Below are 72089 nucleotides of genomic sequence, written 5' to 3' on the forward strand. Positions count from 1 at the left end.
GCATATTCTCACAGGTAAAATCTTAAATTCATCTGAATATTAAAGTTGATTACTTACTTCCTTGCAGAAATAGCAGTACGGGTAGTAGGTGTAGCTCGAAGACAAAGCGTTGTTCTCAGTACCAACACGCAGTATGACGACTCGTTCAAGCCGCCTTCTGGTCCAAGAATGACTCTGATATGCCCGGCGGCCTTATTTTATAATCCCGGATAGCGTCATCAAGCCGCTGGATTGCGTGCAATCTTCGCGCGCCCGCGAAGTTTTCCCGCATTAAGTATATCATGAGCTCTAATTAGCGATTGCATTAATGAATGCAGCCCTAATGCATATCAAAATAAAGCAGAAATTATACAGGTTGCAATTCTTTTCTCAAATCCAATGCAACTCTTCCGTAACCAAAGATATTAATTCAATTCTTTCTTCCCTCCTATCATAAGTTTAGCCGGGATCTGGGAAGCGTCCCCAATCTTCATCAAGAGGCTTGGCTTGGGACATAACTCCTTTTAATGAGTTTCCGGAGATTTCTCATAATGACGCTCGCGCTCACTTCACATAAGAACGCTTCTTCTGGACTTCTTTATGACATATACTGTAAGACATTGGCTTCATGGGTGGCCTTGTGTGATACTAATATCCAATACTAAAATTAATACAATTGTCCCAATGAACAGGATGGTTCAGTATGTGTGGAACCAAAACTGCTAGCGAGAAGAAAGGAGTAAGGCAGTCTCGTAAAGGACATTTGGAGACAAGGTTTTTAATTGCATGCGCTTTTACAAGCTGCAATGTGTGGTGTAGAAAATAATTACACAGTCCGAAGAACTTGCTAACATCAAGCTACATCACTTCTTGGAGACTCTATTTAATCACTCACACCCAATCAGGTACATTACTCGCATTATTTGTCCCGTTAGAATACATTGAATAAAATAAACTCCATAAAACATTTAGTGAGGTTTTGCTGAAAATATTAGTAACTGTGCCGATCACAACCAAGGAAGCCGATATATATTTTCTACATTAAGCAGTGTAAAACACTCATTGCGATCTACAATGGAAAAGGAAAGTCTGTGTGCGTTAGCAGCGCAACAAAATGAAAACAATCTTGAGGGAGACGTGCAGAACTTAACGAAAAGGTAATAGATAACTTTGGCAGCAGAAAGGACCATAGTATGTACTTAATTCTTCGCCATGAGGCCTAAACCGTTGGATGGAGGGATGAGGAGTGTCAATGGCTGATAGAACAGCAAGTCTGCTATTTTGCAAGTGAACCTCACTAAGTGTAAGTGAGAGGAAGAGAACGCGCATTTCAATAGACCACGAGCCGACTCTGAGTACAATAAAAAATGGCTAACTGGAAATGGAAGTTGTGGGTTCTGTACTTAACATTCCTTTGATAGGAACTGTATGTATTGAACACTACCATTAAGTTGAAATTCCAAGCGAGTTGGCCGTGCGGTTAGGGGTGCGGAGCATTGAGCTTGCGTTATGGAGATAGTGGGTTCGAGTCCGACTGTAGGCAGCCATGAAGATGGTTTTCTGCTGTTTCCAATTTCACACCAGGCGAATACTGGAGCTGTACCTTAATTAAGGTTACATCCACTTCCGTCCCACTCCTACCCCTTTCCTATCACATCGTCACCATAAGATCTACCTGTGTCGGCACGACGTAAAACCAATTGTAAGAAAAACAGTTGAAATGTCAATTCGACTACTATCTGAAAATTAAAAATTCAAGTTGATCTGTTACTTTGTCGCTTGAAACAACTATCCCCCAATGTCGGTAACCCTGAAAATGGTTTTCCGTGGTTTCCCATTTTCACACCACGCCAATGCTGAGGCTGCACATTAATCAAGGGCACCGACGCTTCCTTCCTACTCCTAGCCCTTCCCTATCCCATAGTCACCATAAAACTTATCTGTGCCAAAGCGACGTAAAGGAAATGGACCGAAGGGCATTTCTCTGACCATTCAGCCAAGAAGCCACTTTAACGTTGCATTATTATTATTATTATTATTATTATTATTATTATTATTATTAGCATGGAGGAATTGGTTAATTTTAAACTCACAGCTCACAAGGATGAATTTATAAATTTTACCCAACATCTTAAGCCAAGATATATCAGCGAAGTACTCTGCGCTTCTATTATTAGAATGTCTAGCCAGTGTAATGGAATACGACTTCAACATATGCCAGTAATAATATACAGTATGTGGTTTACTACGCTCCCTCTAATCTCTTGCCTACGCTTGTCTGTGCCGTATATCAAATAAGCAAGAGAGGAGAAAAGACGACTGCAGTCTCCCCTTATACCGATCACACAGTGACGAACTGCTATCCCATTAAAGAATACACATTACACGGGGCATATGGGATTGCCAAAGTTTTGCAACATTAAACACCATAAACGAAACCAGAAGCATAATAGCCATTAGCTATGTTGTTGTTTGAGTCATCAGCCCATAGACTTGTTTGATGCCACCCTATCCTGTGCTAACCTTTTCATTTATACGTAACTATTGCATCCTACATCTGCTCCAATCTGCTTGTCATATTCAAACATTGGTCTAGCCCTACCGTTCTTACCACCTACACTTCCTTCAAAAACCAACTGAACAAGTCCTGGGTGTCTTAAGATGTGTCCTATCATTCTATCTCTTCTTCTCGTCAAATTTAGCCAAATCGATCTCCTCTCACCAATTCGATTCAGTATCTCTTCATTCGTGATTCGATCTATCCATCTCACCTTCAGCATTATTCTGTAACACCACATTTCAAAAGCTTCTATTCTCTTTCTTTCTGAACTACTTATCGTCCATGTTTCACTTCCATACAATGCCACGCTCCACACGAAAGTCTTCAAAAACATCTTTCTAATTCCGATATCAATGTTTGAAGTGAGCAAATTTCTTTTCTTAAGAAAGCTCTTACTTGCTTGTGCTAGTCCGCATTTTATGTCCTCCTTACTTCTGCCATCGTTAGTTATTTTACTACCCAAGTAACAATGTTCATCTACTTCCTTTAAGACTTCATTTCCTAATCTAATATTTCCTACATCACCTGCCTTCGTTCGACTGCACTCCATTACTTTTGTTTTGGACTTATTTATTTTCATCTTGTACTCCTTACCCTAGACTTTATCCATACCATTCAGCAACTTCTCGAGATCTTCTGCAGTCTCAGATAAAATAACGATATCATCGGCAAATCTCAAGGTTTTGATTTCCTCTCCTTGGACTGTGATTCCTTTTCCAAATTCCTCTGGCAAATGGCAAATCAAGCAATGCCCAGTTCTTGAAGGTCTTTTCTTACAAGTCCTACCCACTTGGCATTAGTCGCTTATTATTATATTTTTTTCACATCGTTATGCCCAACTGAGGAGCACGCTCGAACTTGTTTAGCTGATGATTTTGCTTTCTCTTTCCAAAATCTCTTCATCCTCTCATTGAAATACTTCTTACGTTCTTCTGTCCAGGTTTTATTAGTTCTAGCTTTTGGCTTCGCGAAACAATGATTATTTTTTTTTTTTTTTTTTTTTTTTGCTACTTGCTTTACGTCGCTCCGACACAGATAGGTCTTATGGCGACGATGAGACAGGAGATGGCTAGGAGTGGGAAGGAAGCGGCCGTGGCCTTTATTAAGGTACAGCCCCAGCATTTGCCTGGTGTGAAAATGGGAAACCACGGAAAACCATTTTCAGGGCTGCCGACAGTGGGGTTCGAACCTACTATCTCCCGAATTCTGGATACTGGCCGCACTTAAGCGACTACAGCTATCGAGCTCGGTCACACAATGATTATTAATCAGTATTCTAGTAGCATGTAGGTTCCTCACAGTTTCCTTGTTGATGCTGATTTCCTGAAGATCTGATTCTATTTCATTTAGCCAGTTGTTCTTGACTTTCAGTGTGAGGGCAAGATTTAGAATTATTTTGGTCAGTCTATCATTGTTCATTCTGAAAATATGACCATAGAATTTCAACCTCCTTTTCCTGATAGTTTCTGAGACTTTTTCAGTATGGCAATAAATTTCATGAGATTTACTTTTCATCCATACTCCCTCTGTGCAGACTGGACCGAAAAGTTTCCATAATATTTTTCTTGCTTTTCTATACATTTCATGAGTGATCTACCACCAATAATCAAGGATTCCGATGCGTATAATGCTTCAGGTTTTATTACTGTATTATAATGTCTTAGTTTTGTTTTCCGTGATAACGATTTTTTGTTATACGTGTTCCAAGTGATTCGATATGTTTTCTGCAATTTTGTAATTCTCTCCTTATTTGCTTCACGATTTAATCCACAAGACTGAATGATTTCTCCAAGGTATTTGGGAAATTTGTCCAGATTTAATCATCATAGCTTGCCCACCTAAAAACCGAGAGGCTCTTTCCATTATTATTATTATTATTATTATTATTATTATTATTATTATTATTATTATTATTATTATTATTATTATTATTGTTCCGAGGGTACTGTGGAACAGCAGAGGTGCGGGTTGGAATAGGTCTCAACTACAGAAGCACGAAAGATGAATTAAAATTTTAACAAGGTTATATTTTCAAAACTTAACAATGGTAGCATAAAATTTTGAGCATACAACAAATAACAACAAGTTCAATCAGGTACACAATTTAGAGAATATTTAACCGGTTCCCACTAGGGGAAATAACAAAGACAATCAGGTATACAGCCGCTGTACCAAAAACCAGTTAAGTGTTTTTTACATATATTGGGCTACGGCCCCAATTCATTAACTCTTGAGCTCTCAGCTCACAATCACAAAAGCTACAGGGCAGAAAACCCATAAGTACAAGGAGCACTTGCTCCTAATTACAATGTTAAAGAAAAGAGCAGAAACGCTCTCAATATTACCAGCCTATCAAAGGCTACAACCTTCATTTCAGACTACCCTTAAGGCACACTAGGAAACAGGGGTATTTGATACCCAACCTACAGGGCTTTTACATGAGGAAAACAAAACATCAGGTTAAATTACTGGCCCATAATACAAGATTGAATGGAGGCGATAACTTGCACTCCTACACAAAGTTTTTGTCTAAAACCAATGTGGCGCTAGGCCGATGATACAGGGGCTAATCCCAGTCTATGGAGGTGACTAGTTGACAAATAAGTTTAAGACTTTAAGAAGGAAGAGAAAAAAGGTTACGAAAACATAGTCACCTCAAATTCAAACTGAAGGGGAGTTCGAGAGGGTGAAGCACTCTCTATCTCCGCTTTACAGATTTGTAATTTGTAGATAGACAGAAACGAATTTACATTTTAAAAGGGTAGGTTACATACTAAAGGTTTCGAACCCTCCCCGAGAGTTAAACTGGTGAGCTAGCAAGAAATGAAGATCTTAACAGGCCATTACCTTGTAGATGAACTGCTGCTTGGAGAAAGATGCGCTTCCCGCCCCCTGCTATATATATTCACACATTGAGAAAGATGTTACAGAAGTGGCCCCGAGACCAGAAAATCAGCAGTTTATATACCTTCGTGGAACATTCGAGACCTTTTATGAATGATAACAACCCGCGCACAAAGTTTTATTGGTCGGCTAAAGATTAGAAGTCAAAACTGAAGAAGAAATCTAGGATTGGTGGAAAATTAATTTAGAAAATTTAGGATTGGCTAAATTTAAAACTGGCGGAAACAGAGATCAATATTGCCAACCCAAAAAATGAAAGAAAGAAATTTAACAAAGAACAAACTTATAGATACAAAATTTCTTCAAAAACAGTTCGTCCACTTCGCACCAGGGTGCACGGTTATAGTTTTTAAGTAGTGACATCTAGAAGAGAATGTCCACACTTCTTGCTACAGAGCAAACAAACACAAATCGAAATAGACATAGTTCAGAACACTTCAAAATTTACAGTAGTGACATCTTCCAAGAAACCTTTGATTTAATACAGATTTTAAAGTTCAGAGTTTCTCCTGTAGAGAGGTTTCAACTGGCGCAATATTTGAATTCGCGGCGTGTAGGTGTACCGCCCGGTACAATTATTATTATTATTATTATTATTATTATTATTATTATTATTATTATTATTATTATTATTATTATTGTACCGGGAGGTACACCTCAACGCCGCGCATTCAAATAAGCGCCTTAATGAAGTCCTCTATCGGTCTAAAAGTGAAACTGATAACACAATAAGTTGGAACTTTAATCAGAATATGTCACCACTGAAATATTAAGTAATATTTTTGTTGTGAAGTTTCCTAAACTGACTGAATTTCTCCTTGTTTTGTTTTGATATACATCAAGAAGTTTGAACAGTTTTCTACAGACGACACTACTAAAAACGATGATAATGCACTCTGGTTCAAGGTGGAAGAACTTATAATTTAAAGAAGTTTCTTATTCCTAGGTTTTCCATAACTGATCTATGTTCATTTATTTTTGGGTTGGCAATACTTCCTTTTCTTTCCGCCAGTTTTGAATCTAGCCAATCACGAATTTTGGTAATTAATTTTTAACCAATCCCGCATTTCTTGTTCACTTTGAATCTGCCAATAAAAATTAAGACGGTGTGTCCTGATTAGTCTTGAATGATCTCGAACCTTCCCTGAGGGTATATAAACTGCGGCTTTTCATGTTTCCTGGGGAATTGATCGTCGTCTTTCTAAGTGTGTGCGTTAAGGCAGCCAGAACATCTACAAGGTAATGGCCACATAATTCCATCTTTCTTGCTGTATCCGCAAGTTATTCCAAGGGGAAGTTCCGAATCTTTAGTATGTAACCTACTTTTCTGAAATGTAACTTTTCTTTCGGCTAATGTAAAAACATAAAATATTTAGTGGTAAATTGGGGATAGAGGGAGTTACCCTCTCGAGCTCCCCTTCATCTTGGTTTGAGGTGTCTGCGATTTTGCAACCTTTTGTTATGGATTACAGTAATTTCTATGCGAGCCACCTCAGTAGTTTGGGAATAGCCCCTGGTTCATCGGCCTAGAGCCCTGTAAGTTTTTAAGTTTTCATTATCTCGGAGCGCAATGTACGCCTTCATTCGTTTTGTGTTTTGGCCAGTTATCTAACCTGTTTTTTCCATGAAGGCCCAGTAGGTTGGGTATTAAATACCCCTGTAAAAGTAAGGTCAATTTGTAAATGGTGGCTTGAGAGGCCAGCGATTGTAAATTTTGGTGTAATGTTGCCTTGAGTGGGCAGTAAGAAACTGAGAGCCTGTTTGCTCTTTTTCAAAGTTTTTTTAAGTTTAACGAGTGCCTCTGGAAGGCCAGATATTGTATTTTGGGAGCAAGTGCTCTTGAATGAGCGGATTTCTGCCCTCAACTCGTATTTTAATTAAAGTTTTGTAAACTGGATCCGGTATCTCGGGAATTGTAAAACTAGGGGCTTTAAGTCCATAATCTGTAAAATTCACTATCTTGGATCTTCCTTGTCTTGTTTCAAGGTTGCTTTGTACCTGACATGTTGTTATGTGAAAATTTGTTGAGTTGTTGTTTTTGAAGAACTATAACCTTCAGTTCAAGTTTTCAATTAATTTTGGTATTGTAGATAGACCCATTGACCCCGGCACGTTCTTTAACCTCTTTCTGCTCCACGGGTAACCCCGTAACTATTATTATTATTATTATTATTATTATTATGATTATTATTATTATTATTATTATTATTATTATTATTATTATTATTATTATTATTATTATTATTATTACACTTTCTGATAAAAGACGATGAAAGTAGATACTTTCGACATGTTTCAAATGATTGGTAGGTAGAGTTGAGAGAACAAGCAATGAAAACCTGGAATAATAAAAAATATTTAAAAGCCTGTACAGTGAAAATAATTGAGGTTAAAATTATGACGTTCGGACGTGCATTGTCAGAATATTCTTGCCTGGCAGCATATTAGGGTAAGCAATCTGGAGTAATCTTCCTAACATGGGAACTGTTTACAATGATTCTTTCAGTGAGTTTAGTGACAAACAAGATCAACATTGTGAGCTTCTGATTGGATCGCTCTTTTTCTTGATGAGAGGCAATACATGAGAGTTCTAAGGAAAAACCTATGCCCTTATACTCATCTGTTTTTGAGAAAACCCCATGAGTGAGAAAATCCCCATTGAACTGCAGTGGTGGGGCAGAAAACAATCTATCATTCTAACGAACGAAATGTATACTTATTTAGTGTAATGTTTATTGAATTTGTAAAGGCTGAAACTGTTAAGGTTTTCCAGTTAAATCAGGTCGTATGTGAGCCAAAGGCCTCGATGTTTAAATAGTGTGTTCGGTTTCTTGGACATTACGACCCGCTTTACGAGTAGGCTGCGCGTGTCGTTAGAATGGCTGTGGATTATAGATTTGTTCATCTTTAGTATTTTACTTATCTCCTATCTAATAAATGGAATGCGAACGCTTTTGGACATGATATAGACTTTTGGTCTTATTCCGTGTCAGGAAAATAAGGTGAAATTCTTTACGTTTCGCAGAGAACTATGCTCTGCGTCATCAGAAAAAAATATCGACTGTCCTCGAAAAGGGATTCTAAAACAATGAGCTTTGAATTTAGACATTAACTAATAGAAGTGGAAATGGTACTTTCATTCGTCACCAGATGGCTCCCCGGATGTGGTAAAGCGCTAGCGTTCGAAGCGGAAGTTGACGGAACCATCAGAATCAGCCTGAGAGGGTCACATAACACAACAGGCGTACGCACATATTATGGAGGGACGACATTGACACAAGTCTGGAAACCATGTCTATAAGTACGGGCCGTGAAAGCATCAATGGCAACGAACGTTATTAAATTTCGGTAAAGTAATTCTTGTAAAAATTCTGATAGTCATGTTTTGATTAGTTTGTAATTTGTGATGCGGAGTTTTAGGAATATAGCACCAGGCCTATCAACCATACAGAGGAAGGGCCTGATGCATGCTAAATAAACGTTTCTCTTTACATTTGACGTGATAAACTTATTTTAGTAGAGGTCTCAGGGACGATACCCGTGCCGATGGTCGTTACAGGGCCCGCTCTATATCAGGCCTACATCTCCAGAAAATACTTTTTTTCTCTCGGCAGAAGTATCAAGGGTAAACTGCTTCCCAACTGGAAACTACCTTCTTTAACAAATATCGCAGATATTGACTAGTTTATAACAAAATATAATGTCAACAATTTTCCAAATTAAACAAAACAGTTTATCAAATTAAATCAAAATTGATATATTTCTAAAGTGGACCTTCCTTCAATACACTCTTCAACTTAAAATTTCAGCAAAGATGGCATTTCAAATCTGCTCTGTCAACACTCACAGTTGTCAAAGCGAATTTCCCGCCGCTAATATAGGCAATTAGCGACATTGTCGACTAAAAGGGGCCCCAGGAGCTCTTAACTTGGGAGCGTAGGCTGACGGACAAGGGGTTCTCATCTGAGTCCTGGCATTGTTTCCACTTACTTGTGCCAGGCTCCTCAATTTCATCTATCCTATTCGGCCTCCCTTGGTCAATTCTTGTTCTTTTCCGGCCCCGATGGTAGTAGAGCACTCGAGGCCAAGGGAATCTTTCATTTTCATGTCTTTCTTGGCCCATGTCTTTCTCTGGTCGATACCTACATTTTTCGAAGTGTTGGATCCTTTCCATTTTTTTCTCTAATTACTGTTATATAGAGGATGGTTGCCTAGATGTACTTCCTCGTAAAACAATAACCACTTCCACTACCACCACTATCACCGAGTCACCTGCTAACCAAGGATACCGCTTATTAATAGGGGCATTATTTTCACCCCGAGATTTATATAACCGGTTCCATTTATAAAACTGTGACTCAGATAATTCTAAGCTACTTTTTGTAATACAATTTCACTGCTGTATTTCTCATTCAGCATGCAGGACAGACTGATGACTGTTTTTTAACTAAACAGACTTTTTAAACACCAAGTACTGCCACCAAACAGAAAATATGTTCCTAGATAATTAAGAGGGACGGGGGCATTGGAGCAGGAGACAAAACCATTAGCAACCTGAGATATGCTGATGATACCCAGAAAATGGAGATCGTAATGGATAGTCTTACTAAAGTGAGCTCGTAGTAAGACAGCAAGGCAGAGGTTATGATCGTAAAGAGGACAAATAAAATTATTGACGTTGGCTGCGGCGGAGCCACAGTCGCAGCAGGTCTTCTCGGCAGAGAATAAGTCACGTGGGTGTTGGGTGTGTCTTACAAATAAGTATATTCTCAGAAATTAGGTTTAAAATGTGTTTAATTTTTAATTTTTTCTATGACTGTCGTTTTGTGAATGTCGACAATTCATATTATTTCCAACTTCCATCGATTCTGTTACGGAGTTACCCGTGGAGCAGAAGAGGTGAATGAAGGTGCCGGGCATGAATGGGTCTAACTACAATGTCAAGAAAGAATTTAAAACTGAAATTGAAGGTTATATTTTTGGAAAACAACAAACTTAACAACTTTTCACTTAGTGAGATAACAATGACAGTTTAGGTACAAGACTTAGAACAATACAAGATTTCAGAACTTTAACACTCTCCGGCTACAAGCCCCTAGTTTTACAATTCTCGAGCTCCTAGCTCAAATTTATAACGGAGCACAAATTTACAAAAGGGCAGAAATCCCCTAATACCTGGAGCACTTGCTCCCAAAATTGCAATATTAAGCCTCCCAAGGCACTTTTACAACTCATGAAAAAGAGCTAACGTGCTCTCAGCTTTCCAAGCCTACTCAAGGCCACATAGTCTGAAACTCTAATCATCTCGGGCCTTACAAGGCACTATTTACAAATAGAAATCAATTACACAGAGGTATCTAATACCCAACCTACAGGGCCTTTGCGGAAAAGATCTGGTGAAGAAAATGGACCGAAACACAAATTGAATGGAGGCGTGTACTTGCACTCCTAGATACGAACTCTTAAAACCTAACGGGCACTAGGTCGATGAAACAGGAGCTATTCCCAAACTATGGAGGTGACTCGTATAAGAATAAATTTGAACATTACGGAAAGGAACAAAACCAGTTACTAAAACGTAGTCACCTCAAACCAATATGAAGGGGAGCTCGAGAGTGTACATCACTCTCTATCCCCGATTTAAGTTAAAGATTTTATGAAGTTATTACATAAGCCAACAGAAGTTAAATTTTTAGGAAAACTAGGTTACATAGTTAATGGTTCGGACCTTTCCCTCAGGTTAAACTGCGGAGCTAGCAAGAAATAAAGATGTTATGTGGCCATTACCTTGTCGGTGTACTGTTGCCTGATGAAAGAGGCGCCTCCCGCCTCCTGCTTGTCACACACACTTAGTAAGCTGACGATCAGTTGGCCAAGAGACGTGAAAATTCGCAGTTTATAAACCCTCGGAGAACGTTCGAGACCTTTCACGAATAAACCAGTCACACCCTCGCAATTTATTGGTTGATTTAAAGGTTACACTCAAAATCGAAGAAGAAGGCGGTGATAGGTTGAACATTAATTACAGAAATTTGGGACTGGCTAGATTAAAATCTGGCGGAAAGAAAAGATAAATATTGCCAACCCAAAAATAAATGAGCATCAATTAGTAAAAAAACTTATGGATACAAAACTTCTTTAAATCAAAAGTTCATTCACTTCGCACCAGGGTGCATGACCATAGTTTTTCAGCAGTGACATCTATGGCAGAATGTCCAAACTTCTTGATTAAGGGCAAACAAAACAAGTAGAAAGTCACACACTACAGGAAACTTCACAATAACAAAATTATATCAGATTTTAGAGGTGACAAATTCAGAGTAAATTTCTAACTTGTTGTATTATTGGTTTCCCATTTGGTAGATAGAGGCGTTCTTTTAGGCGCTCATTTTGGACGCGCGATGTAGAGGTGAACCTCCCGGTACAGATTCAATTACTTCTTGAGTGTTTTTAGGAGTACCCACATTCTTACGGTAGACACAGTGGACCCCAACATTTTATGCCTCCCCCCCCACCTTTGGAACATATTTACAGCTCCCCGCTTGGTCTTTCTTCCTTCCTTCCTTCCTTCCTTCCTTCCTTCCTTCCTTCCTTCCTTTGAAGTATACATACGTTTCATGAAAGGAATCCAACTCACGAGATCCTCTGCTTGGGCCAATCTATCTAGTTAATAATAATAATAATAATAATAATAATAATAATAATAATAATAATAATAATAATAATCTTGAAAAACCCGATGGAGCAACAGCCCCGAAGGACCACTGCTCAGCCTAAAGACCTGTAGATTACGAGGTGTCGTGTGGTCGGCACGACGAATCCTCTCGACCATTTTGGCTTTCTAATCCGGGTCCGCTATCGCACCGTCAGATAGCTCCTCAGTTGTAATCACGTAGGCTGAGTGGACCTGGAACCAGCCCTCAGATCAAAGTAAATTTCCCTGAACAGGCGAGTTGCTGCGGGGTTTGTGTCGTGTAGTTTTCAGCTTATATTTGGCAGATAGTGGGTTCGAGCCCCACTGTTGGCAGCCATGTAGATGGTTTCCCATTTTCACACCAAGGCCACGGCTGCTTCCTTCCCACTTGTAGGCCTTACCTATTCCGTGGTCGCCATAAGACCATCTGCGTCGTAAAGCAAGTAAGTAAAAGAGAAACTCCATATTACCATAGCTCTTCTCTGAATTGCGTTGTGTATAAGTTATTAGTAATCGTCGCCATAAGACCTATTTGTATCGGTGCGACGTAAAGCCACTAGCAAAAAAAAGTTATTAATAACTACAATGTATGTATGTTGGGTATTCAGCCCAAAGGCTGGTTTGATCCTCAAACAGCTCCACCAACAGCTGTCATAGATAGCCTAGGTGTCACTGAAGAGGCATACTAGAGAAATGAGGAGTGAGGTAGTTTCCCGTTGCTTTCCTCACGAGTCAGAAGTTGCTATTACATATCAGTCTGCCATGCCCGACTGAAATGCAAGCACCAACCGACCCTATGAGCGATATTTTCACACCATTCATAACGGGGGGACTGGCTGCATAAGGAACGGTGTTACTAGTATCATTCATACCTCGGTCACTTTCATATTGTCAAAGCCAAGGATGAGACTGAGACAGGTCAATGAAAGTAACAAATTTATTCTAGTCCATACCAGAAGACATAGTGCACTGTAAACACTACATCCTGCCAGCAAAGGCATAGTAACTACAATACCGTTTCATATTATTTTCTAAAATTCAAATTATTTTTATATCGTTATTATTACAAAAATATCTGGTGGCGGAAGAATGACTGCCGAGTGGCATCTTCGCTGGCTTCTTACAGACTTTACCGAGCTCGATAGTTGCAGTCGCTTAAGTGCGGCCAGTATCCAGTATTCGGGAGATAGTAGGTTCGAACCCCACTGTCGGCAGCCCTGAAAATGGTTTTCCGTGGTTTCCCATTTTCACACCAGGCAAATGCTGGGACTATACCTTAATTAAGGCCACGGCCGCTTCCTTCACACTCCTAGCCATTTCCTGTCCCATCGTCACCATAAGACTTATACGTGTCGGTGCGACGTAAAGCAACTAGCAAAAAAAAAAAAAAAAAAAACTTTCAGAATTTTTTATTTTTCTTTTCTTTTTCTTTTACTCTTTTCCCGATATGAAATGGAAATGCGTATGCCGTTTAGTGCCGGGAGTGTCCGAGGACAAGTTCGACTCGCGATATGCAGGTATTTTGATTTGACGTCCTTAGGCGACCTGCGCGTCGTCATGAAGATGAAATGATGATGAAGATGACACACACACCCAGCCCCAGTGCCAGCAGAATTAGCGTTAAAATCCCTGACGACCAGGGAATCGAACCCGGGACCCCTGTGACCAATGGCCAGCACTCTAACCAGTTAGCCATGAAGCCGGACCCCTTTCATGATATTTTAACGTTGTGCTAATTCAGGTTTACTGCGAGGATGGGTTAAGGAAGCGACCGTGACCTTGGTATTAACCTCGTGATAAAACTGGTAATCATATTCAGGGTTGCCTATGGTAGGATTCGAATCACTAATTCACAAATGCAAGCTTACAGCTATGTGGCCCGACCCACGCAGCCAACTCGCTTGGCACTCCGACAAACCTTGTGGTTTCTTCAGCCAATTATGAACCTATAATCGGTGACCTTGATACACTCTGAAGACATTTTTTATACTCGCAAGTGAGTGAATTAGTATTATGAGCTCAAACCCAGGCCAATGCAATGAAAATGCTTGGCCCATGACGTAAAACTGAAGATCCTGTGGGTACGACCATGATATCAATGATAACGTAAAACCACAAGCTTTATTGTTTTCCATTATATCCGGCGGTAAGATTGCAATTCAACTGTCTCTGAAATCCGTGGAAATCAATAAAAGTGAGCAAGTGATCATTGCTTAATGGTGTACTGTGATTACAATGTTAAATTGGTAGGATATCGCTGTTTCCCTTCAATCTACTCTAATGATAATGGTGTGTGGCCTCTGCAGAAGCCTGATGCAGGTCCTTCCAGGAGACGCCGTATGGGCGTCCTATCTAAGATGAAATCCAACGCTGAAGATGTGCCAAAGACGCAGACTCAGAACAATAGGAATTAACTAATAAACGTTAATATCCCCGACCCAACTGGGAATCGAACCCGGCACCCCATGGACGAAAGACCAGCGTGAATATTATCTGTGAACTTCTATATCATTGCATCGTACTTAATATGTTCCACTATTTGTAAAATAGGGGCTGCCTGGGCGAGGCGGTAAGGACGTTCTTGGTTCACCCAGAAGTACGTGAGTTCGATTCGAAGTCGAAAAAAATCCGGAGGTGCACATGGCCCTGAGGTTCACTCGGCCTGCACTAAAATGTAACCAGGGTAATTCCTGGGGACAAAGGCAGTCGGGCGAAGAGCTGAACACTCTACTCCACCAAGTGCCTTCACCTTCCACCCCTCCCCGGGCCTTCAAGGCCTGTACAGAGACTTGTCCTAGGGACAAACGAGTCACTTGAGCTAGAAAACCAAGAACAAAGCCGAGAGGATTGGACCCGCTGACCAGGTGTAACGCGTTATCTGCAGGCTTTCGGGATGAGCAGCGGTTGCTTGGTCAGGGCTGTAGTGCCATGGGATCTGGCTTGGTTTCGTTCGGACAAACGAGTGATAAGAGTGAGTATGTTTACACATGATGATGACGATGATGATAATGATGATGTTTTAATGTACCGGTATTTATTTTTTATTTTTCTTCTCCTTCTTTCGTTGTCAGGAAGTCCCTTGTACTTCTTAATCTTCTTACGCTCCAGGGTTGGTTCTCCCCTCTCCCCTCGGACTCAGCGAGGCGTCTCACCTCTACCGCATCAAGGGCAGTGTCCTGGAGCTTCAGACTACGGGTCGCGGATACAACTGCGGAGGATGACCAGTACCTCGCACAGGCCTCCTCACCTGCTATGCTAAACAGGGGCCTTGAGGGGGGACGGGAAGATTGGAAGGGATAGACAAGGAAGAGGGAAGGAAGCGGCCGTTGCCTTAAGTTAGGTACCAGCTCGGCATTTGCCTGGAGGAGAAGTGGGAAACCACGGTAAACCACTTCGAGGATGTCTGAGGTGGGAATCGAACCCCCTCTTCTCGTCGACCTCCCGAGGCTGAGTGCACCCCGTTCCAACCCTCGTACGACTTTCCATATTTCGCGGCAGCGCCGGGAATCGAACTCGGGCCTCCGGGGGGTGGCAGCTAATCACAGTAACCACTACACCACATACGGTTCCTTGTTCCGATATAAAAAGTGGTAATCATTTTTGTATAAAGGTTGGTTGCATTTTATATTGTATAATTTCAGTGTCCGAAACTTTGTCTGAATGGTCAGCGTACTGGCTTTCGTTTCAGAAGGCCCCGGGGTCGATTCCCGGATGGATTAGAGGTTTGAACTTACTTATGGTTAATTCTTGAAGGAGTACAAGAAGTAAATGAATAAATCCAAAACCAAATTAATGATGTGCAGTCGAAGTCGAGTGATGCAGGAAATATTAGATTAGGAAATGAAGTCTTTTTCTTTTTGCTAGGGACACACAGTGGCGAATATAGAATATATTTTTGGGGGGGGGGGGCAAGATTGATGTAAGGTTAGGTTAAGTAATTTTAAGAGGTCAGTCGATTTCAAACACTTTAGAAAGGAAAAAGGAAACATTGATTTGGGCTGATACATACATACATACATACATACATACATACATACATACATACATACATACATACATACATACATACATACATACAGTACACCAATGGTTACAAAACGAAGTCCAGGTTTCTTGGTACACTTGCAAACTTATCAAGAACTTCTTCGTCACTAACTATAATGTATCTGTGGATAGAGAGTAAAGCAAGCCCGTTAAGCCTACTTTCAGATGTGCTGTTCCTTAAGTAAGTCTTCAGTCTCCTTAGGCTAGAGAAAGTTCTTTCTACGTTTGCGATGGAAACAGGAAGAACGGCGAGTAATTTGAGAAGGGTATAAATGTTGGGGAAGAAAGTCTTGTCACATTTTTCTAGAGAACTTACAGCCATTTTGGGAAGATTTGAAGGATTTTCCTGACTCCACTTTTCTTTCCACAACATAAACTCACTTTGCACAATCTCTTTATGTGACAGAAATCCTTCGTAGAAACTAAAAGCAGCCTCCAGTGAACCGAAATCTGTTACAATACACAATTGTGGAAGGATGTTTTGTAAGGATGCAACTATTTCCTTGTGAGATTCAAAGCGTTCTTTTAGTGAGTTACAAAAGTCGTCCAGGTTTGGCACATAAACTGCTAACTGTTGGCTCGGTATCTCAACAACGATAGAAAATTCCCATCATTTTGGTCCGGTTCTTCAAGGCTTATACATTTTTCGGGGGGGGCCCAGGCCCCCTGGGCCCCCCCCCTTATATACGCCCCTGGGGACACAGATAGGTTTTATGGCGACGATGGGATAGGAAAGGCCTAGGAGTTGGAAGGAAGCGGCCGTGGCCTTAATTAAGGTACAGTCCCAGCATTTGCCTGGTGCGAAAATGGGAAACCACGGAAAACCATCTTCAGGGCTGCCGATAGTGGGATTCGAACCTACTATCTCCCGGATGCAAGCTCACAGCCGCGCGCCTCTACGCGCACGGCCAACTCGCCCGGTGAAATGAAGTCTTAAAGGAAGTAGATGGACATTGGATAACCAATGATGGAAGAAATAAGGAAAACATAAAATGTAGATTAGTCTTTCTGAAGAAAATAAACTTGTTCACTTCGAACATTGATGTAGGAACTAGAAAGATGTTTTTGAAAACTTTTGTCGGGGGCGTGGCATTGTATGGAAGTGAAACATGGACGATAACTTGCTCAAAAAGAAAGAACCGTTTTGAAAAGTGCCGTTATGGAATCGAATTGGTGAGAGGAGAACTATCTGAAGAAATTTGAAAAGAAGAGAAATAAAATTATAGGACAAATCTTAAGACACCAGGGCGTGTTCAGTTAGCTTTTGAGGGAGGCGTAGGCAATAAGAGCCGGCCCCCGTGGTGTAGGGGTAGCGTGCCTGCCTCTTAAGCGGAGGCCCCGGGTTCGATCCCCGGCCAGGTCAGGGATTTTTACCTGGACCTGAGGGCTGGTTCGAGGTCCACTCAGCCTGCGTGATTAGAATTGAGGAGCTATCTGACGGTGAGATAGCGGCCCCGGTCTAGAAAGCCAAGAATAACGGCCGAGAGGATTCGTCGTGTTGACCACACGACACCTCGTAATCTGCAGGCCTTCGGGCTGAGCAGCGGTCGCTTGGTAGGCCAAGGCCCTTCAAGGGCTGTAGTGCCATGGGGTTTGGTTTGGTTTGGTAGGCGGTAAGAACAGTAGAGGTCGACAGAAGCATGAATATGACAAACACATTAAACTGACTAATATATAGGATGTAGTAAAAATGTAGAAATGAAATAATAAGGTTAGCGCATGATAGGGGCATGGTCAGCTCCATCAAACCACTCTATAGACTGATGAGTCAAACAACAACATGGTTAACACCTCTGATTCGGGAACTGGGTGTTAGTGTTTCTCTTAATATGCCACACTAACCAACCATGAAGTATCACGCGATAGTGTACAAATTCCTCCAGATAATGTTGGCGTCAGGAAGAGCATCCGATCTTAAAACTTGACCACATCCATGCTAAGTGATGATTCCAATAATTTGGAACAAATCCAGCAAGAAATATAACTCCCTTCTGTAATTTATTGTCCATGTTACGTCATTAGCCCATAGGCTGTTTGGATCCTCAAATAGCCCCACTAAGTATTATGCGTTTATAGTGGAACCGCAAAAACCAGTGACAGTGCAAAAATAAGCATACTAGTCAAGATGAGGAATGAGGTAGTTTGTAATTGCTTTCCCCACTGGGCCAGGAAGTGCTACAATAGCAATACTTGCATTTGCTTGAATACATCGAGCTGTACTGGTTGGAAGAGGGAAACATCCAAGTTTGTGACCAGTTCAACCATTTGATCGGGTCAGGAATAGAATGATGAATGAATGATTGAATGAATGAATGAAACCCCCACCTAGCGGCGAGTATAGGAATGGTGACGGCTGACAAAGCCTGTCACACATCTCTGGGATAATGATTAATGACTGGCAGATGAAATGAAATAATAGAGAGCATTGCTGGAATGGAAGATGACAGGGAAAAACCGGAGCACCCGGGGAAAAACCTGTCCCACACCGATGTGGAGTGACCGGGATTTGAACCAAGGAAACCAGTGGTGAGAGCCCGGTGCGTTGCCGCCTGAGCCACGGAGGCTTAATTCATATAGATATTATCTTCAAAAGAACTAGTAGAATGACCTTGAGGACTTAATAAGAAGTAATTTTAGTGAATGCAGCGTAATGCAGCGTGCATGTTGCAGTCGGAAATGACCTTTGGATGCTGGCAGCAGCTGTGAGATATCGGCTCGTGCCCAGGCCAGGTTGGTCTCAGCGCACACCTGTTCAGCCGTCACCTTGAGCCACCAGCATCTCTCGCGCACGAGCAGCAGGTGGGACACTGTATGCGGGCCGTCAGGCGCCACCGGGAAAGAGTGGAGTACCGCCAGCCAAATACGGAAACAAGTCTGCATCGCTAGACATCCTACCTCAACAGCCAGGGATTTAATTTGCTCCCTGCGCCCGCAATACCATTAGCGATTATATCAAATGGGACAGGGTCGCTTGAGGAATCAGGATCTCGCTTTCTCCAAAGACAATGCATTCAACAGATGCTTTCATGCGAACGTATATTCATGCCTTCTTAAATAATAATAATAATAATAATAATAATAATAATAATAATAATAATAATAATAATAATAATAATGTGCGTCCTCAGGAGAAGCCTAGTGCATGTCTTTCGATGTGACTCCTTACAGGCGACAAGCGCGTCTGTGATGATGAGGCCCTGCTTATGATGAATTCTAATGATGAAGACGGCACAGACGTCCAGCCCCCGAGCCATCGAAATTAACCAATGAAGGTTAAAATCACCAACTCGACCGGGAATCGAATCCTGGACCCCTCGGACTAAAGGACAAAACGTTAACCATTTAGCCATGGAGCCGGACGTAATAGTAATTATTATTATTATTATTACAAGAAATGAATGCGAAAATACACAGCATGTTTCCAGTTGTTCAATCGGGTCAGGAATTGAATGAATGAAGCCCCCATATAGCGGAGAGGAAAGGAATTTTGCCGGCTGTCGAAGCCTGCCACACCCTTCTGGGGCAATGATTAATGACTGCCGAGTACCCAGAGAAAAACCTGTCCCGACTCCGCTCTGTCCAGCACAAATCTGACATGCAGTGACCGGGATATGAACCACGAAACCCAGCGATGAGAGGGCGGTGCGTTGCTGCCTGAGCCAAGGAGGCTAAATAATAATAATAATAATAATAATAATAATAATAATAATAATAATAATAACAGTGGTTGCGTATGAGACACTCCATTCCAATTATTATCTTGTTATCTTGATCTGTTTACCCTCCAGGGTTGGCTTTTCCCTCGGACTCAGCGAGGGATCCCACCTCGACCGCCTCAAGGGCAGTGTCCTGGAGCTTCAGACTTTGGGTCGGGGATACAACTGGGGAGAATGACCAGTACCTCGCCCAGGCGGCCTCACCTGCCATGCTGAACAGGGGCCTTGTAGAGGGATGGGGAGATTGGATGGGACAGGCAAGGAAGAGGGAAGGAAGCGGCCGTGGCCTTAAGTGAGGTACCATCCCGGCATTTGCCTGGAGGAGAAGTGGGAAACCACGGAAAACCACTTCCAGGATGGCTGAGGTGGGAATCGAACCCACCTCTACTCAGTTGACCTCCCGAGGCTGAGTGGACCCCGTTCCAGCCCTCGTACCACTTTTCAAATTTCGTGGCAGAGCCGGGAATCGAACCCGGACCTCCGGGGGTGGCAGCTAATCACGCTAACCACTACACCACAGAGGCGACTCCAATTATTATTATTATTATTATTATTATTATTATTATTATTATTATTATTATTACGAAATTATCTTTACATCATTTGTTTTCAGATATTCTCACTTGTTCGGGAGCGAAAGCTGGGTAGTCTCAGGATTTCATATTCATAAGTAACGGGCATGAACGTAGAGAGAATGTTTGCTGGTGCAAACAGATTGGATCAATGGCAGGATGGTACTCTAAATGAGGAATTAAAGGCCATGTTAGGAATGAACTTGATGAATGCGATTGTGCGAGTGAGCTGGCTACACTAGCGGCGTGGTGAGGCGAATAGAGGATGTCTTAGAGAGTAATAGATTCGGCCATTGAGGACATGAGAAGTAGGGGAAACTAAAGAGAGAGAGTTATTGGACTGAACGCTAAAATGCATAACAGTTCACGATGAACCTGTTCAAATACATAATTTTGTAAGAGTACTCAGTCAAATACTGGGCTCTAGAAAGCCATATTCAAATCAACAATATTAATAAAATTAGGGTTGAAGTCAACGCAAATAAGCAGGGGGTGTGAAAGCCGAGTGTCATTGCCAGTGCTTTTTCATTAACATGGCCGTTGTTCCAATGCCTGCTAAAGAAAGCGAGATTTTCTAAATGAAATTCACACCCGCTTTAGTTCGGATTCAACGTAAAACTGAAGGTCTTGTGGCTGTCAGCCGTTACAGAAGACTACAAGATTGTTTCTCTGCAAATAAGATGATAGTACACCGTGGTAAATCAGTTTTGGGTGTTTTAAGTAGTAGACTATATAAATTTAAAGGTCAGTAATAAATGTAGATCAACATATTTCCTCAGGAATGATCCACCAGCTTACAGTAAGTAGCGCATTCTAAATTAAATTTTTTCATAAATCTTTATAAATACCAATGTTTCCAATTTCTAGGTCTCCAGCTTTCTGATATATATATATATATATATATATATACATATACACATAAGATTATTACAACTATGGTAATGATTTTGTTCCGTCAAGTTGACATGATCATTTTTAAATGTCAACTGACGCTGCCAAGTAACGGACCCACAACCTTGAATTTCGAAAGTGACATAATAATTTAGTTGAGGTGCACAACTGGCTGTGGCTATTCAATTAGTCACCCATCACGATGTACCCATAATCAGACATCGCCAACCCATGGTTCCTAAACTTCGTATAATTTGAACTGGTCCTCTCTCCAACCATCGATAGTTTTAATTGAGTTTATCTTCACGCAGCGTGTCCTTGTTCACACCCTTCTTTTATACTAATGTTTGCTATTTCGTATTTTGAATATCAGAGATGGCATATATGAAAACTGTGAGAAAACTGATGTAATAATTCTGTATCGTTAAGAAGTGTTCAACGAGCAGCATGCTATTTTCCATCGCCAAAGCAAATGCTATGGCAAATTCTTGAATAACTTTGGTGATTACGTGGAACAATACACGAGTTATGCTGAAATAAAGTGCTGTTCATTATCCAGATCGGTGCTTATCTACAAAACATTAGGGAAATTTTACTCTTTTTTTTAGTTACCTTTGTAGGGTAAGATTGCCTAATTCCGTGGCAATGGTTTCATTCAAATGTCATTTTTGAAGATTATTTTTCTGCTTTCGTACAAGTGGGCTATAGACGTCGAAGTTCTCGTCATGGTTCACCTGCCTGAAATGTATGAAGGTTACATAATGCGTTATTTTTATGTTACTTAGTTCAATACACGAATATGTCACTGTTCCGTAATACCGTGAGAAGTGCCCTAATTCCTTGGCATTGGTATCCCAACTCCGTGAGGCGCTTCCTTATTCCGTAATACTTACATAAATAACTAAATGTTATAAATCAACTGTACTTATGTTCTTTCAGAAGGTGACTCTCTAACTGAACAAAAGTTTTATGTTACAAAATACATGGAATTATTTATATATCAAACTGTTGGTTCTCACATCAAATTGTTCACTACCTCTCATTACATTGTCTTTGTGAGTAGGCCATGCCACTTTGAAATATTTTGAAGGCCTGTATAATGACCAGTGTTAATTTAGATCTTTCTTGACATCTAGTTCCATATCCTGCTTTTCATACTTCTTTTCAGAAGTAGGCTCAGCATCTCCTGGTTCAGATATGTGCGACTTCTTTTTTTACCATAACGCTTCCTCTTTTATCAGTAACCGAAAATAAAATAAATGTAATATAGACGTGTGTAGGCCTGCTTGTGGGAGTTCATCCCGTTTCTAGTGTTACAATTTTAATCTTAAAAGCAAAGCAAAGTCATCTCTGTACATGCCATGAAGGCCCTTGGAGTGGTGGAAAATAAAGGCTTCCACTATCCGTAACCTAGGTAATTGATGGAGTAGAATGATTAGCTCTCACCCGGCCGCCTTTGCCTCCAGGAATTACCCTGGTACTCATTTTTGGTGTAGGCTGAGTGAATCTCAGAGCCATGTGCACCTCTGAAAGTGGAAATATTGTTAAATTTTACGACTTCCTGACGGGGATTCGAACCAACGTCCTTCTGGGGGAACCGATAACGCCTTCATTGCCTCGGCCAGGCAGCCCAACAATTTTAATTTTAGGTTATAAAATGTTCACACATCCTGTTATGGAGAAACTTCATCTTCAAATCCATACTGATGCTGGGTGAAATTATATGTTTACGAAATAACAGATTCCATTTCAACTCATAGCATTAGAAGTTCATTAAGTGTAGGGAGATATATTCTGACAACAACATGTAGGAAAACGAGACAAAGAAAAGAGTAAATCACGAAACTCGAAAGAATCTACTGTTCTCTAGAGAAGTCTGTGAGTGAAAATAATAAAAGATCTGGAAATACTACGTCTTCGTCTACCACACAGACATAATATCAAAGCATATATTTTTATATTTACCTAATAATGTTGATGATTTCCCAACTTTCAGGCACACAAGACAGAAACACAGCTATATTCTCATACCAATTCAGAAATGACATAGTAGGCTATACACCTCGACCCAAGCGCTGTGTTCACTTTTGAAAAGGCTAACTTCATGCCATAGACAACGTGCTCGAGGGATGCCTATTGCCGCGATATTCAGTCACAGAAAGTATCACGGAATTAAGGCTACTACGTAGTTCGGCATCCTTATCCTACATTCTAATCGACCCTTGGTTTGAAAAGATTTAATGTGCAATATCAACAAATAACATTTTCATTGGTATTTTTCATTCAGCAGTCCGCCTCTGTGGTGTAGTGGTTAGCGTGATTAGCTGCCACCCCCGGAGGTCCGGGTTCGATTCCCGGCTCTGCCACGAAATTTGAAAAGTGGTACGAGGGCTGGAACGGGGTCCACTCAGCCTCGGGAGGTCAACTGAGTAGAGGTGGGTTCGATTCCCACCTCAGCCATCCTCGAAGTGGTTTTCCGTGGTTTCCCACTTCACCTCCAGGCGAATGCCGGGATGGTACCTACCATAAGGCCACGGCCGCTTTCTTCCCTCTTCCTTGGCTATCCCTTCCAATCTTCCCATCCCCCTACAAGGCCCCTGTTCACCATAGCAGGTGAGGCCGCCTGGGTGAGGTACTGGTCATACTACCCAGTTGTATCCCCCGACCAAGAGTCTGAAGCTCCAGGACACTGCCCTTGGGGCGGTAGAGGTGGGATCCCTCGCTAAGTCCGAGGGAAAAGCCGAACCTGGAGGGTAAACAGATGATGATGATGATGATTACTCATTCAGCATACATTTCAGTAATAATAATAATGATAATAATAAATTCAGCGAGTGTAGGTGAATTGTAAAGAATTTTGTCGAGTAAAACCATGTGTGTCATCAGAGGTCCTTTACATGCCGGAATCATCCGATATGGGGTGTCCAATGGACTTTCATCCGGCCTTCAAAAATTCAACGACCTCTACCGGGTTTGAACCCACTATCTTGGGATCAGGAGGCCGAGAATCTACCACTGATCCACATAAGATACCGGGGGGAAGGAAAGTGTTATTTGTTCAATGACCTTTCATATGCTATGCCACCGAGTGTGTTGGCCGCGCGGTTAGGGACGAGCAGTTGTGAGCTTGCATTCGGGGGATAGTGGGTTCGGGCCCCACTGTTGGCAGTCCGAGAAGTTGTTTTCCGTGGTTTTCCACTTTCACACTAGGCAAATATTTGGGCTGTACCATTACGATCCTATCGTCGCTATAAGACCTATCTGTGTCTATATGACGTGACACAGATTGTAAAAAAAAAAAAAAAAAAAAAGAAAGTGCTACGCCAGTCACGTGGTATAGAAGTACCCTATCTGACTACTACCTGGAGGACCTTGACATCGATTCCCAGATCGTCTACATATTTTAATTCTGGTCTGAGAGGTGGAACGCGATTCACTGACCTTTGCGAGATGAACTGAGGCGCTGTCTAATGAGAGAGGCAGCAGGCCCGTCAGGAAACGGAAGCAATTCAACAGACGAACACGTCACACAGACCATGTGGAACTCCAGCATCAGCGGGCTATTTCGCTGCACAACTGACCAAGGTTCCTCTGCATGGCCCACGGGGTAGTTTCTATTTGTTTATACGTCTCAACAATAAGGTGTCGAAAGATTGGTCAACACATTTCTCTTTTTTAACTTTCCAGAAGTTAGAAACACGCAGTTGCCCTATTTAAATACTTTCATATACCACAGACCTCATTCGGGATCGAACACATTATCTTCCAAGTAGAGTGTTTCTTCGACTCCAGCTCATTCCGGTGGTATTTTAAAGAGTTAGAATATGCCAATATGCCACTAGATTTATCAGTTCCTGAGGAAATTCCTGCGGGATCCATCACCTCGGCACCTCCAAGAATCATGAGTTGTTAGTGGAAAAAATTATTATTTTATCGTCATCGCCTTGGGATTTTCTGTTAATTTTAATTTTGTGTGGCTATTGCTAGACCGGTGCAGCTTTTGTAAGAGTTGGTGGGGTCTAGTGTGTATAGGGAACTGCGTGATGGTAAGTTTGTAGGTAGTGTTGATTATGAATATAATAATAATAATAATAATAATAATAATAATAATAATAATAATAATAATAATAATAATAATAATAATAATAATAATAATAATAATAATTTCATGTGGCTATTTCTAGCCGAATGCAGCCCTTGTAAGGCAGACCCTCCGATGAGGGTGGGCGTCATCTGCCATGTGTAGGTAACTGCGTGTTATTGTGGTGGAGGGTAGTGTTATGTGTGGTGTGTGAGTTGCAGGAATGTTGGGGACAGCACAAACGCCCAGCCCCCGAGTCATTGGAATTAACCAATGAAGGTTAAAATCCCCGACCCGGCCGGGAATCGAACCCGGGACCCTCTGAACCAAAGGCCAGTACGCTGAGCATTCAGCCAACGAGCCGGACAGTATGAATATAATAGATTATGAAGAAATTTAAAAAAAGGAAAACTAGTATAAACTAGTATAAATGATGTAAAACAAGTTGTTAAATGTATTAGATTCGTAGTGGAAATCCTGTTGAAATAATTGTTTCAAATATTACACTAATTTTAATTAGAATTCATTAGTACTGTAACGTAATATTAGTTATATTATCCTTAATGTTTCTTTAGTTATGTGACTTGTGTGTCACTTGGAAACATTGTTTTAAGATTATTCTAGGTGTATTTTGTTTTTCCCCGGATTCGATTCCCGGCCAGGTCTGGGATTTTTACCTGGACCTGAGGGCTGGTTCGAGGTACACTCAGCCTACCTGATTAGAATTGAGGAGCTATCTGACGGTGAGATAGCGATCCCGGTCTAGAAAGCCAAGAATAACGGCCGAGAGGATTCGTCGTGTTGGCCAACGACACCTCGTAATCTGCAGGTCTTCGGGCTGAGCAGCGGTCACTTGGTAGGCCAAGGCCCTTGAAGGGCTGTAGTTCCAAGGGCTTATATTGTTATTTAATTCAATTTTTATTTTTAACGTCTACGTAACAATCATCGTGAACATTGTAATTGGGACTCATGACCAATAAAGTAAAATAATTAAATGATATGCAGCAAAAGTATCCATTCCACGAACCAAGGGTATTAACCGTTTAAGATTCAAACCTCTTTAACCGTGCGGTAATCGAATCCGGGGCCCTCTGAAGCAAAAGCCACTATGCTTTCCATTCAGCTATGAAGCCAGACATCTTGGGAACTGAATCTCAGAGACCATGAGCTGGAGCCACTGAGGCCAGCAGGGTACTTTGCAATGGTTTATTCGAGCGTTACAACGTTGTCTTCTTCATTCCTTCTGTGTCCCTTGCTTCGCTTAATGCTGTTACAAATCTAATACCCAGTAATGCAGTGAAATAAACTTGCCTGGTGTCAGAATGGGAAACCATCGAAAATCGTATTCACGGCTGATGACAGTGGTATTCGAACCCACCCTCTCCCGAATACAAGGATATAGGTACGTGGCCCATATCAAGCAGCCAACTCACTCTGTTTAATTCAGATTTCATTAATGGAATTAAATATTATGATAGGATATTTAAATACAATAACTATCAATACAGTTAAAGAAATACTCTTCTGAAGATTTTAAACCCGCATCTGGTTGGGAGGAGTAAATTACACCGTACGCTTTCCCCTATACCAGACTTAAAACCCGTTTAAACGAGTCTCTCTCATTTTATTATACCGTTATTGCGCTTGACAATATTTCAGCTTAGAACTCTGGCCAGAAAGGTTTTGTTATCTAAGACTCAGTACTGCGTGAAATATATCAGTTTTCGTTCTTAAGTGATACATGTAGTGCGGGTCAGTGTTCTCCCCTTATCATTGATACCTAACGGTATTTCGAGGCGCATATATTATAATATCTTTACGCAGTGCTTTGGTTAGAAAGTGATCTGAACTTCCTCTCTATATTTTATTTATTTTCCCTAAGCAATGACTTCAATTGAGATGCAAGCGGTGAAGATCTAGTTGAGACAGTATTGGAAGCTTTCCAAAATATTACCGTTATCGTACCAGAGTTACTGATTCCTGAAGTAGCCTATCTCTTCAATCAAGGAAATTAAGCAAACCACACTTGCTAGAAGGAAGAAGATTATTAACGTACAGCGTATTTAAAGACTATTTACAGCCACATATATATATATTTATCGGTGTTTTACTGTCCTCCCTTAGACATTCTAGAATTTAGCCCCTGAAAAATGTGCATCCCATTATAACATTAAATATGCAAGTTCGTGCGTTTCATTTCATTGACACTTATCATCATCATCATCATCATCATCATCTGTTTACCCTCCAGGTTCGGTTTTTCCCTCGGACTCAGCGAGGGATCCCACTTCTACCGCCTCAAGGTCAGTGTCCTGGAGCTTCAGACTCTTGGTCGGGGGATACAACTGGGGAGAATGACCAGTACCTCGCCCAGGCGGCCTCACCTGCTATGCTGAACAGGGGCCTTGTGGAGGGATGGGAAGATTGGAAGGGATAGGCAAGGAAGAGGGAAGGAAGAGGCCGTGGCCTTAAGTTAGGTACCATCCCGGCATTCGCCTGGAGGAGAAGTGGGAAACCACGGAAAACCACTTCGAGGATGGCTGAGGTGGGAATCGAACCCACCTCTACTCAGTTGACCTCCCGAGGCTGAGTGAACCCCGTTCCAGCCCTCGTACCACTTTTCAAATTTTGTGGCAGAGCCGGGAATCGAACCCGGACCTCCGGGGGTGGCAGCTAATCACGCTAACCACTACACCACAGAGGCGGACATTGACACTTATACCTGGGTAAATTAAAGAATCAAATATTATTTCCTATTTTTGAATGAATTACTATCTTAAATATCCTGTTTCAAATTATAATCATTTAAATCAGTAATTACTCGTAACTATTTAAAAATCTCATAAAATTTTATCTTAGTGGAGGACTTAATAGGTGTGTGTATGGCTATCCCTTAGTTCTGTTTCCTGATACGGACTCGAGGATAAGGTGAGGTGATATTATATGACATGTTTTTACGGCCGGATGACCTTCCCGGGGTCAACTTCCGCTGACGAAGTAAGGAAGATGAAATGAATGTTGGTGAATGAAACTGGGAAAGAGGTGGAATGAATCGGCTGTGACTTACGGATAGAAATTATCACAGAATTTGCCTGGAAGTGAAAATGGGAAAGCACAGAAAACCATTCTCAGGACAACCGACGGTGTGATTCGAACCCACTCGCCTCCAGAATGCTGAGCTTGGCTACATAGCAGTCCTGGTTTCCATTGTTTCCCATTTTAATAATAATAATACTATTTGCTTTACGTCCCACTAACTACTCTTTTACGGTTTTCGGACACGCCGAGGTGCCGGAATTTAGTCCCGCAGAAGTTCTTTTTACGTGCCAGTAAATGTACCGACACGAGGCTGACGTATTTGAGCACCTTCAAATACCACCGGACTGAGCCAGGATCGAACCTGCCAAGTTGGTGTCAGAAGGCAAGCGCCTCAATCGTCTGAGCCACTCAGCCCGGCGTTTCCCATTTTCACACCAGGCAAATGCTGGGGTTGTACCTTAATTAAGGCCACGGCCGCTTCCTTCCCACTCCTAGCCCTTTCCTGACCCATCGTCGCCATAAGACCTATCTGTGTCGGTACAACGTAGAGCAGCTTGTAAAAAAAAGGAATACATCTCACCGCAGAGATTTGGCGTCAGTAAGGGCATCTGGATGTGAAACTGGGCCTAATCCACATAAATGCCAACCTCAAGTAATTCTAAAATGGCTAGGAAAATGTAGCAGCCCTCAGAATGAAATGGAGTAGGTATACTATATCAGATTCTGACGACAATGTTGAATATCGCCCAAATTCAATTTCTAATACCGCTACCACATTGCACACAAAATAAATAAATAAATAAATAAATAAATAAATAAATAAATAAATAAATAAATCTCAACTTCACATTTCTGCCATGCATATGCCTAAATATGCTATTTTCTGTTAAACGGAACGATTAATAATCCTTTGTTTTTTGATGTTTCTTATTTTTGTTTCATATAGAAATCTTGGGACACCTTCAATCGTAAGCTCTCTGACCCTATACAAGAACAACAACCTACAGGTAAAATCTTAAGATCCCGCTGGCCCCGAGGTGGAGGGGGCGTCCAGAAAATTTTCTCGGGGTGGGGCGATACTTCAGAAGGGGGCCTAAAGCATGAATCATCTCTCTTACGGTTTGTTTTTAACGAATATAGCTCATGGCGAAATGTTTTCTTTATATTTTTCTCATACAATGAAAATAAGGGAATCATTAGTGGCAATGTGAAAATTTAAATCCGAAAACCGATATATACTGTAGCTCTATACACTGTCAAGAGCGTGGTTGTGGAGATGGTGAAGGCAATGTTTTAGAGGTTGTGTTCTCCTGTCAGTATTTTTTATATTAACCCAATAATTGGCTTTTTTCGTAGCAGAAGGAAGAAATCGAATCAAAATCACCAATAATCAAAATATTGTAAAGGGCCGCAGAGTATAAGAAACCGACTACGTCACGACAAGCCGCTGATAGGGAAGACATGTCCACTTATCTCGGTAACAATGTGAGGGGTGGACAAAAATGTCATGACTGTCCAGTCAATGACGTGTACTACAACTAGTTATTTATAAGTTTGCTTCTGACAAAACGGAATCCTCTCCTTCAATACCGCTAATATTATTAAATTAGCGTCAGACATAGCAGGAAACAAGCATGTTGAGGTCTATGATAAAGTGTACTACTGGCCAAGAATGTCTGATCTCAAAGATGATCGGTTCAGCCGGAAGAATGTGGGTTCGAATCCCCTCTGTAAATCAAACAATTTATCAACGAAACTTCTACTTGTCAACATTGATGCTTTCATAGCCCGTACTTGTAGACATGATATGAGTTCTCGTGAACAGTCGAGATTTTCTTCTGAAGACGCGGAAGAAGTTCTCTGCGAAACCTAAAGAGTTTCATCTTGTTTTCTTGACACGGCGTAAGCCCAAAATCCCAAACCGAGACTTTTGCTGTTTGACAAGCGTATGCTATTGGTGTTCACACAGCATATCTCAAATTGAAGGCTAGGTATAGAGCTAACCGCTAAACCATTAATCAACGTGAACTTTACGTGTGCAATGTGTATCTCAACTCTATTAGTGACATCACACAGGATCTAAATGTTCTTCAGCGTATTTGTGACCACTTGAGAGGGAAACCACTGAAAATAAATGTTATAAGAGTTATTTAGACGTCAGTTTCTGTAATCTATCGCTTCTTCCATTTATATTTGAATGGAGAGTTCGTGATATACCTACGGTTTCAAATCATGTATTGATAATAACTCTCAAAACAACTGTAGATACATCAGCAGCAAATTCCACCTATTATGTAACATGGATTTATAAAACAAAACATGTTAAGTGGAGACATTTCTAGCTGTCGGCTAAAAGAAGTCTACAGAAAATAATGGAAGACATAGTATCCTGCAGTACAACATACAAGTTAGATCAAGTAGTAAACAATTTAATCGGAATTATAATGAAACTTGCTGAAGACAATTTACCTAGAATCTCTCCGAAACCGAGTAAAAACTTCTGGTGGAATAAGAAGCTGGATCTAATGAGGAAACGGGTTCTAGCTTGTAGCCGACAATACGTACGTTATCCATTGTTACGCAAGATATTTGCTGAACAGTATTTGGCAGCCAAACAAGAGTACATGAACTTACTATTAAAAAGGAAGCTAGAAGTCTGGAAGGAATTTTGCTCTATCCCGATAAATAGCAATCCTTGGGGTCTGATTTACAAACTCTGAAAGAAACCAGAAAATTTGAATAATAATCTTAGCACAATCAAGACTGAAAATTGATTTACTAAATCATTCAATGACCATGCTGAGGTCTTGGTGAACGCATTTTTCCCACATGATACCGCCGGTTCTGTCTCACAAAGAGCTACTGGGAACTTCTCTCAATTTCCTCCCGACACTTCTGGTGACTTGCCCTTCTCATATGAAGAGCTTGAGTACATTATCGTACCACAAAATGATAAGAAAGCTCCAGGTTGGAATGGACTATCTGCTAACATTATTTAAGACGTTCATTTCTGCTTGCCACTCCTATTTATGGCCCTATTTAACAAATATCTAAATTTGAATTTTTTCCCTACCTTATGCAAACAAGCTATTGCCACAATAACTCCCAAAGACAGTCTCCTTACAGGATTAACTGTTCAATCCTTTCGACTGATTTGCCTCCTTTCAATGCAAGGGAAGATTTTGGAGAAGTTGATGATTGATCGTGTTATGAACGATATGTATTACCATCATCATCTACGCTCAAAGCAATATGGCTTCACGCCACAAAAATCCACTGACGATGCTTTTCTTGAATGGATTCAGGATGTATTCCCTGGCAATAAAATAAGTTTACTGATTTCTTTTTTTCTTTTTTCCTTTTTTGCTAGGGGCTTTACGTCGCTCCGACACAGATAGGTCATATGGCGACGATGGGATAGGAAAGGCCTAGGAATTGGAAGGAAGCGGTCGTGGCCTTAATTAAGGTACAGCCCCAGCATTTGCCTGGTGTGAAAATGGGAAACCACGGAAAACCATCTTCAGGGCAGCCGATAGTGGGATTCGAACCTACTATCTCCCGGATGCAAGCTCACAGCCGCGCGCCTCAACGCGCACGGCCAACTCGCCCGGTTTACTGCTTTCACTTGATATAACAGACGCCTTTGATAACGCCTGGTAGCCAAAACTTCTTCCTTAGTTGAAGAAAAAACAATGCCCTAAAAACTTATTTCACCTAATACACGCTTATTTCATCAATCAGAAAGTAAAACTTCAGATTGGAACTGCAGTCACTTCAAGAAGTATCAATAAAGGATGCCCACAAGGATCTGACTGCACTCCTGGTGTTTGGAATATCTTCTACGATAAGCTTCTACACTTGCCCCTTCCGACTGGTTGCAAGGTCGTAGCTTATGCTGATGATGCTCTTCTTTTAACTGCTAGTGCATAGAATTTGAGCAACCGAGCTAACTCAGCCTTAGGTATTAAATTTCAGTGCGGCACTGAAAATAAACTGCAGTTTAATCCTTTAAAAACCAAAGCTATGCTCACCACTAGAAGAAGAAAACTGGAAATACCAAACATGATGATGAATAGTCATAATATACATTTGGAAGATCAGATATAATACCTGGGTGTCATACTAGACAAACACTAAACTTTTAGAGCACACCTGAACAAACTGCAAGTGAAATCTAGTAAATTTAGTAAATTATTACGAGGCCTATCAATTGCTTGCAGACCGGGCGAGTTGGCCGTGCGCGTAGAGGCGCGCGGCTGTGAGCTTGCATCCGGGAGATAGTAGGTTCGAATCCCACTATCGGCAGCCCTGAAAATGGTTTTCCGTGGTTTCCCATTTTCACACCAGGCAAATGCTGGGGCTGTACCTTAATTAAGGCCACGGCCGCTTCCTTCCAACTCCTAGGCCTTTCCTATCCCGTCGTCGCCATAAGACCTATCTGTGTCGGAGCGACGTAAAGCCCCTAGCAAAAAAAAAAAATTGCTTGCAGACCATCTTAGGGTCTTAACTCGGAGGTTTTACGAGTAATTTATTACACAGCCTACGTTCCACTAATTTTGTACTGTGTTTAGGCTTTTCGAAGTATTTTGGAAAGGAAAAGGTCTCAGCTTAAACTGCTACTGATTCAAAGGGATTTTGCTCTTCGAATCTTACGGGCCTACCGTACAACATTTACCGAAGTTGCTCTGGTAATTGTGGAAACTGAGCCATTATTTCTAATTGGAATCGGTATAGCTGAAATGACACTGTATAAGAAAATAAAATTATCAATTCTACCAGTTTTAAACACTGTTGTTGAGAGAAAGTGTCATTTTCTGCAGTCTGGCCATCCTAGCTATTTCAAGAAACTTGTTTGCAACAATTGTTCACATTTTCATGACCGTATCATCTATACAGACGGCTCGCTCATACTTCATACTGACGGAATTCGCAAAGTTGGATGTGTCTGTGTAGTCTGTCAAGGTGCTGTTGACATTTTTTCAGCCCAGTATAGGCTTTCAAATAGCCGCTCAACTTTTTAGACTGAACTCTGGGCCATAGTCCAGCTCCATGGCTAAATGGTTACGTGCTGGCCTTTGGCCACAGGGGTCCTGGGTTCGATTCCCGGTAGGGTCGGGAATTTTAACCATCATTGGTTAATTTCGCTGGCACGAGAGCTGGGTGTATGTGTCGTCTTCATCATCATTTCATCTTCATCACGACACGCAGGTCGGCTACGTGCGTCAAATGAAAAGACCTGCACCTGGCGAGCCGAACTTGTCCTCGGACACTCCCGGCACTAAAAGCCATAAGCCATTTCATTTCAGGGCCATAAAGAATGCAGTGCTGTGGTGTAAAACTAACAAAAAAATGTGAAGATACTCAATGATTCTCAATCAGCTTTGAGCTCCATTGACAACAAATACAATATGAATCCGATAACCGCTAATACAAGAGCAGAAGCTGAAGAATGCCCTCACATCTGTATGTCTTGGATTCGTGGTCATACAGGATTTGATGGAAATGAAAGAGCAGATATTTTAGCAAATTTAGTCGCAACATCAAACATCGGAATATCATATGATGAAATTCCAATGTGCTATGTTGAGCAACAAATCAATAAATACACTTTACATCAATGGAACAATAGCTGGACTTTTAGCTTGAAAGGATCTGTTACAAGAGAACTATTGTTCTCCGAAGTTACAGATCGATTTCAGAGTAAGGTATTCGTGCCTAACTTTGTCCTCACTCGATTTCTATCAGCATATTTGAGCGATTTCACATCCAAATTACAGATGGATATTTATGCTTTTGTGGTTCAGCTCAAACAGTGGATCATCTACTTTTCTCCTGCCCCGTGTTTGGAATGAAAAGACTTATATTTGTGTACCACCTGAACAGTTGTGATCTTGTATTTTCTAAACAATTGTATGATATTTTCAAAAAGCCTTGCTGTTATAAGCAATTCTTAACATTAATTTTGCACATCTTTAATAAACTGAACTCTTAATCTTCGTATCGTAATCTGTTTACCCTCCAGGGTCGGTTTCTCCCTCGGACTCAGCGATGGATCCCATCTCTACCGCTTCAAGGGCAGTGTCCTGGAGCTTCAGACTCTGGGTCGGGAGATACAACTGGGGAGGATGACCAGTACCTCGCCCAGGTGGCCTCATTTTATGCTGAACAGGGGCCTTGTGGAGGGATGGCAAGATTGGAAGGGATAGACAAGGAAGTGGGAAGGAATCGGCCGTGGCCTGAAGTTAGGTACCATCCCGGCATTTGCCTGGAGGAGAAGTGGGAAACCACGGAAAACCACTTCCAGGATGGCTGAGGTGGGAATCGAACCCACTTCTACTCAGTTGACCTCCCGAGGCTGAGTGGACCCCGTTCCAGCCCTCGTACCATTTTCCAAATTTTGTGGCAGAGCCGGGAATCGAACCCGGGTCTCCTGGGGTGGCAGCTAATCACACTAACCACTACACCACAGAGGCGGACTACTCTTAATCTTTCGTTTTAAATTATTTTAAGATTATAAATTACAGCCCTAATGTTCTCTTGTGAAATAAGGCTCCATACTGTACTGGATTTTCAATAATAATAAACCATTACGTTCTCACTACTCCAAGAAGTCTAGACAGGAATTACTTTGTTTTATGCTTTATCTTGGTGGCACCTCTCATAAAGGTAGGAAGTCCTAGGAAGAAAGAGATTCTAGCAGATTTGATAAGTGAATCGGAGTTTAGGGCTGTCTCGCTAAGATCGGGAGACAAACTACACCCGACAAAAAATGAATTCCAAGATCTCTGAGTAATTATAAAACGGTAATTAGAACACAATACTTCTTGAAGGCCTGATACCTTCAGTTTTTAAACGGGAAGTATGTACGATCCTGATCCCCTATGATCATGAAGTAAATGCTTGAAAGGCCACGGCTGACTGAAAGAAATATGTATTCACTTTTTATTGAGGCACATAATCCACAGTAAATGAGAAACAGGTTAGTTCTCAAACCTGTTTGTGGATAATTTTGTCATGTACTCCCACATCGTTGGCGATCTAAAGCCAGACAGGAGACAAGAAATACAGACGTGAGGAAATGCATGAGCTTACCTTTAAAGACTGCGTTTAATATTCTGTACACTGTCAGAGGATAACAAAACATCAATAAATAAACGTCTCTACCTTGTTGGTTGACGAACTGCGGGATATGAAGTACTTAACCAGATAAAACTCTGTATACAAGAAATACAGTGACCTGATGCAATGAAATGAATCACCGTCACTACATGTATATTAATAGTCCTTTCAAGTGCATGGTGATATTATGTGTGGATGGCATAAACTGTATCTCCCCAGGTCTCCCGATCTCGTGCTGTGTGGTTGGCTTCATACATTCTGTGTCCAATGAATGATTTCAGCGATTTAAGCATCTCCCTCGTGGTTGTTTACCGTTAATTTTGCCTTAAGCAGGTTTTCTAACCCATTGCTTATTCTAGAAATGTGTCCAAAATATCGAAAATATCACTCATCGATTTTCTTATATAGGCGTATTGTGGCCAACGGTCGTAGCCGTGTTGAAACACCGGATCCCGTGAGATCTCCGAAGTTAAGCAACATTGGGCGTGGTCAGGAGTTGGATGGATTGCCACGCGCTGTTGGTGGGGGGTAAGGGAATGGTGGAGCGGAAAGGAACTGGCCACCCTACCGCACGTAAACTTCGGCTCAGGAACACCTCTGCGGAGGTTCGGACCTGCTTTCGGGCAGAATAACCCTTACCAAGCGTATTGTGATCTTTAGTGGTTTTACAATGGATTCATTGCTCCGGTATTGCGTCCATAATATTTTCAGCATCCACCTATATATCAAAGGTTCTTTCTTTCTTTTTTTTGCGGCATAATGTTCATGTCCTAAGTTTCTGAGGAAATATAAGTGTTCTTATTAACTTCAGTTTAATATTTAGGGATATTACCGAGTCCCTCCAAATTTTAGTTATGCTGGCTGTAACATCTCTAGTGATACTAACTCTTCATGTTATCTTTTTCGTCAGTCTCTCCTGTCCGTTATTAGCGACAGTACAGTGCCACCGTACTGAGGTCTTAGATATGAAGCTTCTACGGTCAGTTAAATTACTGAAAATGAAATGGTGTGGCTTTTAGTGCTGGGAGTGTTCGAGGACAAGTTCGGCTCGCCAGATGCAGGTCTTTTGATTTGACTCCGGTAGGCGACCTGCGCGTCGTGATGAGGATGAAATGATCATGAAGACGATACATACACCCAGCCCCCGGGTCAGCGGAATTAACCAATTATGGTTAAAATTTCCGACCCTACCTGGAATCGAACCCGCGACCCCTGTGACTAAAGGCCAGCACGCTAACCATTTAGCCATGGAGCCGGACAGTTGAATTACTATTTAGTTCTTTTTCCGTGTTGGACCGTGCTGTTACTCTACGTTCCTTACATACAGGTATTCTTTATCAAGGTCATTGATGCTCCCCTACTCGATCCGAGGTAATAGTATCTACAGGTAGCTGAAATCAACTACGAACGGAGTCGATGATCTAGATATTATGCACCTTTAAACAACAGCAATCATCATCATCGTCATTATCATCATAACCGCAATTACCATCTTTTTCTTTTTACAATTGGCTTTGAATCGCACCGGAACAGATAGGTCTTACGGCGACGATGGGATACGAAAGGGCTAGGAGCAGGAAGGAAGGGGCCGTAGCGTTAATTAAGGTACAGATCAGCATTTGTCTGGTGCGAAAATGGGAAACCACGGAAAACAATCCGTCTTCAGGGCTGCTGACTTTCTTCGTTGCTACAAAATGCAAGGTCGCAGCTGCGCATCCCTCACCGCACTGCCAACTCACTCGGTCACCATCATCATCATTATCATCTTTAACTAAGAAGGAGGTCCTTGGAAACGCCGTTGGGGCGCGTGTGACCCTTGCGTTGGAGAGTTAATATTAGACGTGGCACGGTGACCACCTCCAGAGCTGATTTGACCTGTCCCGGAAGACTGATTATAAGGGCCGGATTTTGATCAATAAAGATCCAAAAGTCCCTAAAAATAAGGCATTGTATGTTCTAAAAATTCTTCAAAGATTTCACAAAATAAGGAAGAAAGTCCTAATAATAGTTTCTTATTATTTTTTTACAATCTGGTTAACGTCGCACCGATACAGATAGGCCTTATGGCGATGATGTGGGATAGGACGGAGCTAGGTTTGGGAAAGTAGCCGGTAAGGTAAGGTAATGGTTATTCTGCCCGAAGGCAGGTCCGAACCTCCGCAGAGGTGTTCCTGAGCCGGAGTTTACGTGAGGTAGGGTGGCCAGTTCCTTTCCGCTCCTCCATTCCCTTACCCCCTACCAACAGCGCGTGGCAACCCATCCAACTCCTGACCACGCCCAATGTTGCTTAACTTCGGAGATCTCACGGGATCCGATGTTTCAACACGGCTACGGCCGTTGGCGGGAAAGTAGCCGCCGTGGCCTTAATTAAGGTACAGTCCCAGCATTTGCCTGATGTGTAAATGGGGAAACCACGGAATGCAAGCTCACAGCTGCGGGTTCCTAATCGCACGGCCAACTCGCTCGGTAAAAGTTTTATCAACATAAAAGCAGGTTTCGAACTTAATTATTACCAATTATTTGTCATTCTCTCAACTGAATTCAATGAACAATGTAGATACTCTAGTATTTAATTTGTATCAATGTTGTCTAACGGACTGTACGAAAATTATTTCAACTGATGTTGTTTCCAGCAGTTAGTCCTGGTTCTCACATTTCATTTTCACTCACTGAGTTGCAGTATACAATAAACAATTCGAAAAGTAGCTTTAAGAATGGAGAATAGCTAAAGGATTTTGTCAACTATGTGATTCTTCTATTGGAAACCAGGAAGGAATAAGTATGAATTCCTGGAAAGGTTAATAATTACTGGTGTGGCGGTAACGGTAATGTCAGGCTTCAGTGCTATTGTAGAAAGTGACACAAGAGGAATGGAAGAAATACTCGAACCTTTTGATTACGGGAAGATATATAAGTGCAGATGGAATTTTGTACACTTCTGGTCAATACGTGGTTCAGGAAGAAGATCAGCAGGATGACTACACGATGTAGATGGGGAAACTAGAGAACAAAAACTGTAAGTAAGTAATTTTTGGTAGAATTAGTAAATCGTAGACAATTGCTTGATGTTACAGACCTGCCAGAAGTAGTAATTCATACCGATCATAAAATAATGGTAGCAAAAATTGAAGGCAGAAGAAATAGTGCGAAAGAAAGAAACAAGAGAGAAGGAAATAAAAGTATAGAAATTAAAAGTATGGGGGAAAAAGATAGCTTCTAGAATAATTTGTGAATGGAATGGGAGATGCTCAAAAATACATATGTAAGCTGTTTAGAGAGCGCTATTGGTAGAACATCGATAAGAGTCAGGGATAATGAGTGATAAGAAGAAATTTTAGCAAGTATTGAGTAGGGATTAAGTATAACATTTAAGCTTTTCTAGTTATCTAAACACGAAATGTAATACTTAGAACACTATAAAATACCTATTCCTTTTTTCATTCCTTTCTTACAATTTTCTTTACGTCTCACCGACACAGATAGGTTTTATGGCGACGATGGGACAGGAAAGAGCTAGGAGTGGGAAGGAAGCGACCGTGGTACAGCCGTGTGAACATTAGAAACCATGGAAAACGATCATGAGGACGGCCGACAGTAGGGTTAGAATCCATTATCTCCCGAATGCAAGCTGATAGCTACGTGACTCAAACCGCGCAGGCGCTTTGCTTGGTACACATACAATTATTAGTAATATTAAGTATACTAATTTGTAAATGTATATCATGGTGTTCAGAATATTATATTATATTATATTATATTATATTATATTATATTATATTATATTATATTATATTATATTATATTATATTATATTATATTATATTATATTATGAAATATTATAATTCATGTTCTAGAGAGTAGAAAATTTTAAAAGTTGTATCAACCAGCTCGACAATGGCTTTCTTAAGAAGGATGGTAAAAGCTATGTGATAATTAGCGAGGAATCATTATCATTTTACAAATATTAAATATACTTGAAAGGTGAATGTGAAGAAATGTGTAAATACAATCAGAAGAAGTGTTTTTTTTTTTTTTTTTTGCTATTTGCTTTACGTCCCACCGATACAGATAGGTCTTATGGCGACGATGGGATGGGAAATGCCTAGGAAGTGGAAGGATGCGGCCGTGGCCTTAATTAAGCTACAGCCCCGGCATTTGCCTGGTGTGAAAATGGGAAACCACGGAAAACCATCTTCAGGGCTGCCGACAGTGGGGCTCGAACCCACGATCTCCCGATTACTGGATACTGGCCGCTAATCGGCAGAAGAAGTGAAGTGTGGCTTTAGAGATAAAAGCTTAACACAAATGATGGCAAAGTAATGGAAATATGGAAGAGAAATAGTGAAACCATTCCTTAATTTGGAAAAGGCACACAATAGAATCGCTAGAGAAAGCTACTAAAAGTCGCAAAAGAGAAAAGATCTGTAAAATGAACAGTGGAATACAAGCAAGCAATGAGCACTATTGTTGGGGCAGTTTCCAGACCCCTGTGGGTAGGACAGAATCGTTTCGAAATGTAATTGAATTGAGACAGGGAAGTCATGCTGTTCATAATGGTAGTGGGAGAGATTGTAAAGGAGATAAGGGAAAACATGGAGACAGATTGTTGTTTGTAGACGACGTTGTGAATATGAATGGAAAAATGAGGAAGTATAGGGCAACAAATGATGATGGAGAAGAAATATAAGGTAATTATGGAATCGAAATAAGCATGTAGAAATGAAAGACAATGACGTTGACTAGAAGAGAAAGAAGAAGGAAAGGTTAGTAAACATTTGGTGGTCAAATTTTTGACACTGTGGATAGCTTCCAGTACTTGGGAAGCGAACTGATGCAGGACACGGACATCAGTGAAGGCTACAACAGGAAAACACATTTTATCAGACTTGATTTGGAAGAAGGAAGTACTTAATAAGTGTAAGGAGGTGGTGTACAAAATGTGTTATGGACCCAGATTGATATTTGTAGCAAAGACCTGGAAACTGATGAAAAGACGGGATATTAAAAAGAACAGTGAGGTGAGAATTATGAAATGAGGTGATTTGAACATTTTACGAGGATAGAAGAGTGAGGTATACCGAAGCGGATGATAAAGGCTAAAATAAAAGGAAGGAGAACAAGAAATAGAGCTATACTAAGGTGACTGGACTCCATCAAGAACAGAATAATAAGAAAAAACCTGGACTGAAAAACAATTGAGAGCAGCAATAGTGGCTGAACAGACGAAGATAGAAAAATGCCATAAGCATCCCGATCTGGCAGGAGCTGGAAAAGTGAAATAGGCCTACATGATGACAATGATGAGGTTTCTTGCTGGTAATGATAAAAGAAAGCTGTTATTTCTGAGCATTCATATTTTACGTTAAGCTGTATTGTTAAACTAGTGTACTGCATACGTGTGTATGTGTGAATGAATGAGAGACTTGAGCGAGTTGACTACGCGGTACGAGTCGTGAAGATTTAAGCTTGCATTCGAGAGACTTCAAACTATGTGGTGAAGATTGCTTACTATAGTTTATTATTTCCACACCAGGGTGAACCTTAATTAAGGCCACGGCCGCTACGTTCCTCATCCCAATGACTCCAAAAACTTGTCTGCGTTAGTGCGTTATTAAGCAGCTGAAAAGTGAGAGCGAGATTACTTGTGTGGTGTGAGCGTGGGGCTATAAAGTGAGTAGAGACAAGTTAGAATATAATTTATGCGTAATAACTAATGAAGGGAGATGAAGTATGAAATTTGATATTCTGAACCAAGGCCGTTAGCACTATGGGGACAAGGACTTTTATGATTTTCAATACGCAGAATTCATTTCGCACGAGTGAGAAGAGGACTGCTTAGTGTACCACATCGAACAGAATGTTTTCTATGAAGAGAATATATTTGCGGAGCACGTGCAAAGCCATTGCAGCTCTCGTCCAATCCTTCCCTTTTGCATCCGTGTAGTAACATCATTTACAGATAATTAACTAGCATTCTCACAACGTATTTTAGTGAAGTGTTCGTAGTTCACAAAAATTTGCATATTACTTCATATTATAATTTTTCGCTTAAACATAACAACCTTGTATTTTTCATATTTTTTCTTCCTCTGTTAGTATTAACAATTAACCTGGCTTTAGAGATATTGAATAGAGAAAATTGTCCAGGAAACACATCTAAAAAATTCAAATCACTCTTTCCAACAGCAGTTTGCAACATTGACTGCGTTTCCCATTTTACCCATTCCAAGCGTTCCAGATCACCTGTGACGTCTACTTGATCGTGCAAAACGATTACAACTGACAGAAAATGTAATATTTTGTGAAATTATACAGAAAATCTACTCCTAAACATATTGTAAGTGTTAAGTCCAGCTATTTTTTAATTTATAAATACAGCCTTCCAACGAAGGCAGCCAGTAAAACTTAGTATATAGGGACCCTCATATAAACCAAGACTGAGCACACGGTGTTTATGCTCAGCGCTATGACAGCTGCAGTATGGGAGGCGCGCACATAGTTCTTGACCGTGCAAGCAGCCCGCACGTGTTCGAACTGGCAAGCATCAGTCGCCAGTCTCAATCTTACCTGTTAACATGGTGAGACACTTATCCTTACAACACCGTATTTCCGTATGTAAAAGTTTTAGTTTCATCTTTATCCTTGCAACACCGTATTGCAGTATGTAAACGTTCTGGTTTCATCTGTAATGGTTGTGTGAACAGTCATAAATCTCGCTATTGGTGTTCAGAATATCCTAACGGTGTTTATAAAGTCCCTCATTGTAAGAGAAAGATCGGTGTTTGGTGTGCTGTTAGTGCAAGACGAATAATTGGGCCTACGTTTTACGAGACGACAGTAAATGCAGAGAGGTACCAAGATGACATTTTGAGGCCGTTCTTCCGTCAGTCAACGGGCTGGTTTCAACGATACTTAGCTCCTGCTCATACAGCAGAAGATTCCCTTCTTACAATCTCGAAAGTGTTTGAAGAGTGTACAGTGCTGGCCTATTTCTCCCTCGTTCTCCAGATCTAACAGTGTGTGATTTTTAGTTGAGGGGTAAACTGAAATAAGAAGTGTATCGAACAAATTCTCAAACATGGAAGAACTGAAAGCAAATATTAGGAATTAAATCAGAAACATTACCGTGGCAAAACTCACCCGCGTCAGCCAGAACATGGTTACCAGATACAATGCCGGTATAACCTAGAAAGAAAGACACTTCCAGCATCTTTTATAATGTAATATTTCATATTTGTATACACGCTTAAAGCAGGGCGGCCGCGCGCGATATAAGTTCGGCTGAGCCAGCTGCCGTAGAGGAGAGTATAAACACCATGCGTTCGGTCTGAGTTTATATGAAAGACCCTGTACACTCATAAGTTTGTTAGAGAATAGTGTGTAAAACATAAATATACATTTTATAATTATGAACCAATGATTTATCTTACCTCTGTGTAGCGGTTTCTTGATGCAGAAAGACTACAAATTATTGGAATTTATTGTATAAATAATTTACTCCTTGTAACCGTTGGATAAGAAGGCATGAAGGTCTCTCTAGTTCGGGGTGGAGAGATGCTCCGAAAAAGACAGATGCCACGCCTATAGGAGCCATACCAGGAAGACCCCATAACCATACCCACTGCAGAAGATGCGGTGAGACCGAAACATTAGCTCACGTCTTGGGTTCCTGTCCTTCTGGTGAAACTTTTAGAAATACCCGCCACGACAACATCATTGCGCAGTCCATCCGAGGTAAAGGGTTTCAAGTACACAAGGAGATTCATGGTCTTGCAACAAACGGCAGAACAAGGAGAAATGATATGATCGCCATTAAGGTTATACAGTATTTTAGACCCCACGATAAAATACGAGTCGCCACTACAGTAAATCAACCAACCGAAGTTGGCGACGAAACGAAACATATATTTTTCTTACAGTGCTACATTACACAGAAAAATACGTACCAGCTAGCGGATAAACATGTAATGGGTCATATAATTGGTGCCATGGGGGAGGGGTGGGGGGGAGGCGATCCCCAAAACGGTGTTGGAAATCATGAGAGTCATCAGAATCAGCATTGATGGCCTCATGGACAGGGGAAGAAGTACTCAGGGGATCTGTCCTCATTTTGAAACGTGAAATGAAATGGCTTATGGCGTTTAGTGCCGGGTGTGCCCGAGGACAAGTTCGACTCGCCAGATGAAGGTCTTTAGATTTAACACCCGTAGGCGACCCGCGCGTCATGATGAGGATGAAGGGATGATGAAGACGACACTTACATCCATCTCCCGGGCCAGCGGAATTAACCAATCATGGTTAACATTCCCGACCCTGCCGTGAATCAAACCCGTGACACCTATGGCCAAAGGCCAGCACGCTAACAATTTAGCCATGGAGCTGGCCATTTTAAGGAATTATCTGTACTCAACGGAATAAGATCAACTGGACTCAAGTCCGAATCATACTTACAGTATATTTTAACTCTTGTATAAATTCTGAAGCTGTTCATATAACTTTTTAAATGTAGTCACCGATGCTGCCCGGGTACTATTTTGAATGATTGTTTTTACATGTCACCCATTCCTCACCCTCAGCCCTAGGGGTGTATCTTATCCCATTAACATTTTTTAGTTAATAAGCCATACGTGTGCCAAATTTGGTTGAGAGCTATGCTGGAACATGAAACCCTGATATCATTTTGGGCATTTTCTTTTCCAACCCTTCTCACACTCTTGCCGATGGGAGTTGAACATGATATTAAATGGCATCCAGAATGTCACTATACATACCAACGACTCCTAAAATATGGATTCGACAATAATATCGGTCGTTTTCGATTATTTGTACATGTTTCTCTAACCCCGGCCCCAGTCCTAAGGGTGCTAGCAGTGTTTTACTCCCACAGTACTTTTTTTTCAAGATAGTCACATGTGTGCCAAGTTTAGTTGAAATTGCTCAACGAATTCCAGAGCTATGCTAGAACATACACACATACATACATTCATTTTTGTATGTCACGAAGTTCGAACTCTACGTCAAACTCTACAGTCCAGTTCGAATTACTTTCTAGTTCGTTTCTACTATTTCCTTTATGGACTCGTGCCTTCCTATCTGTTGCTTACAATGTTCTGGATCCCAGTTATTATATTCATCAGTTACAAACGAACACGGGTGGCCATTACAGAAACAATTGTAGGTGAAACGTTCTTGTGCTCATGTGGCAAGGACAATCCAGTAAACCTTTGGTGCTGAAACACTTGGAATGAAAAACACCTCCTTTGAACTATACACAAGTAACAACATTTCCCTGATTTACAGAAAATTAACGAACGTGCCCACAACGGTTTAACAAGCCTCAAACTTATTTGAGTAGCGGAGTTCAGTTTATGGTATAAATTCCTTGACTTGCAGGCTGGGTGCTAAGGAGTCCAACCGGTCTATAATCAAAATTAAATCAATCAATCAATCAATCAATCAATCAATCAATCAATCAATCAATCAATCAATCAATCAATCAATCAATCAATCAATCAATCAATCAATCAATCAATCAATCAATCAATCAATCAATCAATCAATCAATCAATCAATCAATCAATAACTACTGATCTGCATTTAGGGCAGTCGCTCAGGTGGGAGATTCCCAATCTGTTGTTTTCTTAGCCCTTTCTGAAATGATTGCAAAAACATTGGAAATTTACTGAGCATCTACCACGGTAAGTTATTCCAATCGCTAACTCCCCTTCCTATAAACGAATATTTGCTCCAATTTGTCCTCTTCAATTCCAACTTTATCTTCATATTGTGATATTTCCTACTTTTAAAGATACCACTCAAAATTATTCGTCTACTGATGTCCTCCCACGCTATCTCTCCACTGACAGCTCGGAACATAGCATTTAGTCGAGCAGCTCGTCTCATTTCTACCAAGTCTTCCCAGCCCAAAATTTTTAGCATTTTTGTAACGCTACTCTTTTATCGGAAATCATCCGGGAGATAGGAGATTCGAATCCCACTATCGGCAGCCCTGAATATAGTTTTCCGTGGTTTCCCATCTTCACACCAGGCAAAAGCTGGGCTTTACCTTAATTAAGGCCACGGCCGCTTCCTTCCAACTCCTAGGCCTTTCCTATCCCATCGTCGCCATAAGATCTATCTGTGTCGGTGGGACGTAAAGACCCTGTAAAAAAAGCTTTTGTCGGAAATCACCCAGAACAAATCGAGCTGCATTTCTTTGGACTTTTTTCAGTTCTTGAATCAAGTAATCCTGGTGAGGGTCCCATATACTGGAACCATTCTCTAGTTGGGGTCTTACCAAAGTCTTATATGCCCTCTCCTTCAGATCCTTACTACAACCATTAGATGTCCTCATAACCATGTGCAGAGATATGTACCCTTTATTTACAATCATATTTATGCGATTACCCCAATGACGATCTTTCCTTATATTAAGACCTAGATACTTACAATGATCCCCAAAGGGAATTTTCACCCCCAACAACACAGTAAATAAAACTGAGAGGACTTCTTCTATTTGTGAAACTCACAACCTGACTTTTAACCCCGTGTATCATCATACCATTGCCTATTGTCCATCTCAAAACATTATCGAGGTCATTTTGCGGATGCTTACAATCTTGTAACTTATTTATTACTCTGTACAGAATAACATCATCTGCAAAAGGCCTTATCTCTGATTCCACTTCTTTACACATATCCTTGATATACATGAGAAAATATAAAGTTCCAATAAGACTTCCCTGATGAATTCCCCTCTTAATTGTTACAGGGACAGGTAAGGCTTCGCCTACTGTAAGTTCTATTTTCTAGAAACCTAACCACCCATCTAGTCACTCTTTTGTCAAGGCCAGCTGCACTCAATTTTGCCAGTAGTCTCCCATGAACTACCCTATCAAATGCCTTAGATAGGTCAATCGCGATATAGTCCAATCCAGGAATCCAATGTATCTGTTATATCTTGCTGGAGTCCTACAAGTTGAGCTTCAGTGGAATAACCTTTCCTAAATCCGAACTGCCTTTTATCAAACCAGTTATTAATTTCGCAAACATGATTAATATAATCAGAAATAATGTTTTCCCAAAGCTTACATGCAATGCATGTCAAACTGACTGGCCTGTAATTTTCAGCTTTATGTCTATCACCATTTCAGTTATACACAGGGGCTACTATTGCAACTCTCCGTGCATTTGGTATAACTCCTGCATGCACACAATAATCAAATACGTACTTCAGATGTGGTACTATATCCCAACCCATTGTCTTTAGTACACCCCCGAAATCTTATCAATTCCAGCTGTTTTTTTAGTTTTTCAAATTTTGTATCGTACTGTAAATGTCATTGTTGACATAGATAAATTTTAACAATTTTTGTATTAGTCACCTCCTCTATCTGGACATTATCTTTGTAACCAATAATCTTTACATACTGCTGACTGAATACTTCTCCCTTTTGAAGATCCTCGTATACACACTCCCCTTGTTCATTAATGATTAATAATATAGGGATCTTTATCTTTCTTCACCACCTTTAAAGGTACAAACCTGTTTTCACATTGCTCAACAATTGCTTTAAACCCACCCCAGAGTCTGTTTAAATTTTTATTTACCGTTTTCCAACGATCATAGTTACTTTCTAAAAACTCACTCATGCCTATTTTATCAGCCATATGGTACTGTCTAATAGTCCTAATTCTAACATCTTCTTTCCTTTCACATTTATGTTTAACTGCCACAAAAACAGCTTCGTGATCACTAATACCCTCTATTACTTCGGTTTCTCTATAGAGCTCATCTAGTTTTAACAGCACCACATCCAGAATATTCTTCCCTGTAGTTTGTTCCATCACTTTCTGTATCAGATGCCCATCCCATATTACAGTAACTTATTTGTCATTTGTTGGTCATGCTTCCTGTCGTTCGCATCACCTTCCCAATTGACATTTGGTAAACTGAGATCACCCGCTACAATCACGTTCCTTTCCTTAGTGTTTCCCACATAGCTGATTATCTTATCAAGTAATTCTGAATCAGCGTCTAGGCTACCCTTTCCCAGTCTGTACACTCCGAAGACATCAAGTTGCCTATTATCTTTAGAGATGAGCCTTACACCTAGAATTTCATATTTGTCATCTTTAACTTTTTCGTAGCTTACAAATTGTTCTTGTACAAATTCTTCTTTCTTTCTTCTTGCCTTACTCATGAACTGTCCATGCTTCGCTGCAATCGGTAATAAATTAATATAAGATCGCGTGCGACATATTCCTTTAAAAGTCATATAAGATATTCCTAAACATGTACCGCTGGCGATAGATGATTTGAGCCAGGGTGCAAAGAGGAATTACGAGACGAAGTCACCAATAGTTTGCGCATGCTCCGCAAATGTACTCTCTTCCTAAAAATCATTCAGCTCGATGTGGTACATCAAGCGATCCAGGTCTGCGTCACCGCAGAAGGCATTGTTGCCAAACTTCATTATACGCTCGTGGAATCATGAGATTGTTAAACAAGAACCTAAATGGACGTCAAGGACTACAAGCAGCAGTTGATGTAAACACCGCTATAAGCTCTTCAATCACCCTCAAATATTGCAACATTCACTCAACGTGGAGTAGGCATGCAAACATCCGGCAACGCTGCTGATGGAGAATGATACAAAACGCAGCTTATTGGTGCAACGAGGAGAAGGAAGTTTGGCTACTCCACTGATATTGTTGCTTGCTGTTACCAAAGCCCTTTTCGTCTCCATGGCTGCGTGGTCAGCGTCTTGGTATTGGTCCTCGGGCCTCGGGTTCGATAACGTCCAGGTTGAGTGATTTTGGTTTTAAAAGTTTCCTTGCCTTGGCGACTGATTGTTTGACCTGTCCCGAGCATTACTTCAACTCAAAAGAAACAAACAATATTTTCCCCCACCTCGCCGTTTTTCTTTACACAAAATATGCCACCCACATTCTTCGGAGGGTGTCGCTTGTAAATTCAACTCAGTTCAGTTTAAAGGTTACATCAGACCAGATACAGCAGCACGAAGTATTATTATTATACATATTGAAAATACGTCTTATGTTCTCATCATCCCACAGGGTTCACACGATGATACTTCACTTTCCGCTGTATATCATGATGTTGCTTCTTCTGTAGGTGTACTAGATCAAAGGAAACGGGGTTTCTTGAAAAGGGATTTATTTTGATATTTCTGTTTTTATGATCAATAAAGCAGCATAGGTTTAGCACTTGGAGAATCAATACATTACACCTCTCCGAAGCTATTTTAGATTACACTCCGAAGAAAATATTTTTCGTTAGTTGATAGCGAGCCAGGAGTCGCGTTGAGCTATTCGTGCCGTTACAATTGACGATACTGATTTTGGTTTTAAGGGTCTACCTCTAGGTGTTCCACTTTATGCCGTTTTGAACCGAACCAAACTTTCATACCAGGTTCAACATCTCCAGATACCTGGTACGCGTAAAATGTATTATGTAATTTGTGGGATGGAATTACTTTAAAAGTCTCTAGCTTAGTAACAGAATAGGGATGTGAATTGGCTATGAAATAAGATTTTCAAGTACAGTATATTAGGTATCATCCAAACTTCTACTACTACCGTTTTCTCACACCTGTAAGGTCGCGTGTACGAACTATGTCACACATGGTAATTTGACCCTATTTTACGGCCTTATGCCCTTCCTGACGCCAAATCTTTGTGGAGGAATATAATCACTATTGCGTGTTACTGTGGTGGTTGGTAGTGTGGCGTGTTGTCTGAACATGAAGAGAAACGTGTTGGGACAAACACAAATATATAGTCCTCGGACCAGAAGAATTAACCAGACTCGATTAAAATCCCCGACCTGGCCATAAATCAAACCCGCGACCCTGTGAATCGAAGGCCTCAATGCCTCAGCCAAGGAGTCGTACGTTAGGTACGATCCAAACATTTACCTGAAACCAGATGCTACGGAAAACCACTCCAAGGATGAACCATTTGTCCTCTCAATGGTTTGCACGTGGTTGACATATTCAACGCCACAAAACATAAACCCATTCATCACTAATTTTAAAATTGAGGCCTTATTTTCCAGTTTGTAACACCTAATTAAACTAACTCATTTTGGCCAGGCATAATGAAAAATCCACAACATGTTTCCAGTCATTCGACCTGGTCTGGAATGAATGAAGCCCCCATCTAGCGGCGACGATAGAACTTGTGCCGGCTGCCGAAGTCTGTCGCGCTCTTGTGGGACAATGATTAATGAATGGCATATGAAATGAAATGATATTGGAGAGTGTTTCTGGAATGAAAGATGACAGGGAAAGCCGTAGAACCCGGAGAAAATCCTGCCCCGCCTCGGCTTTTGTCCAGCACAAATCGCACATGGAGTGACCGGGGTTTGAACCACGGTACCCAGTGGTGGAAAGTCGGTGCGCTACCAGCCAGGTATAATGATGATAATATAATAGGCTAATAATAATAATAGTAATAATAATATCATCTTCATCATTACATTCTAAATATTCTATCTTGCCTCTAAAATACTTCTTCTCTTCTTCCCGATGCTCTTATTAGTCTCAGAACTTCTATAAATTATTTCTCTATTTATCTGCATCAGCTCCTCTATTATCTTTCATTTCTGTCGAGAATTTCGGACGGATAATTTTGCGTTCAGTAATTTTCGCGTGAATTAAGTCTTGAAACGTGGCCGAGACTGTTATTTAGTCTTTATTGAATTGTAATTTAAAAAGTTTCTGCTAATTTATACCTTTTAAAAATTCTTTAGATGTTTTTCTTTCCCTTCACCTCTCTCTGGTTATTCTTTCCCTCATCAACATTTCCACTGATTCTGAACATTATTTGCCCTTTCGGAAAGTTCAGATTCCACATACATTTAAGAGTACACTACAAGAAGAAAATTAATAATTTCGTGTGGATATTTCTAGCCGAGTGCAGCCCTTGTAAGGCAGACCCTCCGATGAGGGTGAGCTGCATCTGCCATGTGTAGGTAACTGCGTGTTATTGTGGTGGAGGATAGTGTTATGTGTGGTGTGTGAGTTTGTGTTGGGGACAGCACAAACACCCAGCCCCCGGGCCATGGGAATTAACCAATGAGGGTTAAAACCCCCGACCCAGCCGGGAATCGAACCCGGGACCCTCTGAACCGAAGGCCAGTACGCTGACCATTCAGCCAACGAGTAGGACAAGAAGAAAATTGAAAAACTGATATTTTTTGACCACGGGGACTGACTTATTTACAACTGTCTTTTCCTCCATAATCCTATATTAGCAATGGAAATTTTTAAAGATACTGTACAGGATCTACTTCCATTTGTGATCGTGGTGTTAAGATAATACAACCTATCAATTTACCATGTGTTATAATATTCATTTTCGAAATACGAGGCATTTTTGTGACTTGTTTTGCTAATGATCGTAAATTCAGCTTAGTAGGTATTAATATTTAAATGTAATGATTTCAGAATTGGTGAAATGTAAAGGTTTCAACCATTCTTTCTTCTTACTAGCAAATACTGTGAAATTATCAGTAACTTTTAAACATTTTGCGACTCTTTCCTGTGTTTTCACCCCTGTTACTTTCGATTTAAATAATTTTTTTCCATATTCTATACGGGAGTTAAGCTGGGTGAACTCAGGGTATCTTTTTTTTTTTTGCTAGTTGCTTTACGTCGCACCGGCACAGATAGTTCTTATGGCGACGATGGGATAGGAAAGGGCTAGGAGTGGGAAGGAAGCGGCCGTGGCTTTAATTAAGGTACAGTCCCAGCATTTGCCTGGTGTGAAAATGGGAAACCACAGAAAACCATTTTCAGGGCTGCCGACAGTGGGGTTCGAACCTACTATCCCCCGAATACTGGATACTGGCCGCACTTAAGCGACTGCAGCTATCGAGCTCGGTTCAGGGTATCTTATTCACAAGCTAGAAGTAACAGATATGAAAGCAGCGAGAATGATTTCTGGTACAAACAGGTAGGAACAATGGCATTAAGGCACACGGTATTAGGAGATAAAGGCTAAGTTAGGAATGAATTCGATGGATGAAGCTGTAAGCATAAAGCGGCTACGGTGGTGGAGTCATATGAGGCGAATATACGAGGATAGGTTACCTAGAAGAATAATGGACTCTGTTATGGAGGTTAAGAGAAGTAGTGGGAGACCAAGACGACGATGGTTAGATTCAGTTTCAAACGATTTAAGAGGAATATAACTAAACTAGGCCACAGAACAAGTTGTAAATAATTTCGTGTGGATATTTCTAGCCGGATGCAGCCCTTGTAAGGCAGCCCCTCCGATGAGGGTGGGCGGCATCTGCCATGTGAAGGTAACTGCGTGTTATTGTGGTGGAGGATAGTGTTATGTGTGGTGTGTGAGGTGCAGGGATGTTGGGAACAGCACAAACACCCAGCCCCCAGGCCATTGGAATTAACCAATGAAGGTTAAAATCCCCGACCCGGCCGGGAATCGAACCCGGGACCCTCTGAACCGAAGGCCAGTACGCTGACCATTCAGCCAACGAGTCGGACACAGAACAAGTTACATACATAGTATTGTGGAGGTGTTTAGTAAATTCATAGAGGCTTGCAGACTGAACACTGAAAGACATAACGATCTGTAATGAAGATGTAAATAATTATGCCATTTTCTATGCAGAGGTTACATAATATGTTGACAGTGAATGATATTGCCTTACATATCTCATATTTATTTATTTATTTATTTATTTATTTATTTATTTATTTATTTATTTATGTATTTATTTATTTATTTATTTATTTATTTATTTATTTATTTATTTATTTATTTATTTATTTATTTATTTACTTATTTATTTATTTCCGGCTGTTCTGGTGGTTCTGAAGTTCCCTGGCAGCGCGAGGATTGGAAAGGGGTAGGACTGGGAAAAGTTATGGCCGTGGCCTGAATTAAGGTACAGCCTCGACATTGTCCTGGTGTGACAATGGAAAACCAAGGCCACCGGCTGTGGGGTTCCAACCCACCATCTTTCGAATGCAAGACCACAGCTACGCGACTCGAACTGTGTGATCAACTCACTAGGTTCTCCTAATTTTTGCTGTGTGCCGATGTCCATCGATTTCTACCTTTACGGCTAAGTTTTTACACAGATTTAATATAGGTCTGCTACCTTTGATATTCAAGTGTACACCATTCAAGAAATGAGTTAAAACTCTTCCGCGGGACTCTTGTTACTTCACTTGAGAAGCATAGAAACCTCCGTTAATGCTGTCAACGTTGAGAAGTAAATCTTTCCGATAAAGTTCACCGAACCCCAAAATTCTTGAGTAAATATTAAGGACACGGCGCACACATGATGCGGGCTTAAAGCTGTGCCACGTGCCGCTGAGGTATGGTCAGATCCTGCTCCGTCGTTGAACGTATGGAAGGGCGTGATCGCTGGCAATGTACGAGATTTCTCTGGACGAACGAGTTGGGATAGGAAACGAGGCACTTGCATCATCACTCGTGGCATTGACCGCGTCATTTCAGTTACAATGTCTCCAGTGTCAGGCCGTTTATCCGGTCATAAATAACATGGCATTTCAAGTGATACCGAAATGATAAAGGAAAGTGTGAACCGAATTGGAAACTAACATTCCTTTGGTTCAAGACATAAACAATAGCCTAAACGTAAGAACTGCATTATGCTTAGAAATTTGGCTAGCCCAGCAGTGAAGTGTGTTCGTAGTCCGGCCCCGAAGTGTAGGGGCAACGCGTCCACTTGTCACCCGGCAGCTCCGGGTTCGATTACTGGCCGGGTCAAGGATTTTTAATTGTAAATGATTAATATCCCTGGACTGGTTGTTTGTGTCGTCCATAATGTTCCTTTCCTCACATTCAACACTTTACACTTCCGCCATTTACAAAATACACGCAGGTTCCTCACGTATGGTGCAAGTAGGGGCAAAGATTTTTCTAGGTCGACGTCCAGAACAAATAGCATTTTTTTTAAATGTGTACTTTCTTTCTCGAAGGCCCCACGTTCGATTCCTGGCATTTTAAATTGAAATGATGGGACTGAAATAGGGACAGGGATGAAGAAGTCTACTTTTCGTTACGTCCAAAACATCAGAAGTATAACTCAAGATCGGGGAACAAAGAGTAAGTTAAAAAATGGGACCAGCCCTGTCGTGTACAGGTAACGTGGCAGGGCATTACCCAGAGGCACACTATTCTATTCCCACCATTTTCAATGACATCAATAGGGCTGAAATAGGTACAGGACCCTAATGTCGAAGACGTAAACAGTACAACATAAGAACTGTGAACAAACAGTACGTTTGGAAGCAGGAACAGCCCCATGGTGTATGGGTGGCTTGCCATTATCTTACCCTGAGGTCTTATGTTTGATTCCCGCCATTTTCAATAACATCGATATGACTGAAATTGGTATAGAGCCCTGTCGTCCAAGACCTAGGAAGTATAACGTAAGAACTGTGTGTAAATAGCATGTTCAGAAATGAACTCAATTCCGTGGTGTAAGGTTAGCGTGCCTGCCTCTAAGCTGAAGGAGCCAGATTAAATTTCCGGATTGTCCAGGATTTCTTTCCTTTTTTTTCCCCTCACAATCTGTTTTACGTTGCACCGGTACAGATAGATCTTATGGTGATGATGGGATAGGAAAGAACTAGGAGTAGAAATGAAGGGACCGTGATCTGAGTTAAGGTACAGCCCCAGCATTTGCCTAGCATGGCAATGGGAAGCCACGAAAAACCATCTTCAGGGCTGCCAACGGTAGGGTTCGAACCCGCTATCTCCCGAATGCAATGTCAAAGAATTTAATTGTAGGAGTTCACTCAGCCTCGTGAGAGCTGTTTGTCAAAAAAGCCGAGCAATACGGCTAAAGATATCTCCATACCGAACGCGTGCCTCCCCAATATCTGTTGACCGGGCGAGTTAGCCGTGCGGTTAGGGGCGCGAAGCTGTGAGCTCGCATCCGGGAGTTAGTGGGTTCAAATCCCACTGCCGGCAGCCCTGAAGATGGTTTTCCGTGCATTTTCACACCAGGCAAATGCTAGGGCTGTACCTTATTTAAGGCCACGGCTGCTTTCTTCCTACTCCTAGGCCTTTCCTGTCCCATGGTCACCATAAGACCTATCTGTGTCGGTGCGATGTAAGGCAACTAGCAAAAAACATTTCCGACGCCACCCACCTGGTGGCCATGATCGTTAAGGCGTCAAATCTATATGGTCTGACACCGTGGTTAGCCGGTTCGAGTCCCGTTGGTTAAAAAACTTCACCATCAGTGTTGGCCGGCACTAGTTGGGCATGCTAAAAGACTGGATTCAATGACAAATTTATCAGCGGTTTTCATACGGAGTGAAGGCATATGACGATGTTGATGGTGATTCATCCGTCGAATGGAGACGTAAAGCTTTGAGCAGACTCCTTGTTGTTATTCGACAGGAGTAGGCTGCATCCGTACATCGGGTTTCATCCTGAGCCTAATTCATTATCATCATCCCACATCCAAAGGTACAGGTCGCCCATGGGAGAAAGACCTGCACCAGGTTAACCAGATGACCCGAACATTTCCTCAGACACTCCTGGCACTAAAGCACTAAAAAGTAAGTTCCCGACACCATTGTAACCGTGGAAACCAGTATTTGTCATCTATCCACACGAGGTCAGTAGCGTCATCTAATAACGTTTAATGTGTACGTCAAGTCTCCACTGAAGAATATTTTTGCGAAATGTGAAAAGTGCACTAACATCTTATGAACGTAGGATCTATAAATCATTTCTTCACCATTTGAATTTTCTTGCTGTGTACAAATTTTGATATGAAATTCCATTCTCGCATTGAGTGAAATGTACTTTGTGCGATGCAGCGCGGCTTCATAATACGACCTGCAAAGTTGCAGAACCACCAAAATGAAAGATATAACTTAATTTATTGCGATAAGCGTTTCCATCCTTCATATTGTGCGTTGTTATCCAGTAAATGGTCGATACCATTTCAGTTACAGATGATATGGCAACCTAGCTTGCAGTGGCGTATGCTGGGAGCAAGACGTGGGCTACAACTAGACTTAGATTACCGGTTTTCGATAGCTGGTTTAGTGAATATCAAGCCCTAAGCATTCTGAGCTGCAGTCAATAGCCAAAGGAGTAGCCTGCTGTGTTGTCAGTGCTGTTCCACAAGCTACTGCCCTGACCTCTCCTACTGTCGATAATCTACACATGGGCAGTGGAGAAGGTAGCGTAAGGCTTAACAAATTAAAGTCCGACTTTGTAGCGAAATGGGTAGAATGCTTGCCTTTGATCCGATGGGCTCGGTTCAATTCTCCCTCATACTCTTAATTCCCTTGGCGCTGGGCTGAGTGGCTCAGACGGTTGAGGCGCTGGCCTTCTGACTCCAACGTGGCAGGTTCGATCCTGACTCAGCCCGGTGGTATTTGAAGGTGCTCAAATACGCCAGCCTCTTGTCGGTAGATTTACTGGCACGTAAAAGAACTCCTGTGGGACTACATTCCAGCACCTCGGCGTCTCCGAAAACCGTAAAAGAGTAGTTAGTGGGACGTAAAACAAATAACATTATTATAATTCCCTTGGCGTGGGGACTGGGTATTTATCACGTCTTCGCCATTCATCTCATCCTCGTTAGGTCACCACCAAGACTATACAGATGCCATGCACCACTTTTATTATTGTACCGGGCGGTACACCTCCACGCCGCTTATTTAAAATTTGCGCCAATTGAAACTCCTCTGCTGGAGGAAGTCTGAACTTTATCTACGGTATTAATTTTCAAGTTTCTCAGAAGATGTCACTACTGGGAAATGTTGTAGTTTCTGAACTGGGTCGTTTTCGACGCATTTTTGTTTCCCTATTGTAAGAAGTGTGAACTTTCTCTTCTAGAGGACACTACTGAAGATCAACAATAGTGCACCCCAGTGCGAAGTGAAAGAACTGGGTTTTTTTTGGAGAAATTTTTATTTCAAAAGTTTGTTTCTTGTTAAATTTATTTCTGTTATTGTTTAAGTTGGCTGTATACCCCTTTCTTTCCCCTTGTTTTGTATTTAGCCAATCCCGAATTTTTAAAATTAATTTCTAACCAATCAGGTGTATCTTCTCCGAAGGGGATATGTTGCTGTACCCTAGCCAATAAAGTGATTGTGGGCGGGTGTTTTCTTCCCTGAAACGCCTCGAACTTTCCGCGAGAGTATATAAACTGCTGATTTTTGGGTCTCTGGGCCACTTCTGTTCCATCTTCCAGTGTGTAAAGTACTTAGCAGGGGGGCGGGAAGCGCCTCTTTCTTCGGGCAGCAGTTCAACGATAAGGTAATGGCCGTATAATAACTTCTTTTCTTGCTAGCTCAGCAGTTTAGCTCTCGGGGCGGGTCCGAAGCGTTTCCACCATGTAACTTTCCCTAAAATGTAAAGATACCTCGTATTTATTCTATCCTTTAAGCTACATATTGGGATAGAGGGTGCTTAACCCTCTCGAGCTCCCACTCATATTGTGTTGAGGTGAACTTATTTCTCACAACCGATTCTTCCTTAATGTAATGTAAATTGTTCTTTTCTAAAGTCACCTCTGTAGTATGGGATTAGCCCTTGCATTAGTGGCCTAGAGCCAGATTAGGTTTTTAAACAAATGCATTAGGAGTGCAGTTCGCCTCCTCTCAAATTGGTATTTTAGAGGCCATGTAATTAATCTTGTCTCATTTAATAGGCCTCAGTAGGTTGGGTATCTTACAACTGTGCTTATGTCCTTAGAGGACAGCTTGAAAGTCAAGTTTAGTGTGGTCTTTTATAGGCCAGAACATTGAGAGCGTATTGCTCTTTTGAAATTTGATTTCGGTGTGCCTCGAGCAGGCTTTACTGTGTAATTTTGGAGCAAGTGCTCCTGGGCATGATTGGGGTCTTCTGCCCCTTTGTTGAATTCCTGTATATTGTAAAATTGGGCTAATTGTTCAAGTATTGTGGGTTTGGCTCTCGGAGCCCATCCGGTAACTCTGTAATTGTATATTCTCGAATAGTGGCCTTGCTACTCTGTACCTGCCATGCTTGTCATTTGTTTTGATTTTATAAAGAAAATATAACCTTGTTAAATTTTACGTGAACTCTAATTTCGTAGCTTGAGACCCGTTCACACCCGCACCTTCTTTCACCTCTAACTACCACGGAATACTCCGTAACAATTATTATCAATATTCTTCTTCTTCTCTATCTGTTTACCCTCTAGGGTCGGTTTTTCCCTCGGACTCAGCGAGGGATCCCACCTCTAACGCCTCAAGGGCAGTGTCCTGGAACTTCAGACTCTGCGTCTGGGATACAACTGGGGAGGATGACCAGTACCTCGCCCAGGTGGCCTCACCTGCTATGCTGAATAGCGGCTCTGCGAGGGGATGGGAAGATTGAAAGGGATAGACAAGGAATTGGGAAGGAAGCGGCCGTGGCCTTAAGTTAGGTACCATCCCGGCAATTGCCTGGAGGAGAAGTGGAAAACCACGGAAAACCACTTCCAGGATTGCTGAGGTGGGAATCGAACCCATCTCTACTCAGTTGACCTCCCGAGGCTGAGTGGACCACGTTCCGGCCCTCGTACCACTTTTGAAACTTCGTGGCAGAGTCGGGAAACGTGCCCGGACCTCCGGGGGTTGCAACTAATCACACTAACCACTACACCACAGAGGCGGACTTTATTATTATTATTATTATTATTATTATTATTATTATTATTATTATTATTATTATTATTATTGTATCGGGGGTACACCTTCTCAGACCAGTTAAACTGCATGCCTTCTATAAGGCGATCTACGCAACCCAACTTAAACTGATGTTATGCAAAATACTTGGGTTTTCAACTGTTAGATGTCTCTACCATACAGTTGGTCCAATTGTTCCATCTTGCGGGGTAAATTATATTTATTCCATAAATACATTTGTAATTTTGAGGTTTGTCAACCTGGTTCTTAGGATTGTTTCTCCTAAGTTGCCTATACTTCTACTGCTTCATTCTTCAATAGCTGTCAACCAATCAGAAATTTGTAAATATTTTCACCAGCCAATTAAAATTGGGGGGGGTGTACAGGAATCAGCCTACCTGTAAAGAGTTCTGGAGACTTCCCCTCGAAATACTATAAAAGCTCAGTGCTTTAGCGCCGTATTGTTTGAATTGTACTGTCTTGAATGCAGCGTTTGTTAACGGAGGCGGAGGCCGCGAATGGCTTTAAGGAAGGCCCAGCAACGCAAGGTAATGACAGAATATTCATAAACATGTAATAGTTCCTGCAGATAGTTTGAGGGGAAGTTTTCTACTTTTTTAAAAATTTCATGTACATTTCTAAGATGGTGGTTTAAATGTAGTATTTTCGGCCATCCTGAGGACTCTATTCTATTCCCTCCTGGGAAATATGTAATGTAACGGAACAAAGAGTGGGTACCCTCTATTGATTACCATTCAGTTTGGTGTGGGGTGAATTAAGTTTCTTATCCTATACATTGCTTGGCACTCCTTCGGTATGTAATGTTTCTCATTTAGTCACCCCGGTGTAGAATAGGCTTAGCCTCTGTATCATTGGACCATAAGCCCACTTTGAGTTTTAAAAACCTAGAAGGAGTGCAAGTGTTTCGCCTCCTAGCCTTTTGTTCGTGGCCAATCTTTTTACCTTATAGCACTCATTGTCCCTATTGATTCGGTGATTGTTTCTCGAACAGTGTGTAACAAACTGTTGAGCGATGAATAAGATATGTTGGTTATTCTGATCGTCAGTTAATTAAATTTTAAATAAAAAAAGGAAAAAATAAAATTCCAAAATTGATGATGTTAACTTAAGCTCTAGTTAATTCCTTGTCCACCCATTCACCCCAGCAGCTTCTTACATCTATGTAAAGCACGGAATCCCCGGAACAAGTGGTAGCAGAGCGTGGTTGAATTGGCTTGGACAAAGCCAATTTTGACTACTGTTCTAAATCCTTGAATTGAACACTAAACATTTTCGGTTTTCTGATTTTTCAAAATTTTGTCGAAATTTCATTCATCATGTCTGATCCTAGAGAGGTTCTTGCTCCTTAGTGTTTGCGCAAGGAAGAACTTATTTATGAATTAGATATTAGAAAGGTTCGTCCTGGTAGCATGGTTGCGACAGGTGCGTCCAGGTTAAGGGACTCTTAGAATTAACTATTATTATTCCTGTTTATGGAGGGAAGGAAGGTGATGACGCTTTATCCACGTTCACCACCAATATTGCTGAGCTCGCTTCTGTTCTGAGTTTTTTTTTTTTTTGAATGAGGTGAACTCTCCAGTAACCAACTTAAACACGTTCAAGCTAGGCTGTTTCGGTTTTACAGGGTGTAGATTGGGGGATATATTGTCTCTTAAACTCAGTGATGAACAAAGTATGGCTAACTCCCTGGCTAAACATATTTCTGAGTTGTCTAATAAAGTAAATCAATTGTTTTCTGGGTATGCGAGTGGGAAGAATGACTATGTCAGTGCGGAAGAGCAACCGAACAAGACGTGAGATAGTGGGGAATCAGTTGAGCAACAACGAGCTTCTGCCCCATCTGAACAAATTGTAAAACCTGTTGGCAATCCACAACGTCTTCCGCTATTTTTCATTAGTAATGCCGCTTTCGAACATCCTCAGCCTCCGGCGCCCTCTCCGGTCATATCTCCAGACTTTAGCAGTTTACCCCATCATTTAGCCATGTTGCTCAAGGGGATTTCGAGATATTCCGTGAATTCAACAAATGATGTCATAACCTTCTTAATATTTCTCGCAGAATTCCAGGACCATGATTCGCACTCACAAATCTTGCAAAGAATCTATCCTTACGCAGTGGGTGTTATATCAGATAAAATCGTTAAGGCTATATCTTTATTAAATAACAAAGGACCTAGCATTGGATCATTGTCTTCTGCAGGCTGCTTCAAATCTGGATCATTTACACACCTCGCTAAGAACTGTAATTCCTCAAGTGGTACACCTTGTTCGACCTCGGGTCCTACTCTGGTACCCATAGCAATACAATATGACCAGAGTGCCCGGCTGAGCCCTCTCACCTATCTGATTCTCAAGGCTCAGCCTAGTTTAATTCTGGCATCGTATGTTCTGACGAGGGCAGACCCTCTAAAACATCTTTTGTAGGTCCTAAAGAATACCTCAAAATTGAGCATGTTAAATGTGAATTAGAGACCGGCAATCAGGCTCACAGCTGGGTTATGGCTAGGCCCCGTCGTATCGGGCGCATCGCCTGTTGGGTGATTCGGATTTCAGCTTTTCATTTTGACGTGCGACACTTTCTGGGATCTGGGAATGTGGTCGCAGATGGAATAAGCCGAATGTTTTCCGGCGATTCTGATTCTGTTTACTCGGAAGAAATCCCTTCGACATTTATATCCACACATCCTACCATAAGTACTACTCTAACTGACGCCTCTATGCCATATAACGATACAGAGAAATACCAAAGTGAAGATTCGGTGTTGGATCGCATGATAGAAACCCTTTCTTCTGGGAAACATCTCATCCTTCATGTTTTGAGGAATTTAGTCCTGTGTTGCCCTTCGAGGCACGATCAGAAGATGAAAATTGTCGTTTCAGGACCGATAGTACCAATGATTTTCAAGTATTACCATGAGACCCCATTAGGGAGACATCCGGCCATCTTTCAAACCATACTGAAGATAAGGGAAATGTTTATCTGGAAGAGTATGGACGGCGAAATTAGAGAACTGGTTAAAACCTGTAAAATTGTTTGATTAGCAAGCCCACGTTGTCTACCAGAGTAGGGCTATTGTCATCACACGAAGCCTCTCGCCGTACGGAGCGATTGTATATCGATTATGTGGGACCTTTCCCGCAATCAAAAGGGAATGGGAGTAAATTCATTCTTGTGTGTGTGGATGGTTTTATACAATTCTCATGGCTGTTTCCGATCATGTGTGCCACTGCACAGTCTACTATTTCCTGTCTCAATACCATTTTTGCATCTCTTGGACCCTGACATTACACCGTCTCAGATAACGCTAAGGCGTTCACTTCTAATTTATTTCGTACGGTCTGCATTGATCTTTCTATTCCTCATATCACTACATCTGCGTACTACCCCCAGCCATCTCAAGCTGAGTAGGTTAACTGAAATCTTCGATCAGCTGTTATTACTTTCCACCATGAAGATTATTCTCGTCGGGACGCGTACTTACATTATTTACCATTAGCCTTTAACTCGGCCGTTCATGAGTACACATGTTGTTTCCCATATCTCTTATGTTTAAGTATGTTCCAAACACTCCTCTGTGCAACTTCTGATCAATTAATGAACTATTACCACAGACAATGTAATAAATGTTACAAGATTGTGAGCAAATGCAAAATGATCACGATAATGTTGTTAGTTGGACAGTAGACAATGGTATGATAATAAACGGGGTTGAAAGTCAGGTTGCGAGTTTCACAAATAGGAAAAGTCCTCTCAGTTTTAATTACTGCGTTGATGGTGTAAAAGTTCCTTTGGGGAAATATCTTCATTTGGGGTATTCACATAAATATGATTGTAAATAAAGGGTACAGATCTGTCCGCATAGTTATGAGGGTATTTAGGAGTTGTAGTAATGATCTAAAGGAGAGGGCATACAAGTCTCTGGTAAGACCCCAACTAGAGTATGGTTCCAGTTTATGGGACCCTCACCAGGATTACTTCATTCAAGAACTGGAAAATTCCAAAGAAAAGCAGCCCGATTTGTTCTGGGTGATTTCCGACAAAAGAGTAGCGTGATAAAAATGTTGAAAAGTTTGAGCTGAGAAGACTTGGGAGAAAGTAGACGAGCTGCTCGACTACGTGGTATGTTTCGATGTGTCAGTGGAGAGATGGCGTGGAATGGCATCAGTAGACGAATACGTCTGGGTGGTGTCTTTAAAAGTAAGATAGATCACTATACGATGATAAAACTGGAATTCAGGAGAACAAATTGGGACATATATTCGTTTATAGCAAGGCGAGTTAGGGATTGGAATAACTTACTAAGGGAGATGTTCAATAAATTTCCAGTTTATTTGCAATCATTTAAGCAAAGTCTACGAAAACAACAGTTAGGGAATCTGCCACCTGGGCGACTGTTCTAAATGCAGATCAGTAGTGAGTGATGATCTCCCTTGATGAAAACAGATCCAGAAAATATCCGGGACTATGGAGATATACTGGAAATAAACTTAATACCTCTCATTAGTGAGTAAAATGAGGAATAACGTGGACGAAAACCCACCAATTTAAAAGTTGGGTGTCAGGTCATGGTTAAAATTTCATGGACCTGGTATCATCCTTGATTTTCTTACTCATGCCATCCTCTTGGTGAGTAATCCGGAGACCGAAAGGATTATTCATGTTCACCTGTCTCAAGTAAACCCTGTGTGAAGGCCTTTGCTTTTTTCCTCGTATACCACCAAGAGATGATGTTGCTGAATTAATTATTCTTCTTTCCTTAGAGACCTATTAGTTTAGGTTTTATGTAAGCAAAGTAAGAATAAGGTGGCTTTCTTCCCCCTGTTGTTTATCAAAAGTTGTATTTATTTGTATAGTTATTTTATATTCATTGTCCAAATTCCTTTTTTTGAAAACCTTCCCTTCTTTAATTTCTTTGCCACTCTGCCATTACGGCCCCTGCCTCCAAACCGGAGTCAGAAACTCGGTGTGGTCCTCGTCTCAAGTCGCCAAGCTTTTCTACACCATAACGTACCACCGTCTGAGGAACAGTTGCCCCCAAACTTGAATGTTACAGAGCCCAATTTGCATCCGAGACCACATCATGTCAACCTGGGAGAGATGCCGGCGCGGGGTATGGACCCCCTCGTTCCGGCCTAAACTCCGTTTAAACTGTCTCCTTTAGGACTGGAATCATTGGGAGATGCTGGGAGGCTGGTCTCAACCTCCAACTGTATCCTTGGACTGGGCCGTGCTGCTTGGGCCTTGTTGGCCATCACCTTGGCTGCACCCTTAAATATACCGGGAAGATGGTATCTCAGGGTACCTTAGGGGTTCGGGCGACCCCCATCCTGACATCGCCACCGGCGGCCGCTCTTGTCGTCAACTCTGGGCGTCACAGCCCGAATTTTGACTATCGGAATCACCTTCAAGACTACTTCACTTCAAAACACAACTAGAAAAGACTCTCTATCGAGATACATGCTTTTCTCAAACTTATGTATCGCAAGATTCAAGATTTCAAAGTTGCACATATCGTGGTAAAACTTGAACTGATGTTATGCAAGATACTTGGGTTTTCAACCGTTACATGTCTATACCATAGGTTTAATTGCTCCATCCTCCGGGTTAAGTTGGTATTATTCCATAAAGAGATTTGTAAATTTTGAGGTTTGTCAACCTTGTTCTTAGGATTGTTTTCCCTAAGTTGTATACACTTCTGCTGCTTCCTTCTTCAATAGCTATCTACCAATCAGAAATTTGTAAATATTTTTGCTACCCAATTAAATTGGCCGTGTGTACAGGAATCTAGCCTATCTGTAAAGAGTTTTAGAAACTTCTCCTAGAAATACTATAAAAGCTGACGCTTTAGGGCCGTATTGTCTGCATCTTTCTCCAGTTACTTGAGTGCGGCGTGTCTTAACGGTAACGGGGGCTGCTGGTGGCACCTCTGTTTATTCGGCGATTGTTTCTGAAACAATGTTTAACAAACTGATGAGCGATGAATAAGCCCACATCAGGAAAACGATGTGTTAATACTTTAATTAAGAACAACTTACACCTTGTAAGTGCGCTATTAAAAACTGATGCCTCTGTGAGGCTGGACCATGACATAGTTGGAGCTCAGACTACCTTGTAGTGTGAAGGATAGGAGCAAATAGTGCTCTTGTAAATTTTGTACCTACCAAGAGCAACGAGCTCTTTTCTGTGAAAATTTGTATTTGTAATTCTCTCAAGTGTGGTACCTGATTTCTGGACTTAATGTCATTGTTGTTTAAATGAAAAATAAAAAGAAACAAAATTTCGAAATTTATTGTGTTAACTCATGCTCTAGTCAATTCCTTGTCCAGCCATTCACTCCAACAGCTTCTTACACCTCTGTAAGCCACGGAATCCCCAGACAAATTATTATTAAAATTTTGAATTTTAGAGCATTACGAGCGAGCCTCCGTGGCTCAGACGGCAGCGCGTCGGCCTCTCACCGCTGGATACCGTGGTTCAAATTCCGGTCGTTCCATGTGAGATTTGTGCTGGACAAAGCGGAGGCTGGACAGGTTTTTCTCCGGGTACTCCGGTTTTCCCTGTCATCTTTCATTCCAGCAACACTCTCCATTCTCATTTCGTAGCATATATCATTCATTAATAAATCACTTTGGGAGTGGCGACCCCATCGTACTAATAGCCTATATCTGCTTCATTCATTCCATCCCTGACCCGGTCAAAGACTGGAAAACAGGTTGTAGGTTTTCATTTTCAGAGCATTACGAGCAGTTGTACCCATCGTTCGCTGGTTTATTAACACCCTCGGGAGATCGGTTATGGTGTACGACCCATGATGAAAGGTTCGATTCCAACCAACCAAAGAAAACACTAAACCTGAAAGACTGCATTTCATTTTAGCAGATCAACCTATAAAAAGAAAATTGTTTTACTCCTATAACCCTGCTGTGTCTTTCTACAAGGATGTAGAAGCAAAAGTGGGTGAAATGCCAGCTTTCTGTTATCTGTATAATTAAGTCAGAAGTATGTGGTGAGGAAGTATATACAATGCGGAACGCTTGTGTCAGTTTGGAAGCTTCCGGAGAATACCAATATAAATGATCCGTTATTGGTCTTCTTCTTCCTTCTTTTGTCCTCAGCCCGAAGGCTGGTTGGATCCTCAACAGCTCCGCCATCAGCTGTCATAGATAGCCTAGGCATCACTGAAGAGGCGTACTAGGGAAATGAGGAGTGAGGTAGTTTCCCGTTGCTTTCCTCGCCGAGCCAGAAGTTGCTATTACACATCAGTCTGCCAAGCCCACTGAAATTCATGCACCAACTGACCCTATGAGCAATATTTTCACACCATTCATAGCAGAGACCGGCTGCAGAAGAAATGGCATTACTAGCATCACTCATACCTCGGTCACTTTCATTTTGTCAAAGCCAAGGATTAAGCTGAGACAGATCAATGAAGTAACAAAATTGTTCTAGCCCATACCAGAAGACATAGTGCACTGTAAACACTAGGTCCCGCCAGCAAAGGCACCCGTTATTGGTATTGGTATTATAAATTTACTCATTCGGAAGAAATATTTCAGATTCCCTATGGGAATCAACATCTACATCAGCTTCCGGAGAACTTCGAATCTTCGAGCTACCTCTCCTTCGTTAGCAGTGGCGATCTGCCGGACCGAAGCCTAGCACATGTGTTCCTCCGATCCCCGCACCTATCGGGCTTTCAGAAGCGTGTCGTGCTGGGTTAGGCGAGGGGAGAAGGACGCATTGCGTGGGCTGCAGTACCTTTCTCCGATGCCTTGCACTCAGAAATACGAGCGACGTTTTATCTCATTGCGTTCAGATTTCTAAATGGATCAATGTGTAAATAGATCAATGTGCTTCAGATTCCCAACGTTCTTATTTGAGGTTAGTGCTTCACCGATAGCCTTGGTAGCCCTCAAAATACGCCACTGCTTGCTTGGATCTGTAAATGACAACATTTTTGGACGAACACATGGGACCACACATAGCTGCGCGTCCGTGAAAGCTATAGTTAAAAGAGTCTCCCTTAAGGCTCTGCATGATCTGCACGCTTTGCAGTACGCCAGGCCTATTCGTATGTACTGGAGTAACTGTTGACACTTTCTCCCCAAACGCCGCTGTAAATCACACCCTCTCCTCTCTGGAACGACGATGTCTTGCAAGAGATGAAAGGAAAGAAAGGTCTTGAAACCTGGCTTGACGAATTTTATTGAGAATAATTTGTTCTGGGTTGCTATTAGTTCGCGCTCTGGCGAAGTATTATTTCAAGGGATTAAACTAACCAAAGTTTTTAATAGGTTGTCCTTCACACTTTGTAATACAGCTGGAAAGGTAAAACAAGCCGCAAGAGTAATTACGTCAATGCCTGAATGAACATTCTACAAGTAATTACGAAGATATTTCTCCGTAATTATACAGATGAATGTTAATTTTCTAAGTTAGGTAGTCAAAAAATAGGAACGTTAATATCATCAGATGATGATTTCCCCCTCCATTAAGTAGGCTGGTTGCGAACGTTTTTACAGGTCTCGGACTTTCTGTAAATGAGTGTGTCCATACCGAATCAAAATTAATTTCGATAAGGGGAATTTATTTTTATAGAAGTCAATTGTTTTTATTGTTGTAGTCACTCGAAATCAGGAGTCTTTCAAATTGAGATGTTTGTTTTTCTGCTTATTTAACATACATTCTTGAGAACTTGAACGCTGATAAGACATGGAGAGAGAGGGAGACACACATCAGACGTTTCCGCGGGTATGGGTTACCGATGCACACGAACTTAGTTGGCACTTTCTGTATGCAATACGAATTTAGATCTGTCTATTACATTGATTGCAATAGACGGTGTCACAGTGCAGAGCCACCAACATGATTCAGCACGAGCAGCTACTGGCTCGGTGACTACCTCAATCCCTAATAAATGGAGGTCGAGTTTAATAGTTGCTTTAATCTACCCATACTAGAGTAAATTAACTTCATTAAGTGGTTTTCGATCTTGAGGGCCACTGGCTAGTTCCTCTAGCTCTCGGGTTGGAAGTTTGTGTTCGTCCACTTACATATTGCATATCACACTACCAACCCCTACAGAAACACGTATTCCGAGAGAGATAGCCGGGCATTTTAGGGGCGTGTAGCTGTGAGCTTGCATTCGGGAGATAGTGGGTTTGAACCACACTGTTGGCAGCCTTGAAGATGGATTCCAGTGGTTTCCCATTATCACACCAAGAAAATGCTGAGGCTGTTCCTAAATTAAGGTCACTTTTACTTCCCCTCCCCCTACTCCTAGCCCATTGTAGCTAAAAGACTTATCTGTGTCGGCGCGATGTACTGTACAAGAGATATTTCTTTAAATGGACGTAATCCATTTAATAGTACCAACTCCAAGCCATAAGAAAAAGCCAGAAAGTAGAGTAGTGCAGATTTTATCACTCATAATTGCCGAAATAACGAAAAACTTTATAACAGGCATTCTTCTAAAATTGATTAACCACTCACAACAATATTTGGAAATTCATTAGATTTTGACCGACGAGGGAGTCCAAGTTATTAGATTATCCTTAATTAGGAAACTCTAAAATTTATGACTTCTAGAACAACATTATTAACCAAACAGGAGGTTATATCGCATATACGCTATTAGTACCGCCTGCCCTCACAATCATGTCCTCTACAAATGCCATGGAAAGATTGAACACTCCAAGTTTGCTGGTTGGAATCGAGTGTTTCGTCCTACAATAATAATAACAAATGGCATCGTAGGACTAGACCAACCCTGTCAAGGACGCTTCTCAATTCGAGAAGGTTACGACCAGCATGTTTCTCAAGGCAAACGCATGGTACTGATTTTGTCCTTGGTCGGTTTGCTGAACGTAGCATACATATTTCTGTCAGATAAACAGAACCATATAATCATACTTTCAACCAATATTGTATGTAAAATTAAAAAACATGATGTTAGTTCACATTTAAATAGATTTCACATAGTGCGATTTCGGAGAAACTGCAATAATAAACATACTTAAAGCAGATTTCTCCTTCAAGAAAATATATACATATATTGATTATGTCGTAAATCAATAGCATAAAGATTGTATAAACTCTATATACTCTATTTACAGTATTTCTAGCCGAGTGCAGCCCTTGTAAAGCAGACCCTTCGTTGAGGGTGGGCGGCATCTGCCATGTGTAGGTAACTGCATGTTGTGGTGGAGGATAGTGTTATGTGTGGTGTGTGAGTTGCAGGGATGTTGGGGACAGCACAAATACCCATCCCCCCCGGCCATCGGATTTAACCAATGAAGGTTAAAATCCCCGACCCGGCCGGGAATCGAACCCGGGACCCTCTGAACTGAAGGCCAGTACGCTGACCATTCAGCGAACGAGTCGGAAAATCACAATAAAATTGGTCGGCAGTTAAATATCCAATTTTAAAAATTCCCGAAACGCCTAAACTGTGGATAGCCATTTTCCGAAGAGATGATAACTTGGAATCCTATCACCTGCAAAATATGGTCATCGTATTTCAAAAAGGACGATTTTGAAGGAAAGTTATTTTGTGACAGCCAACTCTTGAGTGTATTAGTGTATATACATACGAATATTTTTTAATCTTTCGTTATTTTTGAGTCACGTAATATAAATATAAATTCTACCTATATCTACCCTTTAGTCCCATTTCTTGATACGGGTTTGGGGATGAGGTAAGTTTAATGCACGTGGCAAGTTTTATGGCCGGATGCACTTCCTGACGCCAACCTCAGTTGAGGAGGTAATGAAGATGAAATGAATGATGGTGAATAAACTTGGGTAAGGAGGTGGAAGGAATCTGACGTGGCCTGGGAATAGGAACTGTCCAGGAATTTTTCGTGGAAGTGGAACTGGGAAACCACAGAAAACTGTTCTCAGGAGAGACGAGGGCGGTATTCGAACTGACGCATCTCCCGATTGCAGAGCTTGGCTCTGTAGACATAGTGCGTTAACACGCGCGACCGCTCTTCTCGGTAATATAAAAATATAAAATATATCGTTTGGACTTTACAATTCTTTGCATATTTGGTATTATATTGAAGGAAATGCAAATTCCAATACTCCTCCTAAATGCTTTCAGTGAGATTTTCTGATTTTCTAGCCTCTTCATAGCGGAAGGAAAGATGACAATGTGAGGATAATGTTGGAATTCAAGAGGACAAATTGAAGCAAATATTTGTTTATAGGAAGAGGAGTTAAGAATTGGAATAATTTACCAAGAGGGATGTTCAGTAAAATTTCAAATTGCTGACAATTATTTAAGAAAATAGTAGACAAAAAGGAAACAGGGAATCTGCCATTTGGAAGACTGCCCTAAATGCAGATGAGTGGTGATTGGTGATTGAAAGACCCTGTTCACTCCGTTGTGCGGATTACGGAAGAGATGTCTATCAAACTGGTAGAACTGTCTGGCCACGGCTGTAGTTGATACCACCTGTGGTTCAATCTGCCGTGCTTGGACTAGACAGTCAAAGTTTGGTGATTCGATTCCAGGTCTTGATTCCTCTATACGGGAAATCAGTTGACTTCATACAAGATCGATGCAGTGTCAGGACAGGAAATGAAACATTTTTATTTATTTATTCCTGACTTACATTTGTGGCAAAGTTAGCGCTCACGAACCTCTCTTACACTTAACCACTTTAAACAATACAATTGAAAAATTTAAACATAAATGTAGAAGTAAGATATAGGAATTCTACAAAGAAATAATACTATCGACATGTACACCAAGATTAGGTTACAAATCAGTACGGCAATTAGAGAGATAATACTAATAATAAGAATATGTTTTTAAAACAAACCCCATAGCGCAACAGCTCTGAAGGGCCGTGACCTACCAAGCGATCGCTGCTCAGCACGAAGGCTTGTAAATTACGAGGTGTCACGTGGTCAGCAGGACGAATCCTCACGGCCGTCATTCTTGGCTTTCTAGACCGGGGCCGCAATCTTACCATCAGATAGCTCCTCAATTGTAATCACTCAGGCTGAGTGTACCACAAACCAGCCCTCAGATCCAGGTAAAACTTCATGATCTGGCCGGGAATCGAAGCCGGCGCCTTCAGATAAGAGGCTGGCACGCTACCCCTCACCGCGGGGCCGGCTCTAAGAATATAAAGAGGAAATATAATAATAATGACGGAAGTGCATAAGAGATAAAAGAAAACCCATTCACACAACATACACATGATGACTTACACATCTCAGTTATTATGTTCCCAGGATTAACTTTCAGCAGGCAGATTTGAATTTATGAGAGTAAGTAACGTGTCAATAATGTCTATTGGGAGTGTGTTCCAGAGTCGACTAATTTCATGGAATAAGGAAAGGAAACGAAAATTAGAAGATAGGTAAACAGGAGTGTTCGTCGAGAGCAGTTGCGTAGCTGTATGATTTGCATACTATTCGTTGCTGATCTTGACGGCTAGAACTTCGACCTTAGGTTACCCTTGGTCAGGGGAGACCGCAGCTCCAGGGCAATGGGTCTCTGGCTCAGTGCGGTCGGCATTGCGGCTGCCGGCTGTCTTCAGGACGTTGCTCTATTCCAGATAGTCAAGGACTGCCGTCACGCTCTCTGCAGCCACCCACTGCTCTCATTTCACGACCGTCAATCGGAATAAACAGGTGTTCAGTTAGGTGTTGACTGGCGCGAGTAGCGGGCAGTGCGACTAACCAAATACCAATTCACTTTTATTCCAATAGCTACAAACAAATTGAGGGACTTGGTAACGCAAGTTTAGAGAAAATCGATGATGATAATTAAAATCGTAATAATTTCACTGAATGATATTGAATAATGAGAAGGTCTATAACATTCTAAATATAAATACATTCGAAACCGCTTATAGCGACATCGCTTATAACGAAGTATTGGATATAACGACGAAATCTAATGGCCCCGTCTAAATGCTAAAAACAAACTATTAAAAAAATCGCTTTGCACGACATCGCTTATTACGAAAACAGCGTATTTTTATCGTATTTTACCGGGCGAGTTGGCCGTGCGGTGCGACGTAAAGCCACTAACAAAAAAAATCATATTTTTTGAGAACTCTATCGTCTGTAACGTCCCATGTTGACTTTTGTTTGTTAAGCGTTTGGGGATTGCTGACAACAATGTCAATCTTATTCAAACTCTTGTCTTCAATAGATTGTAGATTTCAAATCAGCTGTAAAGACGTCGCAAAAAAGTTAAAGTGATTAATATTGAAGAAAAGTCACATATAATATGACGATTAGCAAATGGGGAAACAAATGTCAGCAAAGTGAAGGAAATGGGTGTATCACACTCAACAATTTCTACGATTTGGAAGGACAAAGAGAACATCTCATTTATTAGCCCAGGCCGTGTGCTACATTTCAATTTACATTGTTGCTACTTTTCTAGCATATTATTGTTGTACGTACAGTGTAAAGATGAAAAGAAAAATTCCCCTCAGTCCCACTTCACAAATACTGTATTGCCTAACTATTATCCTTTAATTTTTGAAGTTTTATCATTATTCTGTTAATTAACCATGTAAGTGTGCAGCCTAAAACTTACAGACGTGATATTTTAACAACAAAAAACCCGCTTTGTGCGATTTATCGCCTGTAAGGACCGTTAATCGACTGTGCCTTCGGAGTCGCTATAATCGGTTTCGACTATTCCTTCAATAATAACCTACACAATATCTTTATCTCAAATTAAAAAGAAGTGTTGGTATTGGATACTCGTAAAATAAAAGACCACGTAATAGCCCTTTTCGTAAAGAATAC

The sequence above is a fragment of the Anabrus simplex genome, chromosome 1 (genome assembly GCF_040414725.1).
Source record: "Anabrus simplex isolate iqAnaSimp1 chromosome 1, ASM4041472v1, whole genome shotgun sequence".
NCBI lineage: Eukaryota > Metazoa > Arthropoda > Insecta > Orthoptera > Tettigoniidae > Anabrus > Anabrus simplex.